Below are 60,966 nucleotides of genomic sequence, written 5' to 3'. Positions count from 1 at the left end.
AGTTGGGAGATGAGGGGGAAAGTGTAGGAGAGAGATTTTACCTTGCACATCTTTAAGAGTCTTTTGAATTTTCTCTTTTTTTTTAAAGAGTTTATTTATTTGACAGAGTGAGAGAGAACGAGAGAATCGAAGCAGGCTTCTCCCTTTCCCACTCCCCCTGCTAGCGTTCCCTCTCTCACTGTGTCTCTCTCTGTCAAATAAATAAATAAAATCTTGAAAAAAAAAGAAACATAATCACACTGAAATAATATGTGGATCAAAGAAGAAGTCAATGGAAATTAGATAATATTTAGAACTGAAAAATAATAAAAATATTGCATATTAAACCTTATAGACTACAGTAACAGGATATTTGGAGGACATTATAGACTTACATGCTTATATTGGAAAAGTGGCTGGAAATTAATAGGCTAAGTGTCTAACTTAAGAAATTTTTATTATTTATTTATTTATTTATTTATTTTAAAGATTTTTATTTATTTATTTGAGAGAGAGCATGAGAGGGGGTAGGGTCAGAGGGAGAAGCCAACTCCCCGCCGAGCAGGGAAACCAGTGCGGGACTTGATCCCGGGACTCCAGGATCATGACCTGAGCCGAAGGCAGTTGCCCAACCAACTGAGCCACCCAGGCGCCCCAAGAAATTTTTTTTAAAAGAGGAAAAATCCAAAGAAAATAGAAGAAATCAGAAGAGCAAAAGTTAATGAAATAGCAAACAAACTACAGTACAGTGTATCAAAGTCAGACTCTGAAAAGCTAAAACGGAAAAACTCTGAAAATACTGATTAAGAAAAAATGGGGGGTACCTGGCTGGCTCAGTCAGAAGAGCAGGTGACTCTTTATCTTCGGGTTGTAAGTTCGAGCCCCATGTTGAGTGTAGAGATTACTTAAAAATAAAATCTTTTGAAAAGGAAATGTCTAGGGGTGCCTGGGTGGCTCAGTCAGTTGAGCAACTGCCTTCAGCTCAGGTCATGGTCCCGGGGTCCTGGCATCGAGCCCCGCATCAGATTCCCTGCTTGGCGGGAGGCCTGCTTTTCTCTCTCCCACTCCCCCTACTTCTGTTCCCTCTCTCTGTCAAATAAATCTTAAAAAAAAAAAAAAAAAAAGGAAATGTCTACTCAAACCCTTTGCCAATTTTTTTTTTTTTAACTGGGTTGTCTTGTTGTTGAGTTGTAGGTGTTCTTTTTGTTCTCTGGACATTATTATCAGATATATGATTTGCAAATATTTTCTCCCATTTTGTGGGTTGATTTTTCACTCTCTTGATAGGGTCCTTTGATGAACAAAGTTTTCAATTTTGATGAAGTCAAATTTATCTATTTTTCTTCTATTGCTTGTTCCTTTGGAGTCATATTTATGAAACAATTGCCAAATCCCCCTATGTTTTCCTCTAAGTGTTTTATAGTGCTAACTCTTAAATTTAGGTCTTTGATCTGTTTGGTATATATATATATATATATATATATTTTTTTAAGTAGGGCTTGAACTCACAACCCCGAGATCAGGACCTGAGCTGAAATCAAGAGTTGGATGCTCAACCAACTGAGCCACCAGGCGCCCCTGATCTGTTTTGAGTTAGTTTTTGTATATGGCATAGGGTAAGTTTCCAATTTCATTTTTTTGCATGTGGAAATCCAGTTTCCCAGCACCATTGGCTGAAGAGCTGTTCTTTCCCTATTGCATTGTCTTGACACTTGTCAAAATTCAATTGAGTATATATGTAAAGACTTATTTCTGGTCTCCCAATTCTATTCCATTAGTCTATATGTATATCCATATACGAGTACTACACTGTTTTGACTACCACAGCTTTGTATTAAGTTTTGAAATGGAAGTGTGGGTCCTACAACTTTGTTCTTTTTCAAGATTGCTTTAGCTAGTTGGGGTCCCTTGAATTTCCACATGAATTTTAGGATCAGATGATCAGTTTCTGCAAAGAAACTCGCTGAGATTTTGATAGATATTGTATTGAATCTCTAAATCAATCTGGGGAGGGGTGCCTGGGTAGCTCAGATGGTTAAGTGTCTGCCTTTGGCTTGGGTTGTGATTCTGGGGTTCTGGGATTGAGCCCCACATCAGGCTTCCTGCTTGGCAGGGAGCCTGCTTCTCCCTCTCCCTCTGCCTCTCCTGCTTGTGCTCTGTCTCTGTCTCTATCTCTCAAATGAATAAATAAAATCTTAAAAATATATATAAATAAATAGGGTGGCTGGGTGGCTCAGTCGGTTAAGCGTCTGCCTTTGGCTCAGGTCATGATCCCAAGGTCCTGGGATCGAGTCCCACATCGGGCTCCCTGCTCAGTAGCGAGTCTGCTCCTCCTTCTGTGCTCTCTCTCACTCTTACTCTCTCTCAGATAAATAAAAATCTTTAAAATAAATAAATAAATAGATAGATAGATAGATCTGGGGAGTATTGTCATCTTAGCAATATTAAATCTTCCAATCCATGACCATGGATGTCTTTCCATTTATATAGTTCTTCTTTAATTTCCTACAGCAAATACTTTGTATTTTTTAGTGCATAAGTCCTATGTTTCCTTGGTTAAATTTGTTCCTAAGAATCTTTTTGGTGCTATTTTTTACTAATCTCTATACCCAACATGGGGCTCAAACTCAAAACCCCAAGATCAAGAGTCACATGCTCTTCTGAGACAGCCTCTCAGAAGAGGTGCCCCTCTTTTTGATGCTGTTGTAAGAATTATTTTCTTTATTTCTTTTTGCTTATTTGATCAGTGTCAGTGTATAGAAAAACAACTGATTTTTGATTGTTGATTTTGTATCTTGCAGCTTTGCCAAATTTGTTTAATAATACTGACAGATTGGGAGGGAGGCCTGGGTAGCTCAGCTGGGTAAGCGTCTGCCTTCAGCTCAGGTCATGATCTCAGGGTCCTGGGATTGAGCCCCGCATCAGGCTCCCTGCTCAGTGGGGAGCCTGCTTCTCCCTCTGACTGCTACTCCCCCTGCTTGTGCTCTCTCTCTGGCAAATAAATAAAATCTTAAAAAAAAAAAAACTAACAGATTTTCTGTGGTTTCCTTAGAGTTTCTACATAGAAGATGAAGTGATCTGTAAACAGAGATGGTTTTACTACTTCCTTTCCAATTTGGATGGCTTTGATTTCTTTTTCTTACTTAATTGCTTTGGCTAGGACTTCTAGAACTATGTTAAATAGAAGTGGTGAACACAAACATCCTTGTCTTATTCCTGATCTTAGAGGAAAAGCTTTCATCGAGTATGATGTTCACTATGGGTTTTTCATATAAGGCCTTTATCATGTTGAGAAAATCCCTTCCTACTCCTAGATTTTTGAGTGTTTTTTATCATGAAAGGGTGATGGATTTTGTCAGATGCTTTTTTGCAGCAGTTAAGATGATCATGTGTTTTCCCCTTCATCCTATTAAGGTGATATATTACATTGATTGATTTTCACATATTAAATCACCCTTGTATGCCTGGGACAAGTCTCATTTGGTCATGACATATAGTCTGATTAATATGCTGCTTAATTTGGTTTGCTAGTATATTTTTTAAAGACTTTGCTTCTTTATTCATAAGGGATATTGATCTATGGTTTTCTTTTCTGTAGTGTCTTTCTTTTCTGTAGTGCTTTGGTATCATGCTAATGTCTGCCTCATAGAATGAGTTAGAAAGTATTCCCTCCTGTTCAATTTGTGAATAGTTTGAGAAGGATTGGTGTTAATTCGTCTTTATTTTTTAAAGATTTTATTTATTCATTTGACAGAGAGAGAGAGAGCACAAGCAGGGGGAGGGGCAGAGGGAGAGGGAGAAGCAGGCTCCCCACTGAGCAGGGAGCCTGATGTGGGGCTCGATCCCAGGAGCCTGGGATCAGCACCTGAGCCGAAGGCAGATGCTTAACAACTGAGCCACCCCAGGGCCCCGTTAAATTGTCTTTAAACATTCGGTAAAATTCACCTGTGAAGCCATCTGGTCCTAGAGTTTTCTGTGTTGGAGATTTTTTGGTTATTGATTCAATCTCCTTACTCCTTATAGGCCTAATCTGATTTTCTATTTTTTCATTTTTGGTAGTTTGTGTGTTTCTAGGAATTTGTCCATTTTATCTAGATTATGCACTTTGTTGGCATACGGTTATTTGTAGCATTCTCTTAACAATCCTTTTTGCTTTTGTAAAAGTGGGAGTAATGTCCCTTCTCACTTCTGATTTTAGTAATTTTCTGTTTTGTTTACCTCTGCTCTAATTTTTATTTCTTTTTGTTACATTTGAGTTTAGTTTGCTTTTATTTTTCTAGTTCTTTAAGTGGTGGAATTAGATTGTTGATTTGAGATGTTTATTCTTTTTATATGTAGGCATTTACTGCTATAAATTTCCCTCTGTGCATTGCTTTCTGTGAATCCCACAGGTTTCGGTATGTTGTGTGTATGTATGTGTGCATGCAAGTGTGTGTGTGTGTAGACTATTTATTACAGCAATTTTAGGCTCACAGCAAAACTGAGTGGAATGTACAGAGAGTCCCTATACATCTCCTGCATGTCCTATTATTGGGTGAAGTCTCTTAGGTCTAATTGATTTATAGTGAGGTTTAAGTACTCTGTTTTCTTATTCATCTAGAAGTTCTATCCATCAATCCAAGTAAGGTATTGAAATCTCAACTACTGTTGTGGAATTGTCTATTTCTTCCTTCAATTCTTTTTTAAAAAAATATTAATTAATTAATTCATTCATTCATTTGAGAGGGGGGCGGAGCACAGAGGGAGAGTGAGAGGGAGAAGTAGACTCCCCACTGAGCAGAGAGCCTGACATGGGGCTTGATCCCAGGACCCCGAGATCACGACCCCAGCCAAAGGCAGACACTTAACTGACTGAGCCACCCAAGTGCCCCTCTTCCTTCAATTCTTCATTGAATGTCATTGCATGCTTTATATATTTGGGGCCTCTTTTGTTTTGTACATACATTTATAATTGTTATAGCTCCTTAATTAATTGACTCTTATTAACATATCATGTCTTTGTCTCTTATAACAAAGAAAAAATACGTATGTAACAAAAAATATATAAAGAATGTCTTTCTTAAGTCTCTTTTGACTTATAATCTACTTTGTCTGAATTAATAGAGCCATTCCAGCTCTTTTTTAGTTACTATTTACATGGAATATAATTTTCCATTTTTTCACTTCAACGTATTGGTGTCTTTGATCTAAAGTTAGTCTTTTGGGGGCACCTGGCTGGCTCACTTGGTGGAGCATGTGACTCTTGATCTCAGGGTTGTGAGTTGGAGCCCCATGTTGGGTGTAGAGATTAAATAATTTTTTTTAAGATTTTATTTATTTATTTGACACAGAGAGAGAGCACGAGTGGGGAAGGGGGGGGGAGAGGGAGAAGCAGGGTCCCCACTGAGCAGGGAGCCCAATGCAGGGCTGGATCCCAGGACCCCAGGATCACTACCTGAGCCAAAGGCAGACGTGTAACCAAATGAGCCACTCAGGTGCCCCAATAAATAAATATTATTTAAAAAATAAAGTGAGTTGGGGTGCCTGGGTGGTTCAGTTGGTTAAGTGTGCAACTCTTGGTTTTGGCTCAGGTCATGATCTCAAAGTTGTGAGATCAAGCCCTGCAATGGGTTCCACGCTCAGTGGGGAGTCTGCCTGAGATTCCCTCTCTCTCTCCCTCTGCCCCTGCTTCTCGCTCTGTCTCAAAATAAATAAACCTTAAAAAATAAAATAAAGTGAGTCTTTTGGAGGCAGCATATCCTTAATTATTAAGACCCACACTTACATTTACTTTTTTCTCTATTCCTTAAGCTTTCCAAAATTGATATCATCCCCTTAATAAAATAAATTCCTTGGTCTCAATTCCTCTACTTACCATCTCCAGTTGCCATAATCTGTAATTTTGTTTCAGGATTCTTGAACTGGTTAATAACAATAGCAAACATTTAGACAGTGCTCATTAGGTGCTTGGCACTGCTCTGAAACCTTTTCTATATTATTTCTGTTAACTCTCCCAACAACCCTATGAGGTAGGGACAATTTTTATGGGAAAACTGAGGTAAGAATCGAAGAAACTTGCCCACATCATAGGGCTAAAAAGTGGCAGTCAGGATTTAAGTCCACTCTTTCTTGCTACCTCTCAGATCAGCCAATTCTGAAGCTGTTGGGAAAAAAATAAGCAAGATTACCCAAGAAAAAATTTTAAAGTGTAATGAGATTATTAAAAAGTATAAAACTACAATAATTAAACCTGTACATTATTTTTTTAAGTTTATTTATTTAAGTAATCTCTACACTCAACATGGGGCTCAAACTCATGACCCCGAGATCAAGAGTTGCATGCTCTTCGGACTGAAACAGCCAGGTGCCCCAAACCTGTACAGTATTAAAAAGCATCACTGAAACATAATTAAAAATTCCAATATAAGCTCAAATCCATCTGAGAACTTGTTATATAATAAAGGTGGCTCTCCATAACAGCCTAGGAAAAACAGATTTCAGTAAATGGTACTGGAATACTGGCTGATTGGATCACTACTTCATACCTTACAATAAAATAAACTCTAGGTGGATCAAGTCTAAACACAAAAAAACAGGGGCGCCTGGGTGGCTCAGTTGGTTAGGCAACTGCCTTCGGCTCAGGTCATGATCCTGGAGTCCCGGGATCGAGTCCCGCATCGGGCTCCCTGCTGGGCAGGGAGTCTGCTTCTCCCTCTGACCCTCCCCCCTCTCATGCTCTCTATCTCATTCTCTCTCAAATAAATAAATAAAAATTAAAAAAAAAAAGAAGACCTTACCAATTCTAAAAAATAAATAAATAAATAAATAAACACAAAAAATTAGAACCATGAGTACTAGACGAAAGCATGGAAACATTCTTATAATCTTGGAATGGGGATTGCCTCAGCACAACAAATACCTAAAAGCCATACAAAAATATGGTACCTAAAATAAATTTATGCTGAAGACCATATACAAAGTCAAAACCTAAACTGGGTAAGACATATTTACAAGTCATGGACCAAGGACTGATTTCCTTAATAGAGCGAGAGTCCTGAAAGATCATTAAGACCAACAGAGTCTAACAGAAAAAGGGACAAGGGGTAGGGAGCAATAGCTCACAGAGAAAGAAAATACAAGCAGCATTTAAGTAAGATGTTCAACCTCAATCCTAAAATAAAATTGAGGCCATTTTTTACTTTATCAGATTGGCAAATTTAAAGTACTAATACTGTATTGGTTTTAGAAACCATGTGAGGTTGGGTCTCATCTTGCTTTAAAAAGAAAAATCAGGGTGCCTGGATGGCTCAGTTGGTTGGGCATCTGCCTTCAGCTCAGGTCATGATCCCAGGGTCTTGTGATCGAGTCCCACATCAGGGTCCCTGCTCAGTGGGAGTCTGCTTCTCCCTCTCCGCTTGTTCCTCCTCCCTGCTCGCGCTCTCTCTCTCTCTCTCTCTCTCTTTTTCTCTGTCAAATAAATAAATAAAATCTTCAGGGAAAAAAAAAGAAAAATCAAAGCCAAGTGATTTGTCTCAGGAGTAGGTTACTACCTAGTTCCTAATTTGTTGGACACCAAAACCCATGTCTTTAATCCATGAACGATGCTGCTTCCCATACATAATAGCAAAGAATTCAAAGAAGATAATACTTGAGAATTTAGATTAGAGTTTCTCCATATCAACACTATTGACATTTTGGACGAGGTAATTCTTTGTGGTGGGGAGGGCTGTTCTGTGCACGGTAGGATGCTTAGCAGCATCCTTGACATCTATCCACTAGATACCAGGAACACCTCTCCTCCTCTCTTCCCAATTTTGACAGCCCAGAATGTCTCCACACATTGCCAAACGTCCTCTGGCAAAGTTGCCCCAATTGAGAACTGCTGCCTTAAATATTCCTAGTTTCTAATGTAACCTACGAGATCATGAAAATAACATTATGCCCAAAGGTAGTCACTGTTGTTTGTAATACTGAAAAGCAGAAGCACCCTGCGGGTTGCAATAATAGATGAAAGATTAAGAAAACCATGGAATGTCTATTCAGTGTATTACAGAGTTGTTAATAATGCCCATCTGATGATGGAAACTAGAGAACTCAAAATTGATCCTTCAGAAAGAATGGCTATTAAAAGCTCACTACTTTTATATTTAAGAATTACTAATGACATGCTTATGATGTTAATTTAAAAATATATGTAAAATTACATACCACTATGAGTTGAAAACGTAAAACCTGGACACCAGAGATTTATAGCAGCTTTGTTCATGATTGGCAGAACCTGGAAAAGCAAACAAGAGTCTTTCAGTAGGTGAATGGCTACACTGTGGTACCTCCAGAAAACGGGGTATTATTCAGAGCGACAAAGAAATGAGCTGTCGAGCCATGAAGACATGGAGGAAATGTAAACGCATGTTGCTAAGCAAAAGTAGCCAGTCCGAAAGGCTACCTGCTGTCTGACTCCCAACTATCTGACATTCTGGAAAAGGCAGAACTATGGAGACAGCAAAAAGATCTGTGGTTGGCGGGAGTTAGAGGGGGCAGGGAGGGATGGACGAAGAGACAGAGCATGGAAGATATTTTGGGCACTGGAACTACTCTGTATGACCCGTAATGGTGGGCACATGTATCTTAAATTTGTCCAAAGAAAAAGAATGTATAATGTCGAGACTGAAACCTAACGTCAACTATACTTTGAGTGATGACAATAATCACTATAGGGTCATAGATTATTATAACTGTACTACTCTGGTGTGGGACGTGGGCAGTCGGGGAGGCTGTGCACGCATGAAACCAGAGGGTATATGGGAAGTCTCTGTACTTTCTGTTCAATTTTGCTGTGAACCTAAAACTGCTCTAAAAAAGTCTATTAAAAAAAAAAAAAAGACTTCCAGGCTTAAAACTTGTCTGACCTGCTCAGCCTTTATTTATTTATTTTTAAAGATTTTATGTATTTATTTGACAGAGACACAGTGAGAGAGAGAACACAAGCAGGGGGAGTGGGAGAGGGAGAAGCAGGCTTTCTGCCAAGCAGGGAGCCCGATGCGGGGCTTGATCCCAGGACCCTAGGATCATGACCTGAGCCAAAGGCACATGCCCAACGACTGAGCCACCCAGGCGCCCCATGACCTGTTCAGCCTTTAGAGAAAAACATAATCATCATGGTCATTACTTATTTAATTTCTTAGACATATGATTAATGACTGGAGTGATCTTCCTTTTGTCAAATACGGTTCCATCAAGACTGATGAACAACCCAAATTTAATAGTGCTGGTGAATTGAGTGGTGAATCTCTAGCAACACATTCTCATATCAGAGCAGTTAACAGCGAGGGCTAACAGATCAGAATTAAGTTCAAACCTAGCCGAGGGACTTAACACCTGTGATTCCTTGGATCCATTACTGAAACCCTTATGAACTGTCAACTGTCAATTTCTTTAGTTAGTAAGTAGGCTCCACACCCAATGTGGGGCTTGAACTCATAACCGTGAGATCAAGAGTCACATGCTCTACTGACTGAGGCAGCCACACACCCCATGAACTGTCAATTTCTTATTTGCAAAACGGGGTTGTCATCTTAAAAAGCGATTGTCGGGACGCCTGCGTGGCTCAGTCGGTTGAGCATCTGCCTTCTGCTCAGGTCATGATCCTGGAGTCCTGGGATCGAGTTCTGCATCTGGCTCCTTGCTCGGTGGGGAGCCCACTTCTCCCTCTGCCCCTCCTCTGCTCATGCTCTCTCTCTCTGACAAATAATAAAATTAAAAAAGTGATTATCACCTAAAAAAGTCTGGGACATAGAGGTCCAAAAATGTCAGCGGAAAAATAAAACCACAATTTTATTTTCATGAAAAAAACAAAACTTACACATATGAATCTCAACTAAGTCCAAAATGTTAATACTGTGGTGGTACTTTTTAAGTACCACCACAGCATTTTAAGTGGTAATTTTAAGATTCAAACTCCTGTCTTACCAATTTTCTATAATAAACATGGACTGTCTATATTCAGGAAACATTTTTAAAAATCACAGCACAAGGGGCGCCTGGGTGGCTCAGTCATTAAGCGTCTGCCTTCGGCTCAGGTCATGATCCCAGGGTCCCGAGATGGAGGCCAGCATCGGGCTCTCTGCTCGGCGGGAAGCCTGCTTCTCCCTCTGCCGCTCCCCCTGCTTGTGTTCCTTCTCTCGCTGTTAATCAATCAATCAATCATCAATCAAACTTAAAAAAAATCACGGCACAAAAACTGTAGAAAAGAATATTTTATTGAAACAGTTTCTCAATTAACAATGGACCAAAGTACAATTTGACTCAAACCTGTCCAACCAGCCTCAACCACTAGTGAAAGAACTCAAACATACAGGACGGGGTGGGACCCTGTGGTCTCATTTCTGCCAATGTGGCAAAAAAAAAAAAAAGAGGCAAAAAGACAACAGACAGACACAGCCAGGTTCCCCCTTGCCCTGGGAGCTGGGTGGCAGCTGCAGCTCCCGCTCCAGACGCGATACTGGAGGACAGGCTCCCCAACATGGGCACGGTGGGTCAAGAGCCCCCATCTTAGAGCAATGCAAGAAAGGCAGGCCAGCCCCCACCCCATTCCGTCCCCCACAAGGCCTGCCCTAAGAGGGAGAGGTGGCCTTTTTACATTCACACCCCGGCCTCGCCTTCCCCCAGGGTCTTGGGATAGGGGCTCACAGTAGAAAGCACATTTTGGTCAGCCCAGGGGGCCAGGGAAAGCCTACGTCTGGGCGGGCAGACGAGAGGAGAGGGCCAGGAGTCACAGGCTGCCGGGCAGATGCACACTGACGACGCCTGCAGGAAGCTGGCATCCCACGCCGGCCACTCCACACGCTCTCCCGCGCCCGGGAGTCCGCAAGTGGGAGCTCTGGGGTTTTCACACGTCTCTCCCACAGAGGGGGCTGGATTCCCTTCTTCGCTTTCTCCCTGCCTACTCTGGCCACCGGGGGGTGCACAAGCAGGCGGGGATTGATCTAGCTTTACTGCAGCCCGTCCGGATGGAAGGGCTTGGGCAAGAGGCAGACGGCCGCCTAACTTGCCACAGGAAGGCCAGGAAACCATGGGAAGAGGAGTCACTGGGGATGGGGCCTTTCAGGGAAAGACAAGACCTCGGAGGAGAAAAGAGCAGAGATATGCACTCGGAAACCAGACCTGGTAACCAAGGCTCTGTAGACACGGCCCCTGTAGGGCGGACTTCATGGTGGAAGAGGAAGGCAGGAAGGAGGACAGAGAAGACTGGAGACTCTCTAATATCCCAAGGCATCCCTCCCCCTGCCAGGTCCATCGAACCCTCACGGCCGATCTCTCACCTACCCACAGGCAAAGAATTAAGACATAATAGTGATTTTTCCCAAATTAGGGCCTGGATAGGTAGGGAACCAGGGCTGGGATTAGGAAATCGAACAATTTCGGTTTTTACCACAGAACCACTGCAGAAGGAACTGGTGAGCTGTCCCTTCCTTCCCCCTCTCCACACCTCCGATCAAGGTGAGAGAAAAGGAACTGAAGCCTCTGAGGGCAGGAGCAACCCCTCCCCCGACCCTCGATGTTTAATAAATAGAGGAGGTAGGAGAAGGGGGTGGGATGAATGGGGAACCAGGGCGGGGGTTATAGTTCATCATTCTTCAAAGTCGGCTTCTGTCCTGTTGGTTGCTCCTTCTGTTCTGGTTCCGCTGGGGGTGGGGAAGAGCAAAGGGATGGAGTCGGTGAAATGGAGGTGACGGGCCCCCATTCTGTGCAGATCCTCCCCCCGGGACCCTACCAACCAGGCTTCCCAGGTACCCCGAGCTCCACGCTCACCTGCTCCAGGACCTCCCAGCTCCAGAGGCTCGGCATCTGCTGCTTCAGATCCTGCTTTTGGGAAGGAAGAGGTTAGCCTCTGCAGAAGGGAGGGAGGGGCTAACGGAGGGGCTGGCAAACTGTTTCTGCAAAAAGCCAGGGAGTCAATGTTTTAGGAGTGAGGGGCCACACTCGGCCTGTGTGTGTGTGTGTGTGTGTGTGTGTGTGTGCGTGCGCGTGCACGTACAATAACCTAAAAACATTAAGGGCCATTCGTAGCTTGTGGACCTTCCAGAAACAGGCCCTGCCTGCCAGGGTGCCAACCTCTAGGTTAAGCAATAACCGTATTACCAACCACTTTCCCCAACTCACGAGTCTCCTTCTCAGGTTCTGAAATGGGCTTTGCATCTTCAGTCTGGCCTGCAAGGAAACCAGGGGTAAAATGTAGTGAGCCGGAAGGAGAGGCCTTCTTCCTGCCCAGTAGCACCCGGAGCCGGGCACCCTGCCCTCACCTGGTGGGGGGATGACCTTCTCCGCTTGGTCACTGGCATTGACGGGAGGCTCTGCCCGGGTCCCATTCTTGTCTTTGGGCCGGGGCCGGGGCTTGGTAAACTTGGCCTTATTGAGCAGATACTGCACCTCACGGTCCAGGGCCATCATCTTGGCCTCGATGTCTTTTGAGAGCAACACAGGCTTCTCTGTGGGGGGAAGCTTGGCCTGCTCGGCCACGGTCGCATTCTTCCAGGCCTGTGGGCGAGGCCAGGCCAGGCTCAGAGCTAGCCCTGGAGGGCGCAGGTATCTCGGCCCCAGATGAAATACACCCCAACCAGCCCAGCCCCCAAACCACTCCACTGTCAGCCCCACAAGGGGAGGCAGGCTCCTCAGAATGGCATTTGAGGCTTTGCACAAAGGAGTCCCAAACTACACGCCTGGGGCTTACACCCCATTACCTGGGACCAACTACAGCTGCAGCTCTTGATCACTCCCTTGTCTCTGCACTTCTTGAGCTCCGATTCAAAGACGTTCCCCACACATCCCAAAGGGAAGTTTCTGCTTCCTATGACCAGTCATTCTCACCTCCCCGAACCGGGCCCACTTTCTCAGTGCAGCTCAAGCCCCAGCCCCCCGGGGCAGCCGCCCTAACATCATGGGAATGGGCTCCACTGCTGCCCCAGTCTGACAACTCATGGATGGCCACGACCCGTCTGGGGCTCATCAGACATGGCCGCAAACGTAAACAGTCTTCTGCCTTCCCAATGAGCTGCGAGGCCAGGAGGCAGAGGCGGCTGAGTCTCCGTCTCTCCGCATCTCCCACGCTGCCTCACGTGGACACCTTGCCAGCTAAGTATCCCCGTGAGTATTTACACAGGGATTACCCAGGTCTCGTTGATGACTTTCTCTAATGTCACCATCTCCACCTCAGTGAAGATCTGGTCCATCTCTGGGATGAGCCGGGCACCCCTGGAAGCCAGAAAGGAGACAGTGAGCCCAGGAGGAAGAGGGGTCTGGGGTGTGCACGTGGGGCACGGGAAACTGATGGACCCTGAGGCTTGGTGGGACTGAATTAGGAAGAAGAGCAAAGGGGCTGCTCACTTGAGGAACATGCTGGAGTGGTTGAGGAGATTATCAAGGGCAGACAGCCGTTCAGGCCACTTCTTGCGCTCTTCCACCCGAAAAAACAACCCGTGGCACAGCTTCCTCAGCTCAGTCAGCTTCTCCTTCAGCATCTGACGGATGCGGGGTGGGAGGGGGCAGAGGGGTTGAAGGGAGGAGAGGCCGGCCCTGGAGCCAGCCCTGCATCCTGCTCACAGCCTCACACCCCAGCTCTCCTCGCCTTCTCTGACCCTGGGAGAGGAGAGCGAGGGCTCCCATCCCACCTGCCATGTCCTGGGAGGCCGCTTACCACCGTGGTGGCCCCAAAGCCCTCGTCCTCCAGCCAGGTGGAGGCCGCACTGAGCCTCCCAGAGATCTCCTCACGCTGCTCCTCAGTGGACACTTCCTGGTACTCGGGCTGGTACAGTTTGTCCTAGGGAGATGCACACAGGCCCAAGCATGCACCAAGCCCCTGAGGGCAAGGCTCACAGAGCCAGACCCTCCTCAGACACAGGTCCCAGGGCAGGGGTGCCTCCCAGCCTACCAACCTGGGTCTCAAAGATAAAAGCTTCCAAGCTGTTGGCAGCCTTCTCCCGTTCCTGCTTCTCTAAGTCTCGGAGTGTCAAGTCTTGAAGTCTGTGGGACAAAAGAGAATCAAGCACGAAGGAGAGAATATGTTGACCTTGGACCTTGGGTCAGACAGTTCTCCCTCCCAGGGGTGCCGTTCCATACCCTGCCCACCCTACACACACACATGCACACGCAGAGTCCCCACTCACTTTTGCGCCGAGCGGGCCAGCTCGTCCTCAGGTAGGTCAGGCAGGTCCAGAACCACCAACTCCACCCCAATCTCCTCTACCATTCTCTGCTTCCGGGCAGGCTTCTGCTTCTTTTCTTCCTCTGGGGCTGGAGGAACACCCTCAGACCCTGCTTCCTTTTTCTCACTTGGCTTCTAGTGGGGAAAGAGACGAGCATGTCAGGAAAAGCTTAGACCCTTCTATTCTCCACAGGCGGGGCTCTAGGGCACAAGAAACAAGGCAGGCATCTATTCCCTTAGCCCCCGGGGCCACCCTGGCCTTATTCTGCCTGCAGCTCACCTGGGCCTCAGACTTTTCCTCGTTTTCTTTTTCTGCAGCCTTTTCTTCCTCAGGAGCTGCATCCTCCTTCGGCTCGGTGGGTGGGGGCTGAGAAGTGTCCTCCACTGGGGCCTCGGCCTCCTCCTTGAGCTCCGCTTGCTCCCCAGGCTCATCCTTGCTCCCCTCAGCAGGGCTTTCCTCTTCCTCCTGGGAAACAATCACAGACACCCCCCAGAGAAAACAGTCACTAGCTGAGCCTAAGGCTAACCCGGCTCAGCAAGGCTGAGGCCCCCAGGCGCTGCCGTGAATGGGCTTGCCGCATGGCATGCGGGCAGACTGCACGGCAACGGGCGGTGGGCTGCACGGCCTTCGGCAGTCTCGTCGGACGAAGGACAAGTGCTTGGAGAGGAGGGGAACGTGCCCCGGAGCTCGAGCACAGGGGCAGCCTGGAGTCCAGAGGGGGCTATGGTTCACTGGGGGGCTCGGGAAGGGGCGATCTAGCCAATCCCAGGCAGCTGGAATGCCCACCCCAATCCCTGCGTCCGCTGCCACTCCCCGGGCCCGTACCCCACCCTCCGAGTGCCCCTGGCTCCGTGTGGCCTCACCTGGACAGTGTCCGTACCGTTCTCTTTCGTGTCTGCTGTCGCACCACCTCCAAACAGGCTAGAGATGGTGTTGCCGAGTTCTGGGAGGAAAAAAGCCCCAAAACTCACAAGGGCCACAGCAGTGACGCCATCTTCTAACCCAAAGGCAAGGCCTGCCCACCTCCCCAGAACGCATCCAAGTAGCTCCTCCCTCACACACATGCACGCAGCGCGCCCACTCAGCTTACTGGTCAGGGTAGATTCCTCTTCTGGGCTGTCCTCCACCAGGGTCTCAAACACAGACTCCACCTGAAAACGGACTCAAGCTGAAGGAACACACGTGCTAACCCACCTTCCCCGCACAAACCTCCTGTCATCGCGGGCATCTTCTTATGCGCTTCCACGTGACTCGAGGCGGTGCTGGCCTATTCCCTCACCTGCCGCCTTCTACGGGCTCCTGAGGCAAGTCACCTCCACCCCTTTTAATTATGAGCCCTCTGAGGACAAAGTCCTAGCTCCTTTCCCCCGAGCCCTGCACTTCTCTACTCGACAACAGAACGCGCCATTGTTTCCCACAGTGTGTTTTAAAAGATATTAACCCCCAGAACTATTCTTTGAGAATGACTTACTTAGCCATCCTATAAGTCCTAAATTTTACGATACCCATAAGCACTTCAAGGAACTAAGACCACAGCAGATCCGTGGTTAGTTGTGTTTAGACCCAAGGCTTTTCCATCTCCCAAACCCTTCTCGTTTCTCGTGTTCTAATACCATGTGGAGGAACCACTCTGGAAAGGCTGGTGGGGCCTAGGCCCTCGCCCTGTGCCCAGGGCCGCCTCCTCTCACCCTGATGAGGCTGAGCACGCCGCTCTCATCCAGGTTGAAGTGAGCCTTGATGCCCTTGGACTCGTGGTCAGGATACTTCTTGAAGCTCTCACCCACACCTTTTAGCTTCACCGTAGTCAAATTCTGGGAGCCAAAGACCCTGGTTGGGGAGGAGAGAGCCATTCCAGGGAGCTCACCCAGCCTGCATCCAGCTCTAGACTACATAACCTCCTGTCATGAAATATCACCCCCCCCCCCGCACCGCAAGATGCTCACCCCAACCCTGAGCACACAGCCTGCTGCCTGTCCGCCCTGTGGCCCCAGATCCTCCCTCCCATCCTGATCCCCCTTCTCACCTAAGATCCTCAGGCCCCAGGAAGCCCAGGTCACCATAGTTGATGTGGAAGTTGAAGTCATGGTTGTAGCGGTTAAAGGTGATGACTTTGCGTTGAGGGTAGGGCCCCATTCGGGAGAAGAGAACCCGCTTATTGTGCTTCAGGCTGTGAACCCCGGGCTCCTCCTCCACCTCCCTCGTGAACTCCACCTACACAGTGGGCAGAGAGGAGGCACGCTGGAGAGCCACAGCAGGTTCTGGGGTAAGGGTACGTGGAGAACATCAGCTGCCAGAAGACAAGGGGGCAGGCTAGAGCAGACAGAGGGAGCATGCTCAGTGAGGTAAAGAGAGCGTGGCGCCTGATCAGACGGGCCTACTCACCAGGATGGGGTAGATGACCGCATCTCGGACCACAAACGGCTTCACCTTGAAGGCTTTGCTGAGAGCGGCTGCCTGGTACACGGCTCCCATAGCGGCTGCTTCGTCGGCGTTGATGTTCTTCCCTAGTTCCTCCCTGTGGGAGTCCCGCGCTTTAGCACGTTGACTCTGGAGCAGCCAGCCTGGCCGCCCTCTCCTCAGCCCTGCAGCTGCCCAGCGCCAGAGCCCCGGCCCCAGTGCCTCAACACCCACACTCACTTGCCCACAGCCTTCAGCAGCACGTCCTGAACTTTAGGGACCCGGGTGGCCCCACCGACCAGGATCACCTGCTCAATCTCATCCTGCAGAGAAAGAATGGGACACGGAACAGCTTGGAGTTAGCCCTCCTCCTCAGCGCTGACTCGTCCCTTAACACTCCTGCCCCCTCCTGCCCGCCACCCAGTCCCTCTCTCTCCCACCCGCCTCCCCACCCCAGGCCCACGCCTGACTCGCCCCTCACCAAATTCATCTCGGCACTCTGGAGGGCCTGCTGTACAGGCCCAGGGACGCGCTCAAATAAATCCGCACACAGCTCTTCAAACTCCACTCGGGTCACTTTTGCCTTGAAGTCCACATCGTCCATCAGGCCCTCGATCTGGGGGAGGATGAGGCATGTCAGAGTTCCCACCCAGATCCTCCTCTGGCTGCGCAGGCCAGAAACCAAGGGACCGGGACTTTGGGAGAAGGGCAGGAGGCCGAGGAAGAAGGGATGGGCCACACCGCACGCCAGCGGCCTAGCTCGGGAGGCTGGGGTCCTCTCCCCTCCGGGTGGGGAATATTTTCCCTCAAGCAGCCACGAGCGGGCACCTGTGCCATGTGATCAGCGTTGGCACTCAGGACAGTTTTGAGTCGATTTGCCTCCCGCAGCAGCTTGGCCATGGCACGGGGGTTCTCCCGCACATCCTTTGCTCTCTGGCCCTTGCGCTGTTCATTGAAAAGCTTTGCCAGGTGCTCACGCAGCCGGAGCTCCATCTCCAGGCCCCCCAGGGTGCGGTCAAATCTATTCAGGAAAAGGTGACAAAGAAAAGTGTGAGGAACACACAGGGTCCCTTCATCGACCCAGGAACCTGACTCTTGTCCCACGTACGTGGCTGACACCTCAGTGACAGTTCACCTACCCCTCCAATCCACTGTATTTACTGGGCGTCAACTTCGTGCTTGTCTCGGGATGTAATTAAGAGAAAAAAGATGGGGTCCCTGCTATCAAGGAGTTTACAATCTAGCATCGAACCAACGCACGAACGTGAAACATGTACCACCCTGTGAGTTATGAGGAACGGACAAGCAATCGCATCAGTAGACGTAAAAGGGAAGTGTTGCCTATTTGCCGACGTCAGGCAAGGTTCTGTGGAGACATGATAATTGAGCTGAAATCTGAAGGATGAGTGGAGGTAACGAGGCGAAGAGCAGGGAAAACAAATCCAGAGAGGGGAAACAGTATACGTAAGCACCCGAGGTGGGAGCCAGCAGAGTAAGTTCCCAAGGAGGGCAGGTGAGGCTGGAGCTCAAAGAGCAAGGGACTCTGGGTAGAGACAAGTGGGAGGGGTCAGGGCTCTCACAGGCTAATGTAAAAGGTTTGGAGCCACTGAAGGTTTTTAAAGAAACAGATAATCAGATTAGCACTTTGAAAAGAACCCTCTGGCTGCAATGTGGAGAAAGAACCGGAGGGAGGCCACACCGGAGGCAGGGAGACCTTCTTTCGTAACCCTGCAGGTCAGAGTTGATGGTAGCCTGGACTCGAGTGCTGGTGGGAAAGCAGGCCAGAAATGAACAGGTATGAGAAAGAAGACAACGTCATCGATAAGCACACCGAAAACGACAAAAACAACAAAATGACTGCACGTGGGCTACGGCCTCATGGGTTTCCTTAGCAGCAGCTCAGGAAGTTCCCTGCCTTTCAATCTTCCCAAACTGTCATCCTCCCTCTCCATCTTCCCCTGAGTCTTGCAACAGGGACCCCATGATGACCGATGCTTCAGAAGAGCACTCGTGCAGAAAAATGAGGCAGCTGCCCGTCCGAGAAGAAAGCCCCGACCCGAGGGTGTCTCAGCAAGCGGCCCTCCTTCCGGCCCTGACTCACCCCACGCCCCGGACCTGCAGCTGCGGCTGCGTCCCCGCCTCCTTGGTCTTCACCGTCTGGTAGGTCACGATGGTGCACACAGTGCTGCCGGAGCCCATGTCGTAGAACATGACGTTCTGTAGAGACACCGAGACAACGGTCACGGGAGCCTCATCTAACTCCAGGTGCTGTACCAACTCTCCACTTAAGGCTGAAAAGCTCCAACAGCGGCCGAGAGGGGCATTCTCCTGCTGCATTTAGTCGAGGGCTAGCCATGCAAACCAGACGCCCCACAAGCCACCCTGCCCGTCTGCTCGGAAGTTCCTCCCCGGCTCACCTGGGCAGTGCTGTTGATGTCTTTCCGGCGGAAGACACCATAGCTGAGGGCCGTGGCAGTGTTGTCGTTGATGAGCTGTAGCACTTTGAGGCCGGCCATGCGAGCGGCCTGCAGCACAGCGCGGCGCTCAGCCTGGTTGAAGAAGGCTGGCACCGTGATCACTGCGTCCTTGATGGGCTGCTCTACAGAGGACAACAGAACAGGGCTTCCACCAGCCCCGTGCCTCCGGTGATACTTTCCTAGTCTTGGTACTATTGACGTTTTGGGACAAATAACCCTTTGCTGTGTGGGGCTGTCCTGCCCATTGTGGGATGTTCAGCAGCATCCCCGGCTCAGTAGATGTCAGGAGCAGCTCCCCATATAACCAAAGCAAAGATATCTTCAAATATCGCCGAAGGTTCCCTGGGAGGCAAAACTGCACCCCCTATGAGACCCTAGGGAACCTGGCCACCACTGACCCCACCTTAGCTACTCACCTGCAAAATCCTCAGCCAGGGAACGGGAGTAATTGAGAACCATGCCAAGTACCTCCTCAGGTGAGAACTGTAGCTGCCTGGGGGGAGGGGGATAGTGAGAGGCAAGGACAGCCGTGAGCACGAGAGGAGCCCATCGGGCCTGCTGAGCCCGCCGTCCCCAGCACAGCACTCACGGGCTAATCTGGAAGTGCACAGTCTGCCTCTGTGGGTCGGAGCCGAGCTCATGCTCTGGAAAACGAGCTCTGTAAAGGGCCACGTGGGGGTTTCCCTCCTGCTTCCCCAGGAGGTGCTGGAAGTAACGCAGCGTCGCCTTCGGATTCTTGATGGCCTGAGAGGAGGTAAATAAGGAGTAGAGTGTTAGGCTCCCAAGTCCACCATCACCTACCTCTCACATCAGAAGTTCAGGCCCTGTGCTCTGTCATCTCCTCCCCTCTGCCCACCGCTCTAGGAAGGGGGTGGGCTGCTAGCTCACCATGCTTGCTGCACTGTCTCCAAAGAACCTTTCATTTTCTTTCAGAGTCACAGTCACTGGGGTTTTCCTCCGGGATTCCCTGAAGAGAAGAGACGTAGGGCCCAGGTGCCTATAGCAGGGTGTGGACTCAGGAGCCTCAACACCCCAAATACAATCCCTCAGACACCAGACTGTTGTGGGCCCTAGGAAGAATCCACACTGGCTTGGAGCACAGACTCCCCTCTTTCCCCACCCCTGACACTGGGGTCACCCTCACTTGTTCAAGACAATTTCCATGGGCACTCCGGGTTTGACAATGGCCACCTTCATGGACTCGCTGCCCAGGTCCACAGACATCACAGCCAGTGTGTCTGAAAAGGAAATAGATTTGTCAATTAGCCCCTCTTCCCCCACATTCTTGAGTCCCCTCTAACCAAAGCACAGCACTCCCCACAGAGAAGGTAAGAAACTGGAAAGATAAAGGCCTGGGTTCAGCAACTCGAGTCCAGAGGCTTCCAACCAAAAGCCTCCCCTCCCACCATGGATCATTCATCATTCACTCATTTATTCTTCTGCTGATCCTGCTTCTGGGGTACACACCACTCAGTGCCAACAGGTCCGCCAAGAGCACAGCCATCACGACCCAACAGGCTAGCCTCCTTGGCCTCTGCCTCCTGATGGTGGCTGCCATTGTGCCTGAGGGAGGAGAAAAACAACACTTGTAACCGGATGCCTGAGTGAAGAAGACAGAATCTCATCCTAGAACAGAGAAGCTTTAAGATTTATACTCCACTGTCACTGAGGGCAGAGAAGCCTACGTCCCCAGCTCTCCCTCCTGATTAAGGACCCGGCACTCGAATCACACAAAGGCTCCTGGGCTCCATCCAACACATCCCTAAACAGGGAAGGTACCAGGACAGGAGAAAGAAGACCAGAGCCTTCCGTCCACTGCATAGGCTATAACCGGCGCACCCGAGCACGGCCCCTGCTGTCAGACACCTGGGGTGAAGCCAGGAGTCCCCGCCCAGGGCTCAACTACCTCCCTACACCTGGAGCTCCCCCGCTGGCGGGGGAAAGGCAGGCCGGGCCTGGACGGGAACTGAGAGGTGGTGACGTTGGACGAGGCTGGGATGTTAGAAGGGCCCGTCTCCTCCTCTGTATCCCTTCGGGGTGTCCCGCCCGCCCTCCGTTCTCCATCCCAACCCCCGGCCCGCCCCGCTGCCTACACAGACGCCGTGCCAGGAGCGCTAAGATTCTTCGCCGGGCGGGCACCGAGTCCCCCGCGAGTTCACCTAAGCCTCACCTGGCGAAGGCGGCTGCTCCCACTCCCGGAAACGCGGCCCGGCCCACCCCTAAGACGCGGGGGGCGCCCCAGGGACTGAGCTGCGGGGCCAAGCTCACCGGCGTCCGTGCGGCCCTCGCTCCCGCTCCCGACCCGCCCCCGGAGCTAGCACGTTGCCTCCTCCAGGAGGGGTGGCCGGCTCCCATCGCCATCCCCACCCCCCGCTACCGCTTGCCTGCGCTCCTGCGACCCCAGCTCTGGGACAAACGCGGCGGCGGACGTACCCACGAGGCCAGCAGCGCGCCCCCAAGCCCGCGCCCTTCACAACTCCCCTCGGTTTGCAAACTGTTACATTAGCCACCAATCTCTCGGCGGCGTCTCGCGCACCAGCCGGCCCCGGACGCGGCGTGCGCTCATTGGAGCCTCCGCCGCCCGGCCCTGCGCCGCGCGCCCGGCCCCGCCCCCGCCTCCCCGGCGCGCGCTCCCATTGGGCCACGTCCTAGGCCCGCCCCCTCCTCCGTCGCCGGCTCGGGCTCCCGAAGCCGCCCAGGGGCCAGTCTGCCAGTTGGGGGAAAACGGCCGACGCCGGCCGGGGATTGGACCACGTCACCGGGCCCGGCGCCCGCCCTGCTGCAGTCCCGGACCTTTCCGGCCTCGGCGCTGGATGCCCGACTGTCGGGGTCGGAAGTGATTCGAGCCCGGTGCGAGTGGGCGCACGGACAGTCCCGCACTCGGCCCCCTGCCTCCGGTCACCTGGGGAGCCCCGGCCGAGGAGTGGGAGTGACCCGCATCCCCTCCGCAGCCACGCGGAAGAGGCGCTCGCTTGCTGGTTGGTACTGAACTGCCCTGGGCTTTGGATAGAAATCAGAATGGCTGCGTTCCAGGCTTAGTCCGCCCCGCCCCGTTTCACCGATGACACTAAAGCCACCAAAAGAGATGTTCGCTAGTGGGACGGAGATAACACTTGTTTCAGTGGCAGAATTTGGCCTGGACTCCTTACTCTAAGCTCCATTTTTATGAGACGGAATACTCCAAAATGCAAAGCGCTGTACACAAAAGATTAATTTTGTGAGGCTGTAATTGAGCATAAATGCACCACCTCGTGTTTTCATTCCATCAAATCTTGTGTATCTTCCCTTCTCTTTTCCTGCTTCTATCCGAATTAAAGTACCTCCGACGGATATTTGGCGCTCCTCCCTCCCTTTTTGTATTTTTACAGCCGCGTAAAGCGTGCGCAGTCCTTGGAAAGCGCCCCCCCCCCCGTTTTGACATGAGCTCACATTTCTTAAATATGGAAAATGGATCTCCTGTTTCCTCCCGAAATCATCTCCAGGCCTCCCTTCACAGAAGTCTCCCTTGAAGGCCCCGGCGGTAACTGCCAGAGCTTGTTTAAGGAACTCTTATCTGTACTTTCCCTACATTTTTCATGATGCTTAGGGAGACAAGAGTAGTCAGGTGTCTATGCTTAGAAGATAAACAAACCTACTGGCAATACCAGGGGGAAGCTGATTTTTCTTCAATTTGTGGATTGCTCAGTCTTCATAGGGAGACCTTAGTAGAAACAAGGAGAAATAAATCCCTTTGATACCATCCTCAGCCTCATCTCTGGAGCTAGCTGCTGTTACCAGTGTGGTGTGTAACCTTCCAGGCCCCTTCGGTGCATTTATTTACATATGTATCTTGAAACATGTAGCTTTTGCTTTTTTGTAAATGATAAAATATTATATAATTAGGTTGTAACTTGCTTTTCTTTCCCTTTTTTTGTAACTAAGAACAAATCATGGAGCATTTTCCATATCCGTGTGTAAAGATTCACCTCAGTGTTTACTGCTATAGAACATTCCATAGCATGGGGGTTGGTTAGCTGCAGTGATGGACATATACGTTGTCATTTCAGTTCCACTGAGAGAGATTTTGTTTCTGTATGACTGACTCTACTTTTGGGTAGCTATCTGGAAAGGTAGATTCTTTCCATCCATTTCTTTTTTCTTTTTAAAAATTTTATTTATTTTTAAAGATTTTACTTATTTGAGAGAGAGCACAAGCAGGGTGAAGGGCAGAGGGAGAAGCAGAGCCCAATGTGGGACTTGATCTTGGGACTCCGGGATCATGACCTGAGCTGAAGGCAGACGTTTAACCAACTGAGCCACCCAGGTGCCCCTCTTTCCATGCATTTCAGATTATGCATCTTTGACATTTATTGGGCCTCTGTCGTATATAAGCACTGCACTAGGTCTGTCCTTGCTTTTGGAAAAGTCACAGTCTGTTGGGAAACAAATAGTTTATGGTTTCAATGCACTTACTAAAAACCTATTGAGTGGCTGCAAATTGGGACAGTAAGAAGGTCAGTGTGCCCTGCTCCTGAGCTCCCACCCCCAGAATATCCTTGGTGGGAGCAGTATCTGTGCCCTTGGGAGGTGCAGCAGGTGCCAGTGCTCTGGGGAGTCACCTGTTTTGTTCTCCGACCAGAGAGGAGAATAGTGTTTCACAAGAACATGTTGTAAAACAATGGAAACATTTTAAGGTAAGTCACCTGTTTTAGATTGACCAAGGCAGCTGAATTCACTAGTTCTTGTTCAGAATAACTTGTTAGTAACATTTAAGGACTACATCCCCTCCCCCCCACTGAGCAGAAACCCACAAGTTGCTATCTTGCAGGACCTGTGCCAAACTGACTTCTAAAAGAGTAAAATGAACACATTAGCGAAGGCATATGCATACGTTATAAACCATGCAAGTATGTCATGTGCTGAGGGCAATGTGGATCAGGGCAAATATCCTGGTTTGGGAGAATTTTAAAAATCAGTTGTCACCCAGCAACCCCCATCTTAGGTTTACAAGTAACAAATGTTTCAACGTATATTCACCGAGAGACTGTAGCAGCTTCATTCATAACGGCCCCAAATTGAATATCATCCAAATACCCATCAATAGTTGGATGAGTGAATAAATTGTGGTGGATTCACACAATATAATTCCATACGGCAATGAAAAGAAATAGTCTTACTATTACATTCTGCAGCTTAAATGAATCCCACAAAGATAATACTGAGTGAAAGAAGTCAGAAGCCGAAGAGTACATACTTTATGATTTCACTTTAGATATAAAGTTTAAAGCCAGGCAAAACTAAGCTATGGTGATAGAGGTAGAGATGGTGCTTACTTTGTGGGGTGGTAGTGTTTAGAAGAGGGCATAACAGGTTTCTTGGGGTGCTGGCAGTGCTCTGTTTGCAATGCTGGTTGCAATGGCTTTGTGAACATTTAATAGGCTGCAGTATGTACGCTTTTCTATATATATGTTATACTTCAATAAAAATTTTAAAAATATTTTGTATGTGTTGCACAAAAGACTAGAGGGTTTGGGGTGCCTGGGTGGCACAGTCGGTTAAGCGTCCGATTCTTAATTTCGGTTCAGGTCATGATCTCAGGGTCGTGAGATCAAGCCCTGCATTAGGCTCCGCACTGAACGTGTAGCCTGTTTAAGATTCTCTCTCTCCCTCTGTGCCCCTCTCCTACCCCTACCCCCTACCACCCCCCGACCCCCGCGCACTGGTGCTCTCTCTTTCTCTCTCTCTCAAAAAAGAAAAAGAAAAGGGGCACCTGGGTGGCTCAGTCGTTAAGCGTCTGCCTTCGGCTCAGGTCATGATCCCAGGGTCCTGGGATCAAGCCCCGCATCTGGCTCCCTGCTCAGCGGGAAGCCTGTTTCTCCCTCTCCCCCTGCTTGTGTTCCCTCTCTCGCTGTGTCTCTCTCTCTGTCAAATAAATAAATAAAATCTTTAAAAAAAAAAAAAAAGAAAGAAAGAGAAAAAGAAAAGACTAGATTTTGCTGGAAACCTTAAGCAGGGGAAAACTCACTTTTAGCAGGAGAAGCTGCACCAGATGAGTTTTTTTCTACTTCTTCACCAGTGGTTTTAGAATTACAAAAATATGGTTACTGAAGAAAACTGGAGGAACATAGGACAAACAAAGAATAAAATAAAAACCACCCATGATTGAATTTTCTAAATTAAACACTTTAGCATTATGTTGTATATCCACACACACTATAAACTTTAATGAGGATATTTTGTGACTTTCATTTATTGAGAACATTTTGCTATGTCATTTTTTCTCTACAGAATTTTCTTTTTTTTTTTTTTTTTTAAAGATTTTATTTATTTATTTGACAGAGAGAGAGAGATAGCGAAAGCAGGAACACAAGCAGGGGGAGTGGGAGAGGGAGAAGCAGGCTTCCCGCCGAACAGGGAGCCCGATGTGGGACTCGATCCCAGGACCCTGGGATCATGACCTGAGCCGAAGGCAGACGCTTAACGACTGAGCCACCCAGGCGCCCTCTACAGAATTTTCAATGGCTATCTTTATAGAATTGCAGCATGAAGAACTACAATAATGTATTTACCAAGATTACTATTTGACAATGAGGTTGTTCCTTTTTTTTCTGCTATTATAAAATTGCAATAGACACTTTTATTGACAAATCTTTATGCAGATCGCCCCCCTTATAATCTACTTAAGATAAATTCCTAGAAGTGGTTCTGCAGGCTTAAATTCTTCTTTAGGCATTTGATACATTCTGCCAAGTTGCCCTCCAGAAAGATTTATCATATGTGCTCCCAACAGCAGTGAATGATAGTCTCTGTATCTTTAGACACTAATAAGAATACTGATGCGTTTCTACAGTCCTGGCATTATGAATTTGAATAGGATGGGGGGGTGATGAGGAGGCAAAGGATTGGGAACATTTCACAGTTTGCACTGCGATGGGGATGATTATGTGTCAAGAGAAAGCAAGACTTTTAGTGTTCTTGAATTCTGTGATTTCATGACCGCATAGAATATTGCTCAGAATTATGAACAAATTTATGGCATTGACTTCTAAAAAAAAATTAAATCGAGCACCCAGAATATGGGGCTTTAGAGATGGACAGACCTAGATTTGCCTGTAAACACCACTTCCTACCTGTGTGACTCTAGGCAAGTTGTTTAGCTTTCCTGAGCCTCCGTTTCTACAGCATTAAAAGCGACATGCTGGTACATGCCTTACAGAGTTAATGTAGAGGAGGGTAAGTGTTTAGCACAATGCTTGGGACGTCCTAAGCACCAAATAGACATTAGTTAACTACTTGTTTTTGTTCTTAGTGGGGAGAAATACAACTTAAAAATGGGCACTACTGCAGTGTTAAAACCTTGGTTAAGTGCTTTGCCAAGTTCACGGGGAATTTCCTTTCTCTTGTGGGCCAGATTTTCACAATCAATAATCAGCTAATTGCTTCCTCCTGTTTCACCGTAGCTTTGGAAGCTGGGCTCTCCTGTAGGGGAGACCTCTGACCTTATTTTCTTTTAAGATTTTATTTATTCATTTGTTAGAGAGGGGGCGGGAGAAAGAGCACAAGCAGGGGGAGTGGCAGGCAGAGGGAGAAGCAGGCCCCTCAATGAGCGGAGAGCCCCGTGTGGGACTCGATCCCAGGACCCCAGGATCATGACCCAAGCCGAAGGCAGACGCCCAACCAACTGAGCCACCCAGGGTCCTTCTGAATTTATTTAATTGACCTTCCTGTTGCTAAAGTGGAAACTTCTGCTAGCCCTTTTAGGGGCTAAGAGAAAAAACCCAGACCTTTCAGTAGTCTGGAAATTGGCTTCTACCCCAAGAGCCAGATGAGAAAAAAACAGAACAAACTGATAGAAAATAAAAGCTTGCAGCCAGAATAAGAAGTGTTCCTCTTTTGCTCCAGTGGATATGACTGTTCTGTACGTCATGGACAGCAGTTTGCTGAAAGGGAAAAGAGGCCATGGCTAGGCCATCCTTGATTCTGAATTGTGATCTTTTTAATTTCAAGCTAAAGAACTTAAATTGCTTCTTTATCTTTAGGCCCTTCAGAACTCCAGTTCTCCATATGCAGAACCATAACTAAATTAGCACATCGTTTTCTGTGCCGTTTGCCTGCTTATCTTTCTCACTATACTGAAGTTCCTGGATTCAGACAAGTATAACAAAAAGACAAATCCTGGTGTATGTTCTGACAATTATAGCCTAGCTTCACACTTCAGAAAAGCATCTAATTAAAGATTAGGGAACTGAAGAACTTTGATGTGCTTGCCCAGGGAGAGTCACTTGAACCTCTTGGAGACTCCGTTTCTCACCAGAGATAATGATACTTCTGCAAATGGTTGCTATGAAAAGTCCATAAAAAGTGAAAGCATTCTTTTAGATATAATTCATTATATAAAATTAAGGACTGGTTACTGACAGTCCTTTTTTTTTTTAAGATTTTATTTATTTGACAGAGAGCGTGTGAGCTAGCATGAGCAGAAGGAGCAGCAGGTGGAGGGAGGGGGGAAGCAGGCTCCCCGCCGAGCAGGGAGCCCAACTCAACTCAGGGCTCGATCCCAGGACCCCAGGATCATGACCTGAGCCGAAGGCAGACGCTTAACCAACTGAGCCACCCAGGCGCCCCTGTCCTTTCTACGTCTGTCCCCCATGGTGGTGGTTGAGCTCCCTAAAGGGCAAGAATCATGTCTTGTTCATATTTACATTTTGGGCATTTAGTACAATTGCAGGAATAGTGAGTACTCCATACATGTTTGTCAAAAGGAGGAAAGGAAAGAAGGCAGTAAGTCTGAAGAGGTGCAGTGGGTCGCTAATCCCTGCCTTTGTACCCTCATCAATAAGAAGACCAAATGGACACAGGCCTTACCAGGTTCAGATATCATAGGAAGACTCTGGGCCTCTGCCATTGGACAGTAGGGGGAGCACCCAAGTCAACAACAAAGACGCCACTCTGCTGTTCACATCTCTGCTTTCACATTACTTCTTTATTTTACTGAAAAATGATTGATATACAACATTGTGTTAGTTTCAAGTGTACAACCTATCACTTTGATATTTATATACGTTACAAAATGGTCACCATGTAAATCTAGGTAACCATCTGTTGCCATACAAAGTTTTTACAATATTATTGACTATATTCCCTATGTTGTACATTACATCCCTGTCTTATTTATTGTATAAATACCTTTTAATCCCCTTTACCTGGGGCACTTGGGTGGCTCAGTCCGTTGAGTGTCCGGCTCTTAATTTTGGCTCAGGTCACGATCTCGGGATGGAGCCCCACGTGGGGATCCATGCTCAGCCCAGAGTCTTCTTGGGACTCACTCTCCCTCTCCCTCTGCTTCTCCCCCTGCTTGCATGCTCTCTCTAAATAAAAATAAAATCCTAAAAAAAAGACAATCCCCTTTACCTGTTTCACCCATCCTTCACCCCCTCTCCTCACATTGCTGCCTTTTTTTTTTTTTTTAAATGTAAGCTCTGTGCCCAATGTTGGGCTTGAACTGATGACCCCAAGATCAAGAGTCGCATGCTCTACCGACTGAGCCAGCCGGGAACCCCCCACATTGCTTCTTTTAATGTATTTTATTCATAGTATTAACAAATGACATACACTATCCAAAAATTTTAATGAATGGTACAAAATATACTCAGCAGATGAAAGAGGGTCCAGTCTACTCCCCATTTGTACTTCTGTCCATGGTTCAGATCCTGAAACTGTGACAGAGGAAAGAGGACTTCAGCTGGAAGTCAGAAAATCTATGTGCCTGGTGGTGAGTAGACAGTTTCTTCCTTTCACTTATCTCTTTAGCAAATGGGCACTACCTTTTCTGTCAACCGGATTGAGGAGAGGAGGGGGTAAGAGGAAAATCATCCACATTCATTCCTTCAACCAAACATGGAATATCTACCAACTCTGTTAGGCCTGGTTCCTGGTCAACAAAGCACAGCCCCCGCTCTCTGGGAACTCCAGCTGGTGGGAATAAAGAGTAAAATATTCTGGAAATAAAAAGCTGTGGGGGAGAGGGGTGCAAAACAAACCCCACAAATGCGAACCACATGGTCACTTTTTCACATGTCCATATTCTCTCAAAATGACTGTCACTCCTGTACACAGCTCCTTGTGACACCAAACTGTACACCTACAGTTTTCCATGTGAACAGTTGGTTTAGCCAGAGATGGAAATGGTGGGTGGCCATGGAATATCTTAGACGCTTGCCACTTGTTAAATCACTTAGCTCTCAGAGCTGCCCCTTCCAGGCATTTTCCCTGTGTTCGGCTTATGTCCCATAGCCTCCCACTATGGAAAGGGAAAGAAAGCCCACGTTCTTGAGAGTTCCCGCACCATGAGTATTTCCTAGCTTCCTTAAGAAACATATTCTACGTGTCTACTTCATGCCACACGCTCTGAAGAGGGACACAAAAACGAATGTAAGACACTGACTGTGGTTCGCAATCTGTATCCCGTGGCAAACACAAACTTCTAATTTTATTTCTCCGCTCCTACAGCTGAAAAGCCAGTTTCATATACCTTCATTCATTTATGCCTCAAAACAGCCCTGGGAGCTCGGGACGTAATATTCTTAAGCACAGTGGGGTACAATTCAGAAGGCGCAGGACATTCCTCATCTTTTTTTTTTTTCTGTTGTTAGATTTTATTTATTTGAAAGAGCATGCAGGGGGAGGGGGCAGAAGAGGAAGAGAGAATCTCAAGCAGACTGCGCTGAGCCCAGAGCCCCAGGCGGGGTCTATTCCACGACCCTGGCAGACCTGGGTAGAAATCAACAGTCGGGGGGCACCTGGGTGGCTCAGTCGTTAAGCATCTGCCTTCAGCTCAGGTCATGATCCCAGGGTCCTGGGTTCGAGCCCCACATCGGGCTCCCTGCTCTGCGGGGAGCCTGCTTCTCCCTCTCCCATTCCCCCTGCTTGTGTTCCCTCTCGCTGTGTCTCTCTCTGTCAAATAAAGAAATAAAATCTTTAAAAAAAAAAAAAAAAAGAAATCAACAGTCGGACGCTTAACCCACTGAGCCACCCAGGCGCCCTGATATTCCTCATCTTGATCCCTCATTGCCCATGCATTTAATAAGGGAGGAAACTGATGCTCAAAGAGGTGAAGGGTCCAGCACTCAGGAGCATTTTAGCCAGTTCCCGTACAGAGCCAGCAAATTGGCAACCCGAGTTGACGGGCTGGGAATCCTACCTCACGCGGCCACGCCCACCGGCCTGAGGAAGCTGTCACCCGGACTTCAGGGCGCATGTGCAGTCAGGCTCCAGGAAGCTGTCCTGTCACGTGATCCGTGCGCTCCTCTCACATGACCTCTCTCCCAGAGGCGGGGACCTTCGGCCAAAATGGCGGCCTACCTGCAGTGGCGGCGCTTCGTTTTCTTCGACAAGGAGCTGGTGAAGGAGCCGCTAGGCAATGATGGGGCTGCTCCCACGGCTGCACCTGCCTCAGGACCCGCTGTTTCCAAGTTCCTTTGCCTCCCTCCCGGCATCACTGTCTGCGACTCGGGCCGAGGGAGCCTAGTCTTTGGAGATATCCTTCCTCTGGAGCTGTCTGTTCCCTCCCCGGATCCCTGAAGAGATCCAGCTGGGATGGCATCTGTCGGGCAGAGGGGTTCGTGTTGCGTGCCACTTCCCTTTAGATGGGCGCCCAGTGCTCCTTCTGTGGCTTGAGGGGAGAAAGAAGGAAGTCCATTCTCTAACTTGTTGCCAACTGAGCAATCCTGGGCAAGTCATTTAACCTCTCTGGGCTTCAATTTACTTACCTGTGAAAGGGGTATGAAATATCAACTTGGCAAGGTTATTTTTAAGATCAATCAAAACAATGGAGGCAAGTACGCTTTACAAGATGAATATGTAAGGTGTCATTATCTCCCCTGCCCAAATTGTGGGCAAGGAGATAAATGAGACCAGGAGTTTGCTGCTTTGTTCTTCATAGTGTTGCTACTAAACTCTGGCCTTCTTTTTCACTCTTTTAAAGATGGGGACTTTCCGGAGATGATATATGGGAAAATCCTCGAAAGTTTTTTTTTTTTTTTTGAAGATTTTATTTGACAGAGAGAGAGGGAGAACACAAGTAGGCAGAGAGGCAAGCAGAGGGTGAGGGAGAGGCAGGCTCCCCGCAGAGCAGGGAGCCCGATACGGGGCTTGATCCCAGGACCCTGGGATCATGACCTGAGCCGAAGGCAGACGCTTAACGACTGAGCCACCCAGGCGCCCCATCCTCGAAAGTTTTAAAGAGCTGAATGTATGTGAGTAGTTATCTGGGTTCTGATCTAAATATAAGTATCTCTCCTTGCAAAGGAGGCTCCTTGACTATTCTGCACATATGGAAGGCCAAATCTGGTTCTTGCCTCGCTCCCTACAGCTGACAGGCTTCCAAGCCTACAAACTGCGGGTGACACACCTATACCAGCTGAAGCAGCACAATATTTTGGCATCTGTTGGTGAAGATGAAGAAGGCATCAATCCCCTGGTGAGTCCTGGAAAGGAAGTGGGAAAGGACCAGAAGACTAGGAACGGTTGTTGGAGGGGACTAGCATTCACACATTTTTTTTTTTTAAAGATTTTATTTATTTATTTGACAGAGAGAGACACAGCGAGAGAGGGAACACAAACAGGGGGAGTGGGGGAGGGAGAAGCAGGCTCCCCGCCAAGCAGGGAGCCCGATGCAGGGCTCGATCCCAGGACCCTGAGATCATGACCTGAGCCGAAGGCAGACGCTTAACGACTGAGCCACCCAGGCGCCCCTCACACATCTGAGGTCTGTTCACAGGTAAAGATCTGGAACCTGGAGAAGAGAGATGGTGGCAATCCACTCTGCACCCGAATCTTCCCTGCCATCCCAGGAACAGAGCCAACTGTTGTGTCTTGTTTGACTGTCCATGAAAATCTCAACTTTATGGCCATTGGTAAGCAGAAGGCAAAAGCTAACACTCCGTGATTCTTTATAGATTTTCTTCAGAGTTGCTTTTGCAGCTTGTCTTTATTGTTTTAATGAGATCACTTTGTACTGAACTCAGGCCTTTGAGATGTTAAAGCTTGGAGTGGGAAAGCATTCAGTTTTGTTCTTTGAAAAAGAGTCCGTGAGTACCCATTTTTATGTTAACCATTGGAAAAGTTGAGTATGAGAAGAAAGCTTGTCACTTCCAACAAGTACCTCAAATGGTCTTTTTCCCCTTCTGTGCTTCCTGATCTTTTCAGCCTCAATGAAGTGCTGTTTCCTGCTCTCCTACAGGTTTCACAGATGGTAGTGTTACATTGAACAAAGGAGACATCACCCGGGACCGGCATAGCAAGACCCAGATTCTGCACAAGGGAAACTACCCTGTAACTGGGCTGGCCTTTCGCCAAGCGGGAAAGACCACTCATTTGTTTGTTGTGACAACTGAGAACGTTCAGGTATGAGTTAAGGGCAGGCAGGAAAGGGTTCTCCATTGCTCAGGGGCCTAGGGTAAGGAACTGACAAGTGAGGTAGGATTCTTAAGTTTTTCATCATGTAGCCTTGAGTCATTTGCCCTGAAATATTTTATTTCTTCACTTGAGAGATGAGGAAGAGTCAGAATTAGGAAAATAACTAGGGCTTATAGTTAAAAGACCTGAATTTTCTTCCTAGCTTGTTAAGTGACACTGGACAAGTTGCTTTACTTTGCTCGTTCCTGGTGCTCTTCTTATTTCTAACAGCCTTCTCTCAGGAATAGTCTTTTGGTAAAATAGTTCAAGCTTATTTTATTTGTCATGGTGTCAGGATTCCATTAGTAGGTAGTGAGAGTACAAGAAAATGTGGTGTCTGCTTGTATATACATGTATATATTTTTAAAGGTTTTATTTATTTATTAGAGAGGGAGAGTATGCGTGTGCACGCATGGAGCATGAGTGGGGTGGAAGGGGCCGAGGGAGAGGGAGAAGCAGGGTCCCCACAGAGCAGGAAGCCCAACATGGGGCTCGATCCCAGGACCCCAGAATCATGACCTGAGCTGAAGGCAGACGCTCACCTGACTGAGCCACCCCGGGGCCACACCCCCTAGTTTATATATTTAATAGATGGGTGATGGTTAATGGACAAAGCAAGCAGCCAGGGAAAGTCTGAGGTGCTACAAGTTAAAAAGCGAGAGAGCTAGTATGGAGATGGGAATACCTTTGGGAAGGCTTAGATGCCCTCTCCTGAAAGGGAGCCTGTTAACCCCTTTCTTCTCGCAGTCCTATATCGTTTCTGGAAAGGACTACCCTCGTGTGGAGTTGGACACCCATGGTTGTGGCCTGCACTGCTCAGCCCTAAGCGACCCTTCACAGGACCTGCAGTTCATAGTGGCCGGAGATGAATGTGTCTATTTGTACCAGCCTGATGAACGTGGGCCCTGCTTTGCCTTTGAGGGCCATAAACTCATCGCTCACTGGTTTAGAGGCTACCTTGTCATTGTGTCCCGTGACCGGAAGGTTTCTCCCAAGTAAGGACTCCAGGGAGAAGGGAAAGGGAGTAGGGCTGTCCTTGTTCCCCAGAATTCACATGATTTTAAAATCCTAATACCTGGATCCTGTCAATCTCCTCCTTTGGTTTTATGTAGATTATGCGCACACCTAGATTCACTTGTAACGTTTTTACTGAAAAATGTATTTTTGCTACAGACATTCGCTAAGCAGACCTGGTGCACTGCTTTTGGGGACAACTTTTTGGTTTTTTTATTCCTCTGTCAAAATAAATTGGGTGGAGGAAAAAGGAAATGAGTACTAGAGAAGTTGGAAAGGGCTGAGAGGGCAGGACACAGTACTTTTATTCTGAGCCACCTAAAAGGGGCGGCAGGGTCTTCTGCACGAGGGAAGTGATCCCTGTCAATGTTAGTTTGTTTTCACTCAGCACTAAGCGCAGCGTCTCATTTTTACCAGGTGCTAATTACGTTAAATGAATGAGTGTTTGGACGTTCTTAATGTTTTAATCTATTGCTTACGTAAATCATAGGATCCTGAAGGGTAAGATCTCTTCCTACAACTGCCAGCGCAATGTTGCACTTACGGAATATGCTGCTAGAGGGGCCAAAGGGTGGTTTGTTCGGGGCGGAGTGTGCAGCACCAAAGCTGGGATATAAGGGGTTGCTGAGATAGAGCTGGTACAAATATCTGGTGCTTTTTTTTTTCCACACAGGTCAGAGTTTACCAGTAGGGACTCCCAGAGCTCCGACAAGCAGATTCTCAACATCTATGACCTGTGCAACAAGTTCATAGCCTATAGCGCCGTCTTTGAGGATGTAGTGGATGTGCTCGCTGAGTGGGGCTCCCTGTACGTGCTGACGCGGGATGGGCGGGTCCACGCACTGCAGGAGAAGGACACACAGACCAAACTGGAGGCAAGGCCACCAGGTTCCCAGAGCTGGCCACAGGCACCCAGACACAGCTGTAGGAATAGGCTCCCCAAGTCACCTTGGCCAGGGTGTTTCCTTCCCTTTGGGGCACAGCCTTACCCAGATCCCTTCGGGTAGAATTACAAGGTAAATGGTCTGGGATGAGGTCTCAGAGAACGATAATGGCTAGGAGCCTGAGTCCACTCTCAGGGTCCGCTCTGTCTGCCAAGGGCCTTGCGAGGTAAGGCGATGTTGGTCTTGGGGGTATCTGAGAGGTCTTGCCCAGTCTGGAATCTAGGCAGATCAGAACTCCAGGACTGTGTGGCTTGTGTGTTGTACGTGCATTCTGGGAAGGTGTCTTCTCTGAATGGCTTCTACCAATTTTCTGATTTTTCCCCTTCCAGATGCTGTTTAAGAAGAACCTATTTGAGATGGCCATTAACCTGGCCAAGAGCCAGCACCTGGACAGTGATGGGTTGGCCCAGATCTTCATGCAGTATGGGGACCATCTCTACAGCAAGGGCAACCACGATGGGGCTGTTCAGCAGTATATCCGGTCAGTCTTGGGGCGCTTTCGGATGTAGCTCTGCATGCAGCCAGATAGGCTAACCCCTGGGCTTTGGTGAGGGGAGCAGACTCCACCAGGAACCACCCTTTCTTTCTGCAGGAGCTGTAATGGCCTGCGTGAGAAGACAGTATACTTAATTGCAAAGGGTTAAATATTACATGACTAAGATACAGTTGAGCCGATGAGTACCTCTTGTTTTAAACTTCAGCCTGGCCTTTGTTAATATTCATTTTGGGGGCATCCGGCTGGCTCAGTTGGTAGAGCATTTGACTTTTGATCTCAGGGTTGTGAGTTCAAGCCCCATGTTGGGCATATAGCTTAGTTTAAAAAAAAAAATTAGTTTTGATCTGATTCTTTTAAAAGAAAAGGGTATTCATCTCTTGGCTTCCACAGTTTCTTCCTTTGGTACTAATTCTTGGAATTTCCTGCCCTAATAAGGGGTCGTGGGAACCTGTCTAGCTCCTTTCCCTACCTCTTTAGAATTCCTGTTTTCAGTCAAGTTTAAGAATCAGTGCTCTCGGGGCGCCTGGGTGGCTCAGTCGTTAAGCATCTGCCTTTGGCTCAGTTCATGATCCCGGGGTCCTGGGATCGAGCCCCGCATCGGGCTCCCTGCTGAGCGGGAAGCCTGCTTCTCCCTCCCTCACTACCCCTGCTTGTGTTCCCTCTCTTGCTGTGTCTCTCTCTGTCAAATAAATAAAAAATCTTTAAAAAAAAAAAAAAAAAAGAATCAGTGCTCTGGAGCCTTGCTTCTCACAAGGTCTGCAGTCCAGTAGCATTGATACCGTCTGGGTCTTTGTTAGAAATACAGACTCAGGCCTCACCCCAGGCCTACCGACACAGAATTTACATTTTAAGAAGATCTGCAAGTGATTCCTATGCACATGAAAGTTTGAGAAGTACGCTGACCCAGATACTATTTGATGCACATGTCTCTCCAGAACCATTGGAAAGTTGGAGCCGTCCTATGTGATCCGCAAGTTTCTGGATGCCCAGCGCATCCACAACCTGACCGCCTACCTGCAGACCCTGCACCGGCAGTCCCTGGCCAATGCCGACCACACCACCCTGCTGCTCAACTGCTATACCAAGCTCAAGGACAGCTCGAAGCTAGAGGAGTTCATCAAGGTGCAGGGTGGTGTTAGTGGGAGATTCCCCAAGGGTCCCACTGAGTATGAGGTGGCTCCACCAGGGCTTGCCCCTTAGCAGATGCAGGGAGAGGAAAGAGCTGATCTTATCTGGGGACCAGGACCCTCTGGTCTATAAACTGGGAAGAGGAACAGCCTTTTCTCCTAGTTCTCTCCCATCTATCCTCTTGTCTTATGATGCTTGAACTTCCCATAGTGTCTAAGCTCAGGGAATTAACATTGGGAGGCCCCTGGGTCCCCGAGGAGTCCCTGAAATAGTAGGGGCAGAGGAAGACTTTAGCTCTTAGAGACTTTCTGAGAAGCAGGAGGACATCATGTTCTAAAACCATGAAGTTTATTTACTTTATTTTATTTATTTATTTATTTTTAGTCTCCACCATCCTAGCGTCGACTTTATTGTTATCTTAAGAATCTGGGGGCGCCTGGCTGGCTCAGTCAGTAGAGCATGTGATTCTTGATCTCCGGGTCGGGAGCTCAAGCCCCACATTAGGCCTAGAGCTTACTTTAAAAAAAAAAACAAAAAAGAAGAATAATCTGGTCTTAGAATCAGATGCATGTTTCTTCTCCCTTCCCCAGCCCTATTTCTGTGAATGATTTTGTCTAACGTCTCCCTGGCAGACAAAGAGTGAGAGTGAAGTCCACTTCGATGTGGAGACGGCCATCAAGGTCCTCCGGCAGGCTGGCTACTACTCCCATGCCCTCTACTTGGCTGAGAACCATGCACATCACGAGTGGTACTTAAAGATCCAGCTAGAGGACATCAAGGTAAGTGAGACAGAGACCTGTTCTTTTTCTAGGACATTCTCGGAATGATGAGAGTGCTTCCTGGTGGGTGAGGCTGGAGCACACGCTTCTTCTGCCCTTTACTTCTGCACAGAATTATCAGGAAGCCCTACGGTATATCGGCAAGCTGCCTTTTGAGCAGGCCGAGAGCAACATGAAACGCTATGGCAAAATCCTCATGCACCATATACCAGAGCAGACGACCCAGTTGCTGAAGGGACTCTGTACGGACTATCGGTCTAGCCTCGAAGGCCGAGGCGATCGGGAGACTCCGGGCTGCAGGGTGAGACCTCAGGGAGAATGGCTTTTGGACAGTGGGGGTCACCTCAGGGGCCTCAAGGGTACCACGCCCATTCCTCCTCCCTCCTCCCTCACCATCCCAGGCCAACTCGGAGGAGTTCATCCCCATCTTCGCCAACAACCCTCGAGAGTTGAAAGCTTTCCTGGAACACATGAGTGAAGTCCAGCCGGACTCACCGCAGGGCATCTATGACACGCTTCTGGAGCTGCGGCTGCAGAACTGGGCCCACGAGAAGGATCCACAGGTGAGGCCTGGCAAATCTCGGGGAGATGCTGGGGAAAAGACCATTCTTTCACCTTCTGTGGTTGCTTTTTGCCGCCTTCTTTAGGTCGGTAACACCTCACCCCTGGGAGCTAAGTGGTCCCCCGTGAAGAGGCGGTTGAAGAGGCAGTTGATTTGCCTTGTCCCGGAGACCCTGTGATTTTGCTCTTCTGGCCAGCAGCTCTTTCCTCCTTCCCTAGGTCAAAGAGAAGCTCCACGCAGAGGCCATCTCCCTACTGAAGAGCGGCCGCTTTTGCGACGTCTTTGACAAGGCCCTGGTCCTGTGCCAGATGCATGACTTCCAGGATGGGGTCCTTTACCTCTACGAACAGGGGAAGCTGTAAGATGGGGGGGGATCTTCCGGGAAGGGGGAAGGATGCGGATTTCTGGGGGCGGCCGCTGAGCTGTGCCGTGGCCCGGCCCCAGGTTCCAGCAGATCATGCACTACCACATGCAGCACGAGCAGTACCGGCAGGTGGTGGCCGTGTGCGAGCGCCACGGGGAGCAGGAGCCCTCCCTGTGGGAGCAGGCGCTCAGCTACTTCGCCCGGAAGGAGGAGGACTGCAAGGAGTACGTGGCAGCTGTGCTCAAGCACATTGAGAACAAGAACCTCATGCCACCCCTACTAGGTACTTGAGAGGCTGGGGTGGCGGGCGGCCGACCCCTCTGGGGCAGGGGCTCTGCCATTCCATCCAGGGGATGCCCCTTGCTTCATTGTCTCGTTTCCTTCTCGACCCAATCAGTGGTGCAGACGCTGGCCCACAACTCCACAGCCACCCTGTCTGTCATCCGGGATTACCTGGTCCAAAAACTGCAGAAACAGAGCCAGCAGATCGCACAGGACGAGCTCCGGGTGCGGCGGTACCGAGAGGAGACCACCCGCATCCGCCAGGAGATCCAGGAGCTCAAGGCGAGGTACGTGGCAACTGGATACGTACTGAGGTCCAGGGGATGACCTTGTTCTTCACCGGGTGTCACTAAATACTTTTCGTAGAGGGTTAGATGGAGCATGTTCAGACATTTCATTCTTAAAGATCAGAGAACGGTACATTCCGTAGATCATGGTTTATTGGGCTTTGGAGAATGTTACTTTGTGGCAGGTACTTTTCTTTCTGTAGGAATCTGTGTTTTACTTTTCTTAAACACACATCTAAGTTGTGGTTGGAAGCCATTCAGAAGTAAAAAAACTTTGCTTTAGAAGATACAGAAAGTGGATAATTTAGAAGTATTTATACTATATATTAATCTACTTTTAAGTTTTAATCTGCCCTTAACTTTATAAAATATTTATTAGGGAAGGACAGTTTCTTCATCCCACAAATACTTACTGAGCCCCTTTTATGTCTCAAGCACTGTTCTTAACAACACAGACAAAAAGCCCTGCTGTATGGAGCTTACGACGTAGAGATAGAAACACATTGAATAAGCAAAATATTATGTTAGATGGAGAACATGAGTTCAGGAAGGGGAGTAGGGTGCAGAGCGTGTGTATGTTCTCGTGTATAAGGTGGCCAGGAAAGGCCTCACTGGAAGGGTCACATCTGCGTAAAGACCTGAAAGACCGGTATAAGCTCCCAGTTCTGGAACGACTGAGTCTTGGGGGTGGAAGGCACAGCACAGGGAGCAGGGTCAGTGGTTGGTAACAGCACTGTGTGACGACAGGCGGTAGCCACACTCGTCGTGGGCACAGCAGAACACGGACTCGTCAGTCAGGTGTTGTACACCTGAAACTAACATGACCTACGTCAGCTATACTGCAAGTAAAAAAAAAAAAAAAGATACGAAGGACAATTTAGTGGTAGTTGTGAAAACTGGAAGCATTAGTTGGCCTTGCAGGGAGTGTGCGCTGAGACTCACTGCAGGCCCAAGGTGGGTGTCCTCGTTTGACTCCCTGTTGGTGACAAGGGCAGGGCCTTGCAGTCCCTTCCAGGGACCTCTCTCTCCTCCTTGACTCCAGCCGCCTTCTCTCTGCACCCGGCTCTCGGCTCTGCCCACACTCTTTGCCCCTCCTTTCTGGTCTCCCTTGCCTGCAGTCCGAAGATCTTCCAGAAGACCAAGTGCAGCATCTGTAACAGTGCCTTGGAGTTGCCCTCAGTCCACTTCCTCTGCGGCCACTCCTTCCACCAACACTGCTTTGAGAGTTACTCAGAAAGTGATGCCGACTGCCCCACCTGCCTCCCTGAAAACCGGAAGGTCATGGATATGATCCGGGCCCAGGAACAGAAACGCGATCTGCACGATCAGTTCCAGCACCAGGTGGGTAACTGTTCCACTCACCGAGCCTCACGGCACTATTAGCTGGTTTTCTTCCCTCCTCACTGAGGACAGGAGACCTGCAGTTCTGATTCTTCTCTCCTCTTTCCCTGCAGCTCAAGTGCTCCAGCGATAGCTTCTCTGTGATTGCGGACTACTTTGGCCGAGGTGTTTTCAACAAATTGACTCTGCTGACCGACCCTCCCGCGGCCCGGCTGACTGCAAGCCTGGAGGCCGGGCTGCAGCGGGACCTGCTCATGCACTCCAGGAGGGGCACTTAAGCAGCTTGGGGGGAGGGGTGTGAGTGGCGGTGCGGCAGTGGGGACCCGGGGGACGCAGGCAGAGCAGACGTGCCCAGGACTCCACCCTGATCTGATGCCATAGCCCCCAGGCGTAAAGGGGACTTTCTTTTTCTCCCTCCTCCTTTGGCCAGGCCGCCATTCCTCCTGTTGACTTTTTGAGCAGTGTGGATCATTCCAGACCAGCGGGGGAGGGCACCTCAGCAACCTCTGAGTATGAACAATAGCTGCTTTATTCTCTATCCAAGAGCACCAGGCTGTGCTTGGGTCCTTGCTCCCAGAGTCTATAAATAAAAGAATATAATAGTTTGGGAGTTGAAGGGTTTATTCTGGGGACTTCATGGTGATTCTTAGCTGTGCAAAATGTACTTTTCCTCTGCCCTGGAAGAACTCCACTTCCTTTCCTACACAGTTCCTTGAAGACCATGTTGACAGGACCTCATTCCAGTAAGGGATGGGGCCTGTGGGCACCTAGTAGATTTTGATTTACTGAAGAACCTCAGTACCTTTCTGCTCCAAGAGCAGCCTGGATCAAGGCCCCCAAAACAGCACCTGCTCTGCAATCTGGCTGGTCTCTATGGCTCTTGTTTGCACAATGTATTCAAGCAGAAGGCAGACTCTGGTGGGGATCCTGGGGTTTAGGCCTGCCTTCACGATGGTAGATTGGTGTCTTGCTGGATTTAGTACCAGATGATAAACAGGATAAAGGGGCCTTTACTAAAACATTTTTTTTTACCTCTTCTTCAAAGTTGCAAGCTGAAGTTTGTGTTGCTAGGTGTCTGCCTATTATTTGGGTTACACTGCCTGTCAGAAAATTGCTCTGGGGCACCTGAGTGGCTCAGTTGGTTAAGCATCCGACTCTTGGTTTCAGCTCAGATCTTGATCTCAGGGTTATGAGTTCAAACCCTGCATTGTGCTCCAAGCCCAGCATGGAGCCTACCTAAAAAAATTTTAAAAAGGAAAATTGCTCCTGTGGGGTTGCTTAGCCCAAGAAAGTAACTTGGACATTGTGCTTTAGGTAGTATTTAGGAGAGAGAGAGTAGACTATATTTATCGTGGCTAAAAATACAGACTTTGGGTCAGTTGACCCAAGTTTGAATCCTAGTTTGGGGCATCTCTTACCTCCTCTGAGCCTGTTTCTTCATCTGTACGTCAGGAATGAGAACACCTTCCTTGTACAGCTGTTACAAAGGCTGAAGGAGCAAACGGGTGTCTAGTTTGTTTGTTTTTTTTTAAGATTTTATTTATTTGACAGACACAGCGAGAGAGGGAACACAAGCAGGGGGAGTGGGAGAGGGAGAAGCAGGCTTTCCGCCGAGCAGGGAGCCCGATGCGGGGCTCGATCCCAGGACCCTGGGATCATGACCTGAGCCGAAGGCAGATGCTTAACGACTGAGCCACCCAGGCACCCCGGGTGTCTAGTTCTTTTGATAGTGGTTAGCACGTGGGTGCTCAGTACATGGTTATTAATACTGTTAGTGGATAAAGCACTTTTCCTAACACACTTGTTCCCACTAACATAATAATGTGTTGGCATTCGCACTTCAGTTATTTGTCTTTAGGCATGACCTTTGATCTCTGAACCAGTTTCCTCAATTAAAAAGTAGGAATGTTGCCTACTTCAGGGTTGTAGCAGAGCTAAGTTTTAACGGAGCCAGGGAAGCTCCACATAAGTTGCAGTAATTGCTTGTGCTACAGCTAAGGGGATAAAGCTGTAGAATTCCGGGTTGCCAACTTTCTGGAGCATCCTATGTGGAGGTGTCAAATCCAGCCGAAGGAGCGTGGACGTGGCTCAAGGACGCTTTACTTCCAACGCAGCATTTTAGGGTTAATACTCTTCCTCTTGGGCAGGGCTAACTTTGGCTTGACTATCCCTTTGGGTGGTGGTCGGGGGACTGCAGAATTCGCTCTGTGGGTGAATCTGGGGAGCAAATCTTAGTCACTGACCATCGTTATTCTTGATTCAAAACGAGGTGTATGTAAAAAAAAAAAAACAGTAAGGCCCGGGTCTCAAGCCAGGAAGACTGGGGCGGACGGGAGCCCAGCGTCCCCACCAGCCCGGGGGAGTAGGGGCGGTAACAGAAGGGTAAGGTCGTCTCTGTCGCAACGTTCCAATTCCCGCCCCGAGGGTGGTCCTCCCCGAGGGCGGGTGCCGGAAGTGACGCAGAGCGCTGAGTCTGCGGCAGCAGGAGGAGCTCGGACCCGCGTGCACCCGCTGGCCGGGCCCTCCGGCTCCCCCGGCTCCCGGGGGGACTTCGGCGGCAGCCCCCTGACCTACCTCCCGAGCACAGCCATGTCTGGCAACGGCAACGGGGCCGCAACGGCGGTGAGTACTGAGCCGGGGACTCTCGCAACTTCGGCGTTCCGGACTGGCGGTGCAACGATTGGCTCCAGGTTGCCACCCTCCGTCGTCTATTGGTCGGAGCGACTATCCGTCTTTCTTTTTTTTTTTTTGATCAAAACAGTTTTTAAAGGGCCAGTAGCTGGTTGCCCTTAGGAAGGACAGGGGAACTGAGTGAGCGGTGGGGGCGGGGTTAAGAGTGGAGGGATTGTCTGGAACGAAACCTCCATCCCTGCGGGGATCTGGGTGGGGTTCCAACGTGCCTGGCATCCACGGCCCTAGATTTAATGACCCAGCCCAGGAAAGTTCGTCTCCACCAGACAAGGTGCTATTCCCGGGATCCTTTCACACGAGACAGGGCCGAGGCGGGATTCGGCCACCTTGGGAATATGTCCCACTTTGGATCCCAAATCCTCCAACTGCACACAAACATCTTGAAAGTGCGCCTTCTCCCTTTTTTCCCTTTTAGCGGTCACCCAGCCCCAGCCTACTCTCAAGGTCCCCAACTGAGACACACCTTTGCTTTTTCCCTTTTAGCCGTCACCCAGCCCCAGTCTACTGTCAAGGTCCCCAACTGAGACACACGCCTTTGGATTACTATGGTGGGTGGGGCGCCACCCTTGAGTCTTGTCCCTAGCTCGCCGCCCGAGCTCTGGGCTTGTGTAGATGCGAACTACAGCCAGTGGGGGCCTCTGCCAGCGCGAGATAAGAAAGAGATGGGGCAGCTGCTTATTTCCCGACGTCCAGCCTGCTGGCGAGGAGAGGGATTTTTTGCCATTACAGACACTCTTGAGCACTGGACTAGGAGTAGGAAAATCTGGATTCTGGCTCCAGCTCTTTTCCCATTATTAGCTGTGTGACTCTGGGCAAATCATTTCACTTCTCAGTTGCTTCTGTAACATGGTTCCAGAGATACCTGCCCTGTCTACCTGATAGGGTTTTCATGAAGATTAAAAGCAATAGTTCCAGCATGTACATGTTCAATAAATATTTTTTTAATGGAATAAAATATGCTGTGCAGAATCGATGCAATTAAGGGATTGTGTGAACCTAGCAGTTTCTGGGACCTTAGATTCCTTTCTGTGGGCTCCCAGTGGCTCAGAATTTTAGTGGCCGTGTTTAGCATTTTAGGCCTGGCCTAATTTGCTCAGGGTCCCTAGGGTTTATTTATGGGAGAACTGATAGCAGTGCAGTAGACTAGGGTCCAGGAGCAGCCAGCTGTCATATCCTCCCAACAACAGAGGACCCAGAGACTTGCCTGCAAAACAACTCCATGGGATGAAGATCTCAGAATAGGGAAAGGTGACATTATGTACAGTGGCTACTGATCTAGAAAGAGATAGGACCTCAGACTGAGGAACGCAGTTCTCCCTGCGTGGCACTGAACACTTTTGTCCAGCGTGCCCTGGCAGGAGGAAGAGGTTTGTCCCTTTGAGTTCCTAGCTTGGTCAACGACGTTCCGCTATTTCTGGTTGGTGAGACCAGAGGCGGCACTCTAGGGGAATGGACGTTAGGCAGCTTAGCCTTTTAAGTCTCGTAGAACATCTGAGGCAGAAAATACTGGAGTCGCAACCTCTTCATTTTATAGATGAACAGATCGTGATGAGAGGCTGTGCTAAAGGTCAGCCTGCCAAGAGGCTGAGCAGGACTCTCCGTAGGATCTGTTGACCGTAGTCCTTTATATGTGCAGTCCCGCCGGGTTAGGGGGTCCCTGCTGTGGCAGCTGTGGGGTTGCATTGGCATCCAGGTGACAGCACAGCAGTGCCTGCCGTATTGTGGATACTGAACTTGTCCTCGGTGACTCAGCGCACGTTCTCTTGTGGCCCCAGCTGCCCTGCCCCTGTCTGCTGCGGGACCCACCCTCCCTGTAGCCAGGCTGATGGGCCTTATCTCTTTACACACCCGGCTCTGTGCAGCACTCCCCCAGCCTTAGCCAGGATGGGCCTCCGGGCGCAGTGTCCAGTTATTAAAGCAAGAGCAACGGCGGGTCCTGCTAGCGCTTCCCTCAGGTCTCTGTTTCTCTGGATCTGCGAGGAGGGCAGAAGGTACTGAGGAAGGTAAAGGGACCAGTCCTGGAGGATTTCCCCACATCAAGGCTCAGCAGGCCGCAGGCCAGGGGCTGAGGTTCTTTTCTTCCAAGCCACTGATTCTGGTTCTTGGACTAGGTGTTGAGGAACACGAGGAACAGAGGGGACTGTGACTTGGGGATTTTTTTCTGCAGGAAGAAAACGGCCCAAAGATGAGAGTGATTCGTGTGGGTACCCGAAAGAGCCAGGTGAGTACAGTCACCGGGCAGAGGAAGTTTGTGGGAAGAGTTCTGTGCTCACGGTATCACAAGTTGGGGGGCCTAGAGGGTTAGTTCCCAGGACCTCGGAAATGGAAGATAAATGGGGTGGCTGGGTGTTAAATCCCATGAAGAATGGCATGTTGCATTCTGTGGAGAGAGAGTCTGGGCAAGCTGTTGGGGTGCAGAGGGCTCCCAGACCAGACCCCTCTCCTTCCTAGGTGGACATTCAAACCCTCTCTGAATTCCAGTTTCTTCAGTATGTCCCTAACCCTGTGAGGGTGTGAGCTCAGGGCAGTGCCAGGGGAGGATAGGACTAATCGGAATGTTTGTCCCCAGCTGGCTCGCATACAGACAGACAGTGTGGTGGCAATGCTGAAAGCCTTCTACCCAGGTCTGCAGTTCGAAATTGGTGAGTTTTCTGGACAGGACGGGAAGCTAATGGGAAGAAGCTCTTCCCCACCCGGGTTGGGGGGGCGCAAACACAGCATTTCTGGCTTTCCCTAGGCTCAAAGCTTCATCCCATTGCCTCCGATTTTTTTTTTTTTTAAGATTTTATTTATTTATTTGACGTGAGAGAGAGAGCACAAGCAGGGGAAGTGGCAGGCAGAGGGAGAGGGAGAAGCAGGCCCACCTGCAGAGCAGGGGATCATGACCCCAGGATCATGACCTGAGCTGAAGGCAGACGCTTAACCAACTGAGCCATGCAGGCACCCCTCCTCTGAGAATTCTTGGCTGTCCCCAGTTTGGAGGGCCATTTCCTCCTCTGAATACTTCCAGCTCTTGACTCGCTGGGCCAGCCTGGCATTTAACATCTTCTGCTTTGGGTCTTTTTATCGGTGTGTCTAGTCTTCCTGCTAGCTCATTACATTCCCAGAGGGCAGGGATTGGGGTGTATGTGCCTCTGTATCCACTAGAAGTCTTAGCACAGTGCTGGGCTCAGGAGGGGCTCAGGAAATGCTGATCAGTGAGCACCTGATTGGTTCTCTCCTCAGTCGCTATGTCCACCACAGGGGACAAGATTCTTGATACTGCGCTTTCTAAGGTAACATATTCCCCCCCAATCCTTTTCCCTCCCTCCTCTTTCCTCCCCCCAAGAGATTCACTGTGGGGCTCTTTCTTTTTTATTTTTATTTTTCTATTGTTATTATTTTTAAAGATTTTATTTATTTGAGAGAGAGAGACAGAGAGTGCGAGAGAGCACACAAGGGAAAGGCAGAGGCAGAGGGAGAAGCAGGTTCCCCGCTCAGCACGGAGCCCGATGCAGGGCTTGATCCCAGGACCCGGGGATCATGACCTGAGTGGAAGGCAGACACTTAACCAAGTGAGCCACCCAAGCGCCCCTTATTTTTTATTTTTAAAGATTTTATTTATTTATTTGAAGTGGGGGGAGGGAGGGAGCACAGTGGGTGGGAACGGCAGAGGGAGAGGGAGAAGCAGACTTCCTCCCTGAGCAGAGAGCCCAACATGGGGCTCGATCCCAGGACCCTGGGATCATTACCCAAGCTGCAGGCAGCCGCTTAACCGACTGAGCCACCCAGGCGCCCCTCTGAGGCTCTTTCTTGACTGGCAGATTGGAGAGAAGAGCCTGTTTACCAAGGAGCTGGAACATGCACTGGAGAAGAATGAGTAAGTGAAACACAGTTCTTACTCATCTCTTGCTAGGACCCCTGTGCACATCAGACCTGGTTATCAGCTAGACCATGGGGCTTCAACCTTTGGGTAGGCTAGAGGGAGGCTCATATGTGGGTTTCTCAGGCCTCAGAAAAGGAGAGTGTCCTGGTTCTGAGCCATCTGGCTGCCTGGAAGGCAGGATTGACTGGGGGAGGGGGACAGAAGGGAGGGTGCAGGGCTCAGGGTCCTGAGGTCCTGGCAGGCCCGCTTCCTAGCAGACCACTGACGTACAGGTGGGCATAGGTGGAGGAGGGGTGGGGGCCTGCTGCTGGGATTCCTTCTCCTTGCCTCCCTCTTCCATCTCTCTAGAGTGGACCTGGTTGTTCACTCCCTGAAGGACCTGCCCACCGTGCTTCCCCCTGGCTTCACCATTGGAGCTGTCTGCAAGTAAGAACCATGCAAGTCGGGCATGGGCAGGGGGAGGCATCCTGTTAACCTCTACTTTTCCCTCTGGGACTCTGCCCTCTGCCTCTAGGGAACCGAGAACATGCCAGTTAGTTGGTTATGGAGAGAGCCTGGACGTGACCTGCACTGAGATCTCTTCCTCATTCTTTGACTTTCCCTCTGTCTCCAGGCGGGAGAACCCCTATGATGCTGTTGTCTTTCACCCAAAATTTGTTGGGAAAACCTTAGAAACCTTGCCAGAGAAGAGGTGAGTGGGGCCTGGATAGGCATCCTGGTGGGACATGCACAGAAGGTGGAGGGCTGGGAGGAAGAGGAGGAAATCTCGGGTTAAATCTCACTTTAAACCCTCTCTCTGAGCAGTGTGGTGGGAACCAGCTCCCTGCGGAGAGCGGCCCAGCTGCAGAGAAAGTTCCCACACCTGGAGTTCAAGAGCATTGTATCCTTTCCGAGGAGGGAGGGGGCAGTAGCCAAGGAGGAAGGCGGGGTCCAGAGGGTTCAGGGAGTCATGAGAGCGAAAGGAGCTTCCAGAGGAAGTGGACACGGGCCAACGGAATGTCTGTCCTCCAGTGTCTGCCCTATTCATCCATCCACCCATCCATCCATCCATTCATAATCCTTTCATATTTTCTTAGCCCCAGGCCAGTGCCTGGCACTAGGGATAATGGTGAGCAAGACCAACGTTGTCCTTGCTTATAGAGTTTTACATTTTTGTTCTGGAGACAAATGAGCATTGATAATACAGAGTGATACTAAACAGTGATTACTTGGGAAGGGGGGAGGTGGAGGGTGCTTCCATTTTTATTTCATATTCTATTATATTTTGATATTCTAAACATATCGAATGTTTTATAAAGCTAATTTTCAAAATAGTATGTGTTAAGCACTCCCGTGCACAAAGTAGGGAATTCTCTGGAAGCTTCTAGCTGGAACATCTATAAGCACAGACTTGGGGGTCAGGGAATGCTTCTCAGAGGTCTTGTAACCTTGGGCGAGTTAGTTAACTTCTCTGTATCATTTTCCTCATCTGTAAAATGGAAATAATTAGACCTACCTCACTGGGTTGTGAAAATTAAATAGGAGTATGTAAAGCACTTTCTTTTATTTTATATTTTTAAGGATTTTATTTATTTGCCAGAGAGAGAGAAAGAAACAAAAAGCACAGCAGGGGGAGCAGCAGGCAGAGAGAGAAGCAGGCTTCCCACCGAGCAGGGATCCCGTCACGGGGCTCCATCCCAGGGCCCTGGGATCATGACCTGAGCCGAAGGCAGACGCTTAGCCGACTGAGCCACCTGGGCGTCCCTGTAAAGCACTTTCAATTAGTGTCTGGTGTGTAGCCATCAAGTGTGAGTAATTAAGTTAATGTTAGCTGTAATCGGTAAGCAGAAGACCAGAGGGGAGCTGTTAGATACAGAAAGACTCAGGCAGGGGGAGCAGTGTGAGGTTCCAGACTGCCCAGTGCTTGTGGTCCTTAGCATCCCTGCACAGCGGGGAAACCTCAACACGCGGCTGCGGAAGCTGGATGAACTGCAGGAGTTCAGTGCCATCATCCTGGCCACCGCTGGCCTGCAGCGCATGGGTTGGCAGCACCGGGTGGGGCAGGTAGGGGCTGTCCCTGTTCCGTCCCCAGTTAACCTTCCTCCTTTTCCTGCCTGTATTCTCTTTCCGAACATCCTGCTTCTAACGGTATAGGCTGGACATGGGCCCCAGGCTGGGAAGATGGGGGGTCAAAGGCCAGACTCCCACTAGGCTTTCTGTGTGATAGGGAAGCCCCCTCTCACTACTGTCTGCTTTCAGGCACCCCCATCTTTACCCTTCTGTCTGTCTGCCCCTGCAGATCCTACACCCAGAGGAATGCATGTATGCTGTGGGTCAGGTATGTTTGACTAGGGAAGCCATGTGTTGATGTGCCCTTTCTTTTGTTCTCAACCAAAAAGCCGGTCTCATAACCTTCTGCATCTCCTTCTCCCGGCATAAACATTTCTAAGGAGGGGCAGGCCTTGGGAGGCTTCTGGGCTAAAAGGGATCCTGGGGAGCAGGTGGAGGTGGGCTGGTTCCCGTCCTTACCTCCATTGGTTGGGGAAAGATTAGGCCTGATGTCTTAGGCTGTTTTTCCATCAGGGGGCCCTGGGCGTGGAAGTCCGAGCCAGTGACCAGGACATGCTGGATCTGGTGGGTGTGTTGCATGATCCGGAGACTCTGCTTCGCTGCATTGCTGAGCGAGCCTTCCTGAGGCACCTGGTAGGGTCCATGTTCCACCTGTGGAGGGGTGGGGACTTGAGTTGGGAATAGTCGACGGGAGATTTCTCATATTAATGCTCTCATTTAGAGGTAACTCATTCTTGAATGTATGGACAGGCCCCAGGTCTGGGCCCCTGCCTCTGTTTCCGTTATGTCTTCAGGGGTGTCTCTATCTCTGCGGGCTCTGGCCACACGGTGGTGGGGAGTCCCTGGTTCACAGGGAGAACTTCTCATTGCAGGAAGGAGGCTGCAGTGTGCCCGTGGCAGTCCATACAGCTATGAAGGATGGGCAAGTAAGCAGGGGAGGCTGGGTGGGAAGGCACGTAAGGGAGCACCGTGATGTGTTCCTGTGCCTCTCGAGTTGCCCGCAAAAAGAGCCCGGGTTACTAAGCAGTTCTCTCCGAATATGCTGAGGTGACCCGTTTCCTTTGCCAGCTGTACCTGACTGGAGGAGTCTGGAGTCTAGACGGCTCAGATAGCATGCAAGAGACCATGCAGGCCACCATCCGTGTCACTGCCCAGGTGCCAAAGCTGGAGAGTGAGGGAGAGGGTGAGAAACAAACCTGCCTTTTACCTCCTTTTTCGTGCTCACCAGATCCCACCTCCCTCCCTCACCTAGCATGAAGATGGTCCCGAGGATGATCCACAGCTGGTGGGGATCACTGCGCGGAATATTCCACGAGAAGCCCAGCTGGCTGCTGAGAACCTGGGCATCAGCTTGGCCAGTTTGTTGCTGAACAAAGGAGCCAAGAACATACTGGATGTTGCCCGGCAGCTTAACGATGCCCACTAACTGGTCTGTGGGGCGCAGGTGCCTGGGTCCTATTGTCCAGTGCCTACCTCCCAGCCCTCAGTGCCCCATCCTCACTGCTACCTGGTGAGTGATTCCCCCAGGGATTGAACTGCAAGGGCAGAGACTTACCTCACTTTGGGGCTGTGGGGAGTGCCTTGCCTCTGCGGTAGGTGGGGGTTTCATCTCTTTAGAGAAAAAGTTCAAACCACGGCCTTTGAATGTAACCACCTCAACTAATAAACCAGCTCTGAAGGTGACTTTGTTTTTGGTGAGGTTGCAGGAAAGATAAGGACAGACACAAAGCCTGTACTCTTTACTTCAGAGGCTGGGACCTCTGTGCAAAGTTCTCCTGGAATGTTCTTTGTTCTTGCCACAGCAGTTCTCATTTCAAACAACAAACGGTCTCCCAGGAAAGAGCGGTGATCGGAGAAACCTAGGACTTGCCCCTCTCCAGCTAACCCGTATGGATATTAGATAGGTGGGCCATGTATCAGAGTCCCCCCCCCCCCACCCCCGACCCCCACCCCCTCAGGATAGGAGTCTACAAAGTCAGTGCTACAACTGTTACAGAATGACCACAGACACTGCGTTTTTTTAAAAAAACAATCCTTTAATAAACAAAATTAGTCCATCTGAAACTCCCCAATACGTAAGGTACTAGTCTTGGATGGGTTGTAGCTGCAAAATTCCAGTTCCGAAGCAATCGGAGGCTCAGTGCAGACAGGGACGAACGGGCCGGTGCTGGTACGGAGGGAGGTGCGTGGCCCGCGGAGGAGTCGCCCGAAGGGAAGTGGGGCGAGCGGCGGGGCCCGAGGGCCCGGCTGCGGTCACCGCGGGCGCGCGCGCACACCTCCTGCGGTCCCCACGGCCCGCAAGCCCGGGTCCCCGCCCCTCCCCCGCCGCGGCCGGGGCGGCAGTCCCCGCAGAACCGTCCGGCCCGCGGGTGCAGACGGCGGGACCCGGGGGGAAGGGGGGGCGGCGGCGCCAGGGCGAACAGTGATCGGTTCTTCCCGCACCGCGTCTGGAGAGTCTCGGCCCGAGCACCAAGCCGGAGCTCCCCGGCCCCGGCGCGCACCTCAGCCCTGCGTCAGAGCGGCGAGCGGGTCTTCCAGGGGGCGCCGCGGCCTCCCCGCCGCCCATCGGCGGCTCCGGGGCCCGGGCGGCTGAGTCACGGGCGCCCTGGCGCCCGGGCCTCTGCGCCAGGCGAGCGGGGCCGCCCCCCGGCCGGGCGGCAGCGGGAGCGAGGGCCGGCGAGCCCGCGCGGGGGAGGGGCGGCGGCGGCGGCGACGACGCGGGAGGGGGGAGCCGAGCGCCGCGGCCGCCCGCCCCGAGCCCGACGTGGCTCAGCTCTTTCCGTGAGGGCGGTGGTGGCCCTTAAAAGGGCCTTTGTGGTGGCATGGTGGGCCGGCTGCGGCGCGGGCGCCCCTCAGTACTCCTGAGAGGCCTGGGTGGCCTTCTTGCCGCCCGCGGGCGCCTTCGGCCCCACGGTGGCGCTGGTCTTCTTGGGCAGCAGCACGGCCTGGATGTTGGGCAGGACGCCTCCCTGGGCGATCGTCACGCCGCCCAGCAGCTTGTTGAGCTCCTCGTCGTTGCGGATGGCCAGCTGCAGGTGGCGGGGGATGATCCGCGTCTTCTTGTTGTCGCGGGCCGCGTTGCCCGCCAGCTCCAGGATCTCCGCGGTGAGGTACTCGAGCACCGCCGCCAGGTACACGGGCGCGCCGGCGCCGACCCGCTCGGCGTAGTGGCCCTTCCGCAGCAGCCGGTGCACGCGGCCCACTGGGAACTGGAGGCCGGCGCGCGACGAGCGTGATTTGGCCTTGGCGCGGGCCTTGCCGCCGGTCTTGCCGCGGCCCGACATGCTGCGCGAGGTAGCAGAGCGGTGAAGAGGGACGCCTCGAAGGGGGCCAACGGAGAGCTGCCCGCCGCAGTCCAACTGCTGCCGCGCGCGCCCAGGGGCCGCCCTTATAAGCCCCCAGGGCACACCTCCGCGCCCTCCTGATTGGCTCTTTTCTCGAATACCCGCCTCCGGTTGGTTGCAGTTAACCCTTCCGTGACGCGCCACGGCTGAGGGAGCGCGCCCGCCGATTGGTCCGATTTGAAAACCTTTTGCCCGGGGAAAAAGGCGAGGAGGAGCGGTAGCACGCAGCCAGCCCACCACTCCCTGAGGTAGCCAATCCAGGTGAAGGGCGCCAGATTTAAATGCTACAGCTGGAGACCAGAACCGGAAGACAAAGAGGGTGGAGTCTGAGCCACCTCTGGAGCCTCTGGGAAATCTGTGAGGGCCTAGGATTTTTAAAGGAAAGGGGTCAACGCCACTGCCTCCCCTTCCAGGTCTGGTCCCTCTCTTCGCCTTTCTCCCTCCTCCCATCCTGCAAAGGGAAAGTGAAAAGGGGAAGAAACGGGATCCCCTCCCCCTGTCCCCCCCCCCCCCCCCGCAATTCTGTCCCACACCAGACAAAGGTAACTCCAATCTTATGGCCCTCCCTGCCACCGAAGCATGAGGATTTCAGTATTTATTCAACACGTTCTGTCTGGTCGCAGTTCTGTTCCCTTCTTGCTACAAGGAGCCTGCTGTACTGAAAGAAAAAGGACCTCTTGGAGGAGCTGCCTCCACCAACCCTCCCAAATCTACCCTAAGATGCCCATATAGGAGATGTACCTACAGGAACAACAATAAGAAAAAGACAACACTTTATTGTCACCACTGGGAGCACCTGGCCCCCCAGTCTGCTCTTACTAATCAGAATACTTAATTTATAGTCAAATATCAAGTGATTTTTCGAGCCTGTGTCCCTATCCCCAGCAAGGGCTCTATCCCCAGGCCCAACATATTCCTCGAGAGTCCGAGTCGTGGATAACTGCATAAAAGTGGCAGTATCCCACCTCAGGAGGCTGCAAAGACGAGACGGGACGGAGAGGGAGAGTGGCAAGTTGAAGTGGCAAAGTCCAATCAACAGTCAGTAGAGGGCAAGACAGGCCCAGGGTGTCGATAATCACAGCGGAATGGAATCACTAAGTACAAAATCTGGGGGAGAATAAGAGGTGGGAGAGGCCTGGGCCAGGAGGCATTCCTGGTCAGGAAAGAGGTCGGCCTGAGTCAGGAACCCTGCAGACTGTGCGGTAAAGGGCAAGGACCGGGGGACTCAGACATCGTAGAAGAGCCGGACAAGCTGGTACCGAATGGAGAAGGTGACCGCACTGCCAAGGATCTGTGAGGGGAAACACACTAGGATCAGAATCATGGAGAAAGGCAGACAGGGAGCTGTATGTAGAGCCCTTCCCCGACCACACCTGGAGCAGCAGCAGGAGCAGAGTCAGGTTTCTCTCATGCATGGGCCCGACGACCTTAAGGAGCAAGTTGATGAGGGTCATGTTGTTACACTCCGTGAAGGCACCATCCTCATGCTCGCTCTGGCGCACCGTCACTAGCTGGAGACTGTCTGCTACCTGGAGGGGCCAGAGGTGGAGAGAACTTCAACTCTGCTTCAGCAATGGGGATCTGCTTCGTGCTTCCAAACTCCCCTTGGATCTGATACAGGCCCAGGATCCCCGGTCCCTGAATTCCCGATGACGGCCTAGAGCCTTACCTCCTTGTTACCCTGTTACCTTTAGAATAAAGGTGCCCAAGAAAGAGAGGTTCTTGGTCTTGAACTTGGAATAGCTCATCTCCAGTTTGCCTGTCTTGGTATTGAGTCTGCAGGGGGAAGAGAGCTTTATGTGACGGGGCCACTATTCCAAGAACTCTCCTCACTGCGGTCAGTTAATAGAAAGAGCACTGAACATGGCATCAAACAACCTAAGATCTATTTCTGGCTCTGCTTACTACTGTGTGATCAGAGCTGATTAGATTATGTAGGTGAATGTGCTCTGTAATTTCTAAGGGCTAACCACGTGGAAAGAGCCCTTCTTTGGGCCCACTCCCTTTGCACAGCAGATGTGTAAGGCTGGCTTTACGCATCCCAAGTGAAAAAGCTACGATGTCCCTTTCAAGCCCCAAAAGTGGCTACCTGGGAATACGGTGGCGAGGGCAGGGTATGATATGCAGGAGCTGAGGCAGTGAGTAGAGGAAGTTGAACACCTGGGGCATGAAGAAGAGTAGCATGGTCTTGCTGAAGTGTCCCAAGATGCCCACCACGGCAAAGGTCATGCCAGCAAAGTAACAGAAGGTATCTCCCACAAACACCCGTGACGGGTACCTGTGTGGGGGAGAGGATCTGAGCCAGTGGCAGGAGGCACTATCCATCTTTTCTCTCACGTTACACTTCCTGGGCCCTGGGCTAGCCCTGACTCTAGTTCTGGCCCAGAGGAGACTGTGGCTCTTCCAGCAACTGTCCAGGACCCAAGGCCCTGCATTCATCTCTTCCTGGGGGCTCCACAGCACTTGTCCCTAACTGCGACTGGGCTGAAAGCAATTGAAGAATATTACCAACTAGAGACCCAGAAAATACTCAACGTAGGTGTGCGTAGGTTTAGCCTCTCCAGGAGTTGGGTCATGACCAGGACCATACTCATTCTATGATCACATAGTTATCCCCCTAGCCACAGGCCCACTTACCAGTTATGGTAGAGCAATCCCAAGGTGGTGAAAAAAAAGGGTATCATGAAGTAGAGGGAAAAGACATGATCATCCCGATAATCACCTTTGGAAGCAAGGGAAAAAGAAAGAAGGAAAAGTTGATAGGTGCTTCCCCTGCATACCTGGGTCCTATTTTTGTCTCTAAGTTCTGTCCCAAGCTGTACTCTCCACCTCTTCCAAGTCACATTCAAGAACTCACCACCCTTTTTGTGTCACCCAGGCAATTCCTAATATTCCACCTTATTCACGAAGCCTTCCTAAATGAGTTACTGTCTTCAATTTGGTTTAGATCAGTCAGACCTAGGTTTGAATACCAGATTTACGTCCTGTGTGACCTCAATCATGACACATTTAAATTCTCTAGCCCTCAGTTTCCTCAACTACAAAATACGGTTCACGAGAACCCCTGCCACATGTTACAAAGTTCAAATGAGATAATGCTCACTAAAGTGGTTAGTTTTAATAAACACTGATATCAGTGCTTATCAGCCAAAGACCACCAGAAACACACAAGCAGTCAAAGCTGGGTTTACTGACTTGTAACAAGGGAGACACTAGAGACCACACATTATAGGCAACCATGGGATGCCTTAGTAAGGGGGTATTAGGAGGATGTGTTATAGGATTCGTTTTAAGTAATTTTGGGGAGAAAGCAAGGAGGTGGAGTTTTGCCCTAGACTGGGTGCAGTCAGTCAAAGTAATTCTATGACTGAGCATCTTAGTTTTGTCTAAAAAGTAGGAGGAACTGAGTTATCAGAAGGAAGCAGCAATTGCTCACGTTAGCCAGAAGAGGGAGACCTTAGTCATTTTTGAGGGATGCACAAAATGCGGTTCTACCTGAGTTGGTTTTACTATCGTGGTCATAGAGTGACCCTGTCTGACTTGGAAGTTCTGTGAAATTGTTTACGTTCCATAGAAGACCATGGCCTACCTATTAGTGCCAATCCAGGTAAAAATGACAGGGCTGCTATTTTTCTTTCTTACATTTAACAAATCTTAATATATCGCTTTTTTTCCCCCCAAACTCCCCAAAGCCAGGTATCAGGCAACTTCCTTAACACTCAGACTTCTCTTCTCTCCCTCCTCCTAATCCCACCTACCTTCCAGCTCCACCAGATTGAAGACGATGATGGAAGCAGCAATGACTAGTGACTGGCCAGCCTCTAGGCCATTAATTCCTGCTAGGATATTGATAGCATTGGTACAGAACACTGCCAGCAGCCCCATGTAGACATAGTACAGGATCCCTGGGGGAAGAAGACGGTAAAAAGTGTGTACCATTGAAATGAGGACTTAAGGATATTCTGCTGAGAAAAGTGGTGGGGACAGAGGATCAGACGAAGGACCAACAGAAAGGATCTGAGAAGACATAGGGACAAGTCAGGGACACTTGGAGGAGAATCTGGAGCACCAGGAATGATGCTCTGCTAGATATCTCCCAGGGTAAGGGTGCCCTGAAGTAGGGGCCACAGGGGCAGCAGTGGCAGGGCTACTCACCCAAGTCCAGATGGAGGCCAAGAATCGGCCGGAAAGGCTTGGGCACCACAATGGTCGTGTTGCCAAAGTTGGTGAAATAGACCATGAGAAGAGGTAATGAGGCAGCTGTAGGCAGCAGCAGCTTATGGCGCCAGCGCAGATTCAGTACATCGTCCGCAAAGCCCAGGAAAATCATGCAGCAGATGGCAAGGAGCGCACCTATCAGGGCCACAAACTGGGGGAGGCTCGGGCAGGTCACAGCTCAAGCCTACGCCCACTTCACCTTTCAAAAATACCTGTCTTTTCCCTGGATCCTCAGCCCCTCCACCCAAACAACCCCAACTTTCTCAGGTAGCTCCCAGACCCCGGCCACAAGCAACCTCCCCCACTCACCCACTTACTTCATGGTGCGGGAAGGCTTTACACCGCTCCTCCATAAAGCAGTTCAGGAAAGGGAAAGGGATGAAGCAGAAGAGGATGATAAGGAAAACAGCACCGCTGATCACTCCCTGGGACTCTGGGCTGTGGCCCAGCAGCAAAGGGAGGGGGCGGAGGGAGAGGAAAGGGGGCGTGGTCACTCACTAGAGCAGGCACTACAGCCATCTAATGGGGAAAGGGGGGGTGGGGAAGGGCACCAGTGCTGGAGTCCCCGATGCACCTGAGGGTCCCCTCAACCACAACATCCCTTCCCAATGTTAGCCAGTGCTGCCCTTCATCTCCCAGAGCCCGGAGCTGTCTGCGGAGTTAGGGCTCCTTCTCCGCGGGGTCAGGCACCCCAGTTCCCGCCCTTGCCCTGCCGGCCCCTTCCTCTGCCCTTGCCTCCCGCCCGGGACCCGGGTGCCACCGCTCACATTTGCTGCCGGCCGGTTTTGTTGAGGTCCTGGCCACAGAGGTGCGCGGCGATGAAGTGGCCACGGAAGGCGGGGATGAGGGTGACCGTGGCCACAAATCCCAGCAGCGAGCCGATCAAATTCACCAGCAGCGGCATTGGCAACGCCGGGAAGGCCCACATGATCAGCCGGGGGCCCCGCTCGGCCACCTCCTCAGCTAATGGACAAGCTGGGCAGAAGCCCTGAGCCCCCAGCAGGGAGGAGGGGCCGCTCCCCACAGGCTGGGTCTTCCCCCAACAGCCTGAGCGAAGCCCAACAACTCCGACTTGAGCCGCCCTCAGGACTCCCGCGAGCCTCTATAGCGCAACCTCGGCGGTGCCCCCACGGCACTTGCATACCCACTGTTTCCTCCCGGATCTTGTTCGCAGAGCAACCAGCGTCGTGGAAGGCGGCGGCGGCCATTTTTAATACAGGCACGTAGCGCGGGGGACACAAATGTTCCTTTAAACTGCGTCCTTTATTTGAGAGTTTTCACCACGACGGTAGTGGCAAAACAATTAAAGACACACAAACAAAAGCGGATACTTTCCTAACGCCGTATTAAAGATGCAAAGCCCAAAGCGGAAAAACGCCTTGCCCGGTTCCAAGATGAACACCTCCTTGTCCCACGTGTCTGACGCCGCTTACTCTGGGTTCCACGTCAGGTTAGGGCCGCGGGCCGCAGCAGGTCACGTTTAAAGGGCCAGGACCCCGCGTTTCCTCGGGGGAGCCTCTGGAGCCGGGAAGATGGCTCCTGGAGGCAACGGGGAGGGCAGGAGGGACGAGGATGAGGAGCCGCTCCCGCGGCGGGAAGAAAACCTGTTGCCAACCTAGTCGGAAGTCAAGATAAACGCAGCTTAGTTCCCGGGAACGCAGCTCCAGTTCGGAAGCTGCCGTAAATTCTAAAGCCTGGGCACTTGAGAAGTCCCTCCCACTCCTCCCACTCCATGTTTTTCTTGTCCTTGATTCAGGTACTTGGCCTTCATCGTCCCACCGCCTTCTGCCCCCGCAGTAGCAGTAGTTGCCGGGCAACCCAGCGGGGCACTTCACCACTGAAGGGGCCGGGAGTGCCCTCCGGTCTTGGATTTAACGCGGGACTTGACTTTCCTTGGTCCTCCATTGTGCCAAGCTCCCAAACCGCTAGAAAGAGCTAAGGAAGCAGGAGACTCAGCCCCACACGTGGCTTCCTGTGGGCCTGAGAAACTCGCAGTCAGCCTTCTTCCTCTAGGTTATCGTGCCTTTGGCTTGGCACCTGTGTCCTTGCAAGTAACAGTTCACCAGCTTCATTCCCTTTCATTCACCAGCCGGCTCTCCGTGGAAAATGATTTACGTTCCACAGAGAGGAAACCACCACCAGGGACTACGGAGACAGCTCAAGTATCTCCTCACTTTGTCCACTCTCGAAAATGGCGTGCTCCAGGAGTCAGGGTCAGGTTGACTCTTTTTAGGCCAAAGATGGTCTCTCCTGTCTCTCAAAACCAGGTGTGAAATGTCCCTTCTACTTGGAGGCACCTCTAATTAGCAACAAAAACCGCCTATGTATGAAATATACTTAATATATATAAAGTAATCCCAGTAACATACTTGATAGTATTCCACCAGATTTTCAGTACTTATTATCCCACTGGTATTGTTTTTCTGTGGCGGGCGGGGGGGGGGGGTGCGCGCACGCATGCGTACATGCATTTGTGCCTCTTAGACTGGAAACTCTCTAGAGGCAAGTGTTTTCTACTCCACAGGGTACGCCCACGGGGCTGCCACAGAGATATCTGTATACAAGGTATCATCCCACACAGTAAGTCTGGGTCTTAAAGAGGGACAAATGGCAATAGGAGCACATGGAAAGAGCAATTAGTTGTGATCAGGGGAGGTGAGTAGCATCTCCAAAGATTTCAGTAGGTGGCAAGAGTGGAAGGGCCTCCCAAGTAGGGGAAGTGAGACTCCAGGAGCAGGTGGAAAGGAGGAGCTTGTGGGAGCCTCAGAGGAGGCAACATTCAATTATCTTGTTGATCAGGAGCAGGCTGAGACTCCCTGGAGGTTGGAGGGACAGTGTATCTATTTCCTTCTTTATTTTCCTTCCCAACCTGTCATTGGGAACCTCTGACTCTTCTCCAGAGATCATTAGCCACCCCCCACCCCCCAGTACAACCCCCACTGGAACAGGGTTGGGAGGGGACTTGTTCAAAGACAAGACACTAGGGATTCCTCATCCAATATACACGTTACCATCAGAACATGATTACTGGGGTACTGGCATTACAATATTTTTGTTCCCATGATGGTAAATGCCCAGGTGATGATCAGACTAATTAGGAGAAACAAACACAGGACTTGGCCACACTTGAAATTTTGTGCTTTTCCTGGTAAAAATTCAAAGCATTTGCCTGAGTGCTGAAGCTGGTCCTAGAACTCACAGATCAGGCGAGTTGTCAGTGGTTTCTTGGGCTGAGTAGACAACATCTGAGATGCGTGTCTCCTACTAGGAGGCCCTGAGTGCCTCCCAGTGAGCAAAGCCGATCTATTGTTAAGTTGGATTGCCTGTCAAAACCTGTCCTCAAAATGTTTTACAGTGCCTAAGAAGTCCATGAGACAGCTTTGGATAGTCTGGGGCAATGACACTTGCAGGACCCTATCTGTGTCTCTTTCCAGGCAGTTGAGTTACTTTTTCTTTTTCTTCCTGCCTCTCCCCTATCAGTGTATCAAAAGTTATGGGGGTGCCTGAGTGGCTCAGTCGGTTAAGCGTCTGCCTTCAGCTCAGGTCATGATCCCAGGGCCCTGGGATCGAGCCCCGCATCGGGCTTACTGCTCAGCGGAGAGCCTGCTTCTCCCTCTCCCTCTGCCTGCCACTCTGACTATCTGTGCTATCTCTCTGTCAAATAAATAAATGAAATCTTAAAAAAAAAAAAGTTGTTAGCTGAGGGGTACATGGGTGGCTCAGTCGTTAAGAGTCTGCCTTTGGCTGGGGTCATGGTCCCGGGGTCCTGGGATCAAGCCCCACATCAAGCTCCCTGCTCAGCGGGGGGGCCTGCTTCCCCCCTCCCCCACTTGTGTTCCCTCTCTCTCTGTCAAATAAATAAAATCTTTTTTTTTTTTAAAGATTCTATTTATTTATTTGAGAGAGAGGGAGAGAGAGCACAAGCAGGGGAAGGGACAGAGGGAGAGGGAGAAGCAAGGCCCGCCTGCCGCGAGGCTCCATTCCAGGACCCTGGGATCATGACCTGAGTCAAAGGCAGATGCTTCACTGACTGAGCCACCCAGGTGCCCCAAATAAATAAGTAAAATCTTAAAAAAAAAAAAAAAGTTGTTAGCTGAAAGCATGCCCCAAGATCTCCCATTCCATTGAGATAACATGAGCTTTCAAAAGATGCAAACAATATAGAAATTCTTGGTGTTGGCATGCATAATGGAATATCTTGTTAGACTTCTTGAAATTACAAGAATTTACTAATCCCTACTATGTGTGTGGGAAATTCTTAAGTACTGTGGGGACAACGTGATATAAATGCACTTTTCCCCCTCAGAGAGTCTGCTTTAGCATATTAAAGCACCTTGGTTGAATATGAGGAAAGACAGATGAGTGTGACAGGGTCCCCACTCTTTTATTAAAATATTTTATTTATTTATTTTATTCTGGGGGGAGGGGCAGAGGGAGAGAGAGAATCCCAAGCAGACTCCACGCTGAGCATAGAGCCTGACAGGGGGTTCAATCCCCCAACCCTGAGATCATTACGTGAGCCAAAACCAAGCCTTAGACTGAGCCACCCAGGCGCCCCCGAGAGGGTCCCCACTCTTTTTTAAAGATTTTATATATTTTTTTAAAAGATTTTATTTATTTATTTAAGAGAGAGAGCACACGTGAGCACAAGCAGGGGGAGCGGCAGGCAGAGGGAGAGGGAGAAGCAGGCTCCCCACTGAGCAGGGAGCCCAATGTGGGCTAGATCCCAGGGTCTTGGGACCATGACCTGAGCCAAAGGCAGACACCCAACGAACTGAGCCACCCAGGTGCCCGAGAGAGAGAGAGAGAGAGAGAGAGAGAGAGCACGAGCAGAGTGTGGAGAAGGGGGAGGGGCAGGGAGGGAGCCCGCTGAGTAGGGAGCCCAACATGGGGCTTGATCCTAGGACCCCAAGATCATGACCTGAGCGGAAGTCAGACGTTTAACTGACCGAGCCACCCAGGCGCCCTGATAGGGTTCCCACTCTTAAGCAGCTTCCTGGTGAGTGGGAAAAGCAAACATAAACAACCAGCTAGACTGTAAGACAGAATGACATAAGTGCTAGAGATCTAAGGAATAAGTGGAAGGAAGAGTAGTAGGACTAACATGGGAGACTCGTGTGAGACTGAACTGTGAA

The 60,966-nt window shown here is 50.2% G+C and overlaps 5 protein-coding genes and 1 long non-coding RNA gene across 14 annotated transcripts; 3 read left to right on the top strand and 3 right to left on the bottom strand.

Moving 5' to 3' along the window:
• Positions 1-10,199: 10,199 nt before the first annotated feature.
• Positions 10,200-21,617, bottom strand: HYOU1 (hypoxia up-regulated 1). 5 transcript variants are annotated; one of them, XM_078058878.1, is made up of 26 exons: positions 21,418-21,617; positions 20,501-20,596; positions 20,178-20,271; positions 19,922-20,000; positions 19,623-19,777; positions 19,450-19,526; positions 18,974-19,155; positions 18,658-18,773; positions 17,385-17,577; positions 17,038-17,172; positions 16,797-16,879; positions 16,542-16,674; positions 16,183-16,370; positions 15,848-15,986; positions 15,250-15,310; positions 15,023-15,102; positions 14,439-14,624; positions 14,121-14,293; positions 13,890-13,977; positions 13,652-13,774; positions 13,342-13,475; positions 13,125-13,209; positions 12,261-12,495; positions 12,121-12,168; positions 11,770-11,823; positions 10,200-11,642 (listed from the first exon to the last, which is right to left on the bottom strand). In XM_078058878.1, the coding sequence occupies exons 2-26, from the start codon at positions 20,589-20,591 to the stop codon at positions 11,578-11,580; spliced, it is 2,997 nt and encodes a 998-aa protein (XP_077915004.1). In that variant the 5' UTR covers positions 20,592-20,596; positions 21,418-21,617; the 3' UTR covers positions 10,200-11,577. The 5 variants fall into 5 exon arrangements, with proteins under 5 accessions (XP_077915004.1, XP_077915005.1, XP_077915006.1 ...); XM_078058879.1 differs by having other exon boundaries at positions 21,467-21,615; XM_078058880.1 differs by lacking the exon at positions 21,418-21,617 and adding an exon at positions 21,204-21,225.
• Positions 21,618-21,755: 138 nt separating this feature from the next.
• LOC144379462 (uncharacterized) lies at positions 21,756-30,316 on the top strand. Of its 2 annotated transcripts, none has more exons than XR_013442589.1 (3): positions 21,756-22,011; positions 28,720-28,784; positions 29,665-30,316. It is a non-coding gene; the product is annotated as an uncharacterized LOC144379462 (long non-coding RNA). The 2 variants fall into 2 exon arrangements; XR_013442588.1 differs by having other exon boundaries at positions 28,666-28,784.
• A 24-nt stretch (positions 30,317-30,340) lies between these two features.
• Positions 30,341-40,269, top strand: VPS11 (VPS11 core subunit of CORVET and HOPS complexes). Its single transcript, XM_078058881.1, has 16 exons — positions 30,341-30,552; positions 31,346-31,490; positions 31,791-31,926; positions 32,253-32,416; positions 33,215-33,462; positions 34,155-34,356; positions 34,755-34,906; positions 35,857-36,043; positions 36,682-36,828; positions 36,941-37,129; positions 37,230-37,391; positions 37,609-37,748; positions 37,835-38,037; positions 38,152-38,323; positions 39,442-39,664; positions 39,778-40,269. The coding sequence occupies exons 1-16, from the start codon at positions 30,362-30,364 to the stop codon at positions 39,940-39,942; spliced, it is 2,826 nt and encodes a 941-aa protein (XP_077915007.1). The 5' UTR covers positions 30,341-30,361; the 3' UTR covers positions 39,943-40,269.
• Positions 40,270-42,101: 1,832 nt separating this feature from the next.
• HMBS (hydroxymethylbilane synthase) lies at positions 42,102-49,952 on the top strand. Of its 4 annotated transcripts, none has more exons than XM_036090724.2 (14): positions 42,103-42,286; positions 44,523-44,576; positions 44,925-44,997; positions 45,581-45,630; positions 46,159-46,214; positions 46,569-46,646; positions 46,834-46,911; positions 47,025-47,100; positions 48,150-48,263; positions 48,499-48,537; positions 48,783-48,902; positions 49,142-49,195; positions 49,338-49,424; positions 49,522-49,952. In XM_036090724.2, exons 1-14 carry the CDS (start codon positions 42,254-42,256, stop codon positions 49,693-49,695), a joined length of 1,086 nt encoding a protein of 361 aa, XP_035946617.1. In that variant the 5' UTR covers positions 42,103-42,253; the 3' UTR covers positions 49,696-49,952. The 4 variants fall into 4 exon arrangements, with proteins under 4 accessions (XP_035946620.1, XP_035946617.1, XP_035946619.1 ...); XM_036090726.2 differs by lacking the exon at positions 42,103-42,286 and adding an exon at positions 44,204-44,346; XM_036090725.2 differs by lacking the exon at positions 42,103-42,286 and adding an exon at positions 44,204-44,358.
• A 332-nt stretch (positions 49,953-50,284) lies between these two features.
• On the bottom strand, positions 50,285-52,069 carry H2AX (H2A.X variant histone). Its single transcript, XM_036090729.2, has one exon. It carries the CDS (start codon positions 52,061-52,063, stop codon positions 51,122-51,124), a length of 942 nt encoding a protein of 313 aa, XP_035946622.1. The 5' UTR covers positions 52,064-52,069; the 3' UTR covers positions 50,285-51,121.
• A 300-nt stretch (positions 52,070-52,369) lies between these two features.
• DPAGT1 (dolichyl-phosphate N-acetylglucosaminephosphotransferase 1) lies at positions 52,370-57,535 on the bottom strand. Its single transcript, XM_036090723.2, has 9 exons — positions 56,599-57,535; positions 56,149-56,269; positions 55,769-55,982; positions 55,372-55,518; positions 54,251-54,335; positions 53,703-53,891; positions 53,302-53,389; positions 52,987-53,142; positions 52,370-52,904 (listed from the first exon to the last, which is right to left on the bottom strand). Exons 1-9 carry the CDS (start codon positions 56,757-56,759, stop codon positions 52,839-52,841), a joined length of 1,227 nt encoding a protein of 408 aa, XP_035946616.1. The 5' UTR covers positions 56,760-57,535; the 3' UTR covers positions 52,370-52,838.
• Between the last annotated feature and the right edge of the window lie 3,431 nt (positions 57,536-60,966).

The sequence above is a fragment of the Halichoerus grypus genome, chromosome 11, assembly GCF_964656455.1.
Source record: "Halichoerus grypus chromosome 11, mHalGry1.hap1.1, whole genome shotgun sequence".
NCBI classification, from domain to species: Eukaryota; Metazoa; Chordata; class Mammalia; order Carnivora; family Phocidae; genus Halichoerus; species Halichoerus grypus.
Note: the sequence above shows the minus strand (reverse complement) of the source record. Positions and strands in the feature narration are given on the sequence as shown.

Bases quoted from the DNA above. Each gene is read 5' to 3' on its own strand.
- HYOU1 (XM_078058878.1), bottom strand. From the start codon at position 20,591: ATGGCAGCCACCATCAGGAGGCAGAGGCCAAGGAGGCTAGCCTGTTGG. The intron at 14,294-14,438 runs GTGAGCTGCAGG...TTTCCCCACTAG, and splicing joins AGGAAAAGTCTGAGGCCCAG to AAGCCAAGTGAGAAAAAGGA. The intron at 12,496-13,124 runs GTAATCCCTGTG...CCTCGCCCACAG, and splicing joins AAGTCATCAACGAGACCTGG to GCCTGGAAGAATGCGACCGT.
- VPS11 (XM_078058881.1), top strand. From the start codon at position 30,362: ATGGCGGCCTACCTGCAGTGGCGGCGCTTCGTTTTCTTCGACAAGGAG. The intron at 36,044-36,681 runs GTGCAGGGTGGT...TCTCCCTGGCAG, and splicing joins AGCTAGAGGAGTTCATCAAG to ACAAAGAGTGAGAGTGAAGT. The intron at 36,829-36,940 runs GTAAGTGAGACA...ACTTCTGCACAG, and splicing joins TCCAGCTAGAGGACATCAAG to AATTATCAGGAAGCCCTACG.
- HMBS (XM_036090724.2), top strand. From the start codon at position 42,254: ATGTCTGGCAACGGCAACGGGGCCGCAACGGCG. The intron at 46,647-46,833 runs GTAAGAACCATG...CTCTGTCTCCAG, and splicing joins ACCATTGGAGCTGTCTGCAA to GCGGGAGAACCCCTATGATG. The intron at 48,538-48,782 runs GTATGTTTGACT...TTTTTCCATCAG, and splicing joins GCATGTATGCTGTGGGTCAG to GGGGCCCTGGGCGTGGAAGT.
- H2AX (XM_036090729.2), bottom strand. From the start codon at position 52,063: ATGGGAGGAGGGAGAAAGGCGAAGAGAGGGACCAGACCTGGAAGGGGA.
- DPAGT1 (XM_036090723.2), bottom strand. From the start codon at position 56,759: ATGTGGGCCTTCCCGGCGTTGCCAATGCCGCTGCTGGTGAATTTGATC. The intron at 56,270-56,598 runs GTGAGCGGTGGC...GCTGGGCCACAG, and splicing joins AAAACCGGCCGGCAGCAAAT to CCCAGAGTCCCAGGGAGTGA. The intron at 55,983-56,148 runs GTAAGTGGGTGA...AGCCTCCCCCAG, and splicing joins AAGCCTTCCCGCACCATGAA to TTTGTGGCCCTGATAGGTGC.